This window comes from Mobula birostris, chromosome 2, assembly GCF_030028105.1.
Source record: "Mobula birostris isolate sMobBir1 chromosome 2, sMobBir1.hap1, whole genome shotgun sequence".
Lineage (NCBI taxonomy): Eukaryota > Metazoa > Chordata > Chondrichthyes > Myliobatiformes > Myliobatidae > Mobula > Mobula birostris.
Genome location: NC_092371.1, coordinates 56916394 through 56988482, shown reverse-complemented (window position 1 = coordinate 56988482; position 72089 = coordinate 56916394).

The following is a 72089-nucleotide window of genomic DNA, read 5'->3' as shown; positions in this document are numbered from 1 at the left end:
CACCCCGTGGGACTCTTTTTAAAAAAAGGAGGGGTGAATGTGGTAAACCATATATATACGATGTAACTGGGTTACCTGTCTGGACACACCCCTCTGCTGACTGCTCCTGTGGCTCCTCCCACAGACCCCTGAATAAAGGTGATTGGGCCTTGGCTCCTCTCAGTCCAGGGGCAGACACTCAGCATGCTGGAGGTCACATTTTACTGCGAATAAAAGCCTTTCAGTATTTTCTCTACTTCCAGTCTTTTGGAGTTATTGATGGTGCATCCAAGTAGTTTGAGACCTCATCCTTAATAATTGGCTCCAACATCTTCCTTACCAGTGAGGTTAGACTAACTGGCCTATACTTCCTTACCAGTGAGGTTAGACTAACTGGCCTATAGTTTCCATTCTTCTGCCTCTCTCTCCCTTCTGGAAGAGTGGAGTAACATTTTTCAGTCTTCCAGAACAATTCCAGACTCTAGTGATCCTTGAAAGATCATTTCTTATGCTTCCAAGACCTCTTCCGCCACCTCTTTCAGAACCCTGGGGTGTACACCATCTGGTCCAGGTGATTTAACTACCTTCGGGCCTTTCAGTTTCCCAAGCTCTTTCTCTCTAGTTATGTTAACTTCACACATTTCATGACCCTGACACCTGGAACTTCCACCATACTGCTACTGTCTTTCACAGTGAAGGCTCATGCAAAATATTTATTCAGTTTGTCCACCATTTTGTTGTCCCCCATTACTACCTTTCCAGCATCATCTTCCAGCAGTCTGATATCCACTCTCACCTCTCTTTTACACTTTATTTATCGGAAGAAACTTTTTGTGTCCTCATTAATATTATTGGCTAGCTTACTTTTGCGTTCCATATGTTCCTTTTTTATGACTCCTTTAGTTGCCTTCTGTTGCTTTTTAAAAGCTTCCCAGTCCTTTACCTTCTCACTAATTTTTGCTCGATTATATGCTCCCTGTTAGGCTTTCATGTTGGCTTTGACTTCTCTTGTTAGCCTCGGTTATGTCATCTTTCCTTTAGAATTCTTCTTCCTCTTTGGGATGTATATATCCTGTGCCTTCCAAATTGCCTCCAGAAATTCCAACCATTGCTGCTCTGCCGTCATCGCTGCCAGTGTTTTTTTCCAATCAGTTCTGCCGAACTCTCCTCTCATGCCTCTAATTCCCTTTACCCCACTGTAATACTGATACATCTGACTTTAGCTTCTCCTTCTCAAATTTCAGGATGATTTCAAACATATTATGATCACTCTACCCCAAAGTGTTCTTTTACCTTAAGCTCTCTAATCATTTCTGGTTCATTGCACAACACCCAATCCAGAATAGTTGATCTCCTAGCGGGCTCAACCATGAGCTGCTTTTAAAAAAAATCTTATTGGTGCTCGAGAAATACCACCACCTGGAATCCAACAGCAACCTGATTTTCCCAATCTAGCTGCATATTGAAGTCCTCCATGACTATCATAACATCACCCTTTTGGCATACATTTTCTATCTCCCATTGTAATTGTAATTTGTAGGTCACATCCCTACTACTGTTTGGGGGTCAGTGTTAGGGAGTTGTATACACATCCCAAACAGTAATAGTAGATATGATGCACTTTAAATACCAAATAATTATGAAAGAAAAATGAAAAGCAACAGATTTTACAATAATTTGTTTCTTTTCCACTGCTGTCTAGTTTGCCAACTGAATAAATCCAACAATGTAGCTAAGTACAGTCAAAGAAACAAAATTGTATCCTCGGAAAAAAGTTGATTCTCATTTTCCCTCCATTTCACGATAGAATTGTGCATTGAGACCATTTTATAGCATATTGAATATTTGAAACTAATGAGATAGATGCTTCATTATCCTTGGGAACAGTGAACCTTTTTTTGAATGTCACAGTGGTGTGTAATTAGAACATAACAGAGAGGCTGGCAATATATTAAAAAAGGATATGCGACACATTTGTAAAAGATATCCAATCATCAAAACAATTGGAAAAACCACTATAATAAATGTAAAATCACATTTACAATTGATTGTTTCAGTTATTTTAATGTTAACTTCAGAATTAATATTAAGAACACAATTCATTTCTTCATTTCTTAAACTAATGGAATTTGTGGCTATCTTCAACAAGAATGCCTTTGAGACAAATTTTCAACATTTTGCTTTAATGAGGAATTGATGAGGAATGTGCATACTAGTAGCACACATGTCTGTTTTTGACATTTAAGAAACACACTTGTCATTTTAGATTAGCTACATTTAAAGGCAAACTAAGTGGATGAGGAGCAGCATAATGACTGAATTGGAGCTTCAAACATAGCTGCTTGATAGGTCTGTGCATGTTGAAAATAGCATTCTTTAATTTATCTAAAAGTGATAGACAGTGAAAACAGAAAAAGCTGGAAGTACTTAGCAGATTTTGAAATATAATTTACCTGAAGTAATAATATTGTTATCTCTTTATAATCTTAGACCATAAGGCCATAAGACATAGGAGCAGAATTAGGCCATTCAGCCCATCGAGTCTGCTTTGCCATTTCATCATACTTGATCCTGAAACCCATTCAACCCCATTTGCCTGCCTCTCACCATATCCATTGATGCCCTGACCAATCAGGAGTCTATCAACTTCCGCTATAAACATACACACGGACCTGGCCTCCACCGCATACTGTGGCAGAGCATTCCACAGATTCACTACTCTTTCGCGAAAAAGCCCTACTTAATTCTGTTCTAAAAGGTCGCCTTTCAACTTAGAGGCTGTGCCCTCTAGTTCTGGATACCCCCACCAGAGGGACATCCTTTCCACATCAACCTAATCTAGATCTTTCAATATTCAGTGGGTTTCATTGAGATACCCACACATTCTTCTAAATTCCAGCCAGTACAGGCCCAGAAATTCCAAATGCTCCTCATATGTTAACCCCTTCATTCCCAGAACCATTCTCGTGAACCTCCTCTGGACTCTCTCCAATGCCAAATCATCCTTTCTCAGATAAGGGGCCCAAAACTGTTGCCAATACTCCAACTGTTATCTGATTAGTGTCATATAAAGTTTCAGCATTATCCCCTTGTTTTCATATTCTATTCCCCTTGAAATAAATGCTAAAATTGTAATTACCTTCTTTACCATGGACTCAACCTGTGAATTAACCTTCTCAAAATCTTGCACGAGGATTCTGAAGTCCTCTTGCACCTCTGATGTTTGAATTTTCTCCCCATTTGGATAAAAATCTGCTCTATTGTTCCTTTTAGCAAAACGCATTATCATACATTTCCATCACTGTATTCCATCTGCCACTTTTTTGCCCATTCTTCCAATTTATCTATGTCCTGCTGCAATCACATTGCTTCCTCAGCGCTACCTACCCCGCCACCTATCTTCTTATCATCTGCAAACTCTGCCATAAAGTCAACAATTCCACTATCTAAATCATTGACGAATAATGTGAAAAGTAGCGGACCCAATACTGACCCATGTGGAAAACCACTAGTCACTGGCAACCAACCAGAAAAGACTCCTTTTTTCCCCACTAACTGCCTCCTGCAAGTCAGCCATTCCTCTATCCATGCCAGTATCTTTCCTGTAACACCATAGGATTTTATCTTGTTAAGCAGCCTCATGTGAGGCACTTTATCAAATGTCTTCTTAAAATCTAAGTAAATGATATCCATTACCTCTCCTTTGTCCACCCTGCTTGTTATTTCCTTGAAGAATACTAACATTTCCGTCAGGCAAGATTTCCCTTTGCAGAAACCATGCTGACTTTGACTCATTATATCATTACTCTCCAGGTACACCAAAACCTTGTCCTTAGTAGTGGACTCCAACACCTTCCCAACCACTGAGGTTAAGCTAACTGGCCTATAATTTCCTCGCTTTTGTCTTCCTCCCTTCTTAAAGAGTGGAGTGTCATTTGCAATTTTCCAGTCCTCCGGGACCATGCCAGAATCAAATGATGCTTGAAAGATCATAAATAATGCATCTGTTATCTTTTCAGCAACCTCTTTCAGGATTCTGGGATGTAGTCCATCTGGTCCAGGTGACTTATCCACCTTTAAGACCTTTCAGTTTGCCTAGCGCTTTTTCCTTTGTAATAGCAATGGCACTCACTCCTGCTCCCTGACACTCATGGACCTCTGGCACACTGCTAGTGCCTTCCACAGTAAAGACTGAAGCAAAGTACTCATTAAGTTAATCTGTCATTTCTTTGTCCCCCATTGCTACCTCACAAGTATGATTTTCCAGTGGTCCAATTCCAACTCTCACCTCCATTTTACTCTTTATGTAACTGCAAAAACTTCCAGTATCCGGCTTTAAATTATCATCTAGTTTGTCTTTATAGTTCATCTTTTCCCTTCTTATAGCTGTCTTAGTTGCCTTTTGTTGGATTTTAAAAGCTTCAGTCATCCAACTTCCCATTCATATTTGCTACCTTGTATGCCCTTACTTTGGCTTTTAAGCAGTCCTTAACTTCCCTTGTCACACATGTTTGCCTAGCCCTGCTGTTTGAGAACTTTTTCTTCTGTGGGACATATCTAATCTGTGCCTTGTGAACTATTCCCAGAAACTTTGGCCACCTCTGTTCTGTTGTCAGCCCCTCCAATATCCCGTTCCAATCTACCTGGGCAAGCTCCTCACTCATGCCTCTTTAATTCCCTTTATTCCATTGCAATACTGTTACACGTGACTTAGGCTTCTCCTCTCAAATTGCAGTACGAAATCAATCATATTTTGATCACTGTCTCCTAAGGGCCACTTTATGTTAAGCAGACTAATAGGATCTGGGTTAATACACAACACCCAGTCTAAGATAACCTTTCCCCTAGTAGGCTTGAGCTGCTCTAAAAAGCCAACTCAATAGTTTGAATAGGTACATTTAATGTCAGAGAAATGTAAACAATATACAATATCTTCACAAACATCCATGAAAACAGAGGAGTGCCCCAAAGAATGAGAGACAGTTAAATGCTAGAACCCCAAAGCCCCCCAACTCCCCCAATGCATAAGCAGCAGCAAAGCAATGACACCCCCTCCCTCACTAGCAAAAAAGCATCAGCAGCCCCCCCCGCCACCGCCGAGTACTCAAGCATGCAGCAAAGAATCAATAAAGACACAGAGGTGCAGTAACCCAAAGACCAGTCATTCAGCCGGCATTTGACATACCACAAGCTCTCTCTCTCTCTCACTCCCTAATAAGGGAAAAAGAGGTGTCCCCATCTCATAAATATTCAACAGATTCCCTCTCTTGCATCTGACAGCAACCTGACTTTCTCAATCCCATCATAATTGTGACATTACCCTTATTATAAGCCCTTTCCAGCTCCCTTTGCAATCTCAACCCTACATCTTGGCTACTATTTGGAGGCCAAAATATGGTTATTTTACTCTTGCAGTTTCTCAACTCTACCTGCAAAGATTTGACAATCTCTGACCCTATGTTACCTCTTTCTAAAGCTGTAATTCCTTCTCCTATCAATAAAGCCACACTACCATCTATGCCTTCCTGCCTGTCATGTTGATACAAAGTATATCTTCTGATGTTAAACTCCCAACTAAGGCCTTCTTTCAGTCTTGACTCAGTGATGGTCACAATGTCATACCAACCAATCTCTAATTGCACCATGAAGTCGTCCACCTTATTTGGACTGCTGCATGCATTTAAATACAACACCTTCAGCCCTGCATTCTTCACCCTTGTGAATTTTGTCTCTGTGGCACAACGTAACTCTTTTCTCTGTCTGTTGTTATACCCATCATTGGCTTGTCCTTCCTTACATTCATATTATATCACTTACTTATAAAGCTGCTGGCTCATCCTTGGCTCTATCGTAGTGGTTCCCATCTCCCTTCCGTATTAGCTTAAACCACTCTCAAACCTGCCCATAAGGATATTGGTCCCCCTCAGATTGAAATGCAACCCATCTCTTTAGTACAGGTCACACCTGCCCCAGGAGAGGTCTTTTCTTAAGCTGCTTTCATCAGTCATAAACCTCATGCTGGAAACTCATAAGAATGTTTTCAGAAATTTGAAGGGCAATGATGGGCTAGAGATAATAGTTGTTAAATAACAGACTATGCATTTCTTTTTCATTGGAGAGTGAATGTTATCTTCTGGAATTCAGTGGTTCTGATTTTGGTGTTGTATACTGAACTAGATTTGATTAGGGAGCTTAAGGTAAAGGAAACCCTAGGAGGCAGTGTTTATAATATGATAGAATTCACTCTGCAATTTGAGAGGGAGGAGCTAAACTCTGATGTGTCAGTATTACAGCAGAATAAAGGGAATACAGAGGATGGAGCTGGTCAAAGATACTGTTGAGGGAACAGGGAGTCTGCAAAAAGACTCGGATAGATTAGGAGAAGGGGCAAAGAAGTGGCAGATGGAATACAGTGTAGCGAATTATATAGTTATACACTTTAGAAGGAATGAAGAAAAGACTATTTTTTAAACAGGGAGGAAATTCAGAATGTGGAAGTGCAAAGGGACTTAGAAGTCCTCGTGTAGGATTCCCTAAAGGTTGAGCAGGCAGTAAGAAGCCAAATGCAATGGTGACATTCATTTCAAGAGGACTAGAATATAAAAATAGACTGTTATGCAAAGTTTTATAAGGCATTAGTCAAATTATATTACAAATATTATAAGCAGTTTTGGGACAAATGTCTAAGGAAGGATGTGTTGGCATTAGAAAGGGTTTCTATCTATGTAGCCTTCAACATGATAGAATGAACACTGACTCTCACTCTAGTTTTTTTTCTTTTCCCCTCCCCCTTCCCTCTTCTTCTATTCCACACTCTGGCCTCTTCATCTCCTCATCTTCCTATCACATTCCCCTAGTGCCCCTCTTTCTTCCCTTTTCTCCCATGGTCCACTCTCGTCTCCTATTGTCATGGTCCCTTCTGGCAATCCCCCACCTTGCTATTTACCACAAGAATTGGGCCTCAATCACCTCATTTAATTTCCAATCATTCCCAGGTTCCACTAACTACACACACCTGCTTCCCATCAGAAACTGCAGGATAAAGACCCTGTGATCACACTAAGGAGATGCCAGATTGTTGGTTGACTTGTGTGTGAGTAACCTTCTTCCATGGTTCTTAGGACTATCAGTTCTAAGTCTAGCATTGTTCCTGAATTTGCTACTAAAACCAAGACTCCAGGTAAAGACTCTCTTGGATATCAATTCCATGTTTGCTATGACCTTAACATCTCCTGACTCAGCCTCTATGCCTGTGTTCAGCACTTAGGTTTGTTCCATTGCCATGTCCTTGTAACCCCTGTCTTATTTGTTCTTCTCCAGCCCTTTACCTTTCCCACCCACCTAGCTTCACCTATCACCTTCTAACTTGTCCATCTTCCCTTTCCCCCACCTTTTTATTCTGGCATCTTCCCCCTCCCTTTCTAGTCCTGATGAAGGGTCTCAGCCTGAAATGTTGACTAGTTATTCACTTCCATAGATACTGCCTGATCTGTAGAATTCCTCCAGCATTTTGTGTGTGCTGCTCTGGATTTCTAGCATCTGTAGGATCTCCTGTATTTATCATTTGCTGCTTGACTGCAAAGTCTCTTTGAGGGATGCCTACCCTGAAGAAGTTTAAATCTCTTTGGGAGTTCAGAGTCCCTCTCTCACTGCTCCCCCTCTGTGATCTCTGTTTGCCTCCAACTCTTCAGCCATGTGCTCATCCAGACTCACTACCACAGCCATGTATCCTTCTTGGGAACTGGTCTAAGCTGCTGTCTTCTTCCACATGACTATCAGCTCTTTTCTCAAAGCTCTCTGTTTGGACCCACTGAGGATCCCAGCTAATTGCATTTGATTGACTACTTTCCCACCACTTCTCCCTCTCAATTCTATGCACCACCCTTTCAGCTATGTAGAGATACCTGTGGGCCCTGTCACAGTCTCTGCCACAGTTATGGGCCTCTTTCTCTTTCACCTGCCATAGACCCCTCCAATATTTCATTCTCTGCCAGATAACTGTTTTAATTCCTATCCTTATTCCTGTTCTGATATGCTGGTCTGTGACCTCCTCTTTTGCCATGATGAAGCCAATCCTAGGGTGGAAGTGCAACACCTCATATTCTGCCTAAGTAGCCTCCAACTTAATGGAATGAACTTTAATCTATCCTTCTGGTATTTTCTTTTTATTCTTTCCTTCCCCCTTTCCTCTTCTATTGTCTACTCCGACTCTTATCTCTTATCAGCTCCCCTGGTGCCTCTCCTCCTTCCATTTCTCCAATGGTCTACTTTCCCCTCCAATCAGATGCTGTCTTCTCCAGCCCTTTAACTTTCCTACTCACCTGGTTCACCTATCACCTTCTAAATATCCTCGCTCTCCTCCCCCACCTTTTACTTTTATACCACCTTCACCCTTTTATCAGTTCTGATGAATGGTCTCAGCCCAAAACATCGAATATTTATTCATTTCCATAGATGTTGCTGATCTTCTGAGTACCTCCAGCATTTTGTGTGTGCTGTTTCAGAGGAGGGTTATGAAAATTTTCCCAGAATGAAAGGATTTGATGGCTGTGGGTGGATACTCACTGAAGTTTAGAAGCCATGGGGGACTTCACTGAAACCAACTGAACATTGTACTGCCCAGATTTAGTGGATGGGAAGAGGAGTGGGAGAATCCAGGACTGGAAAAGAAGGATAACTCTTTAGAGCAGAGATGAGAAGGAATCTCTTCAGCCAGATGGTGCTGACTTTGTGAATTCATTGCCACAGATATTTGTGGAATGCAAGTCATTGGGTATATTTAAAGTGGAGGTTGATAGATTCTTGCTAAGTAAAGATGTCAAAGGTTACATGAAGAAGACAGGAGAATTGTATTGAGAGGGAAAGTAAATCAGCCATGATCCAATGGTAGAGCAGACTCAATGGACTGAATGACCTAATTATGCTCCTGTGTTTTATGGTCTTATAATTTTATGATCTTCAAAGATGTGTGAATGGATACTGCTGTATCTGTCTGTTCATCCCACTCTCAATATATTAGCATTGGAATCCACCTGTCAGAATCAGGTTTATTATCAACGGCATGTGATGTGAAATTTGTTAACTCCGCAGCAGCAGTTCAATGCAATACCTAATCTAGCAGAGAAAAAAGATAATAATTAATAAAATACAAATAAACAAGTAAATCAATTGTGTATACTGAAAAGATTTTAAAAATGTATACAGAAATTCTGTATATTTTAAAAAGTGAGGTAGTGTCCATTTAGGAATCAGATGGCAGAGGTGGAAGAAGCTGTTCCTGAATCACTGAGTGTGTGCCTTCAGGCTTCTGTACCTCCTACCTGATGGTAACAGTGAGAAAAGGGCATGCCCTGGGTGCTGGAGGTCCTTAATAATGGATGCTACCTTTCTGAGACACTGCTCCCTGAAGATGTCATGGGTACTTTGTAGGCTAGTACCCAAGATGGAGCTGACTAGATTTACAACCTTCTGCAGCTTCTTTCGGTCCTGTGCAGTAGCCCCTCCATACCAGACAGTGATGCAGCCTGTCAGAATGCTCTCCATGGTACAACTATAGAAGTTTTTGAGTGTATTTGTTGACATGCCAAATCTCTTCAAACTCCTAATAAAGTATAGCCACTGTCTTGCATTCTTTATAACTACATTGACATGTTGGGACCAGGTTAGATCCTCAGATCTTGACAGGCAGGCACTTGAAGCTGCTCACTCTCTCCACTTCTGATCCCTCTGAGGATTGGCATGTGTTCCTTTGTCTTGCCCTTCCTGAAGTCCACAATCAGCTCTTTCATCTTACTGACATTGAGTGCCAGGTTGTTGCTGTGGCATCACTCCACTAGTTGGCATATCTCACTCCTGTATGCCCTCTTGTCACCACCTGAGATTCTACCAACAATGGTTTGTATCTTCAGCAAATTTATAGATGTTATTTGAGCTATACCTAGCCACATAGTCATATGTATGAGTAGAGCAGTGGGCTAAGCACACACCCCTGAGGTGCGCCAGTGTTCTCAGCAGCGATGAGGATATGTTGTCACCAATCTGCACAGATTGTGGTCTTCTGCTTCGGAAGTCAATGATCCAGTTGCAGAGGGAGGTACAGAGGCCAAGGTTCTGCAACCTCTTAATCAGGATTGTGGGAATGATGCTATTAAATGCTGAGCTATAGTCAAGGAATAGCATCCTGACATAGGTTTTTGTATTGTCCAGGTGGTCTAAAGCCACTGAGATTGCATCTGCCATTGACCTATTGTGGCAATAGGCAAATTGCCATGAGTCCAGGTCCTTGCTGAGGCAGGAGTTCAGTCTGGTCATGACCAACCTCTCAAAGCATTTCATCATTGTCGATACGAGTGCTACTAGGCGATAGTCATTAAGGCAGCCCACATTCTTCTTAGGTACTGGTATAATTGTTGCCTTTTTGAAGCAAGTGAGAACTTCCACCTGTAGCAGTGAGAGGTTGAAAATGTCCTTGAATACTCCTACTAGTTGGTTGGCACATGCTTTCAGAGTCTTATCAGGTACTCTACTGGGATCCTCCACCTTGCAAGGGTTCACTCTCTTTAAAGACAGCCTAACATCGGTCTCTGAGACAGAGGTCACAGGGTCATCAGGTGCAGCAGGGATCTTCACATGGGCATAAAGTTTTGAGTTCATCTGGTAGTGAAGCATTGCTGCCATTCATGCTATTGGGTTTCGCTTTGTAGGAAGTAATGTTTTGCAGACCCTGCCAGAATTGCCGTACATCTGATGTTGCCTCCAAGCACGTTTGAAATCATCCCTTCGCCCTTGAAATAGCCCTCTGCAAATTATACCTGGTTTTCTGGTACAGGCCTGGGTCACCAGACTCGAATGCCTTCAGCAGACAATGTACCTCCTGGTTCATCCGTGGCTTTTGGTTTGGGAATGTATAGTAAGTCTTTGTGGGCATACACTCATCCACACAGGTTTTAATGAAGTCAGTAACAACTGCAGCATACTCATCTAGTTCCTCATCCATTTACTGTGTTTGCTAATTTCATCAATCAATTTCCACGTGACATTCCTCCTGATATTCTCATTGTTTTGTTTCCATGTTTTGAATCACTTGCAAACTTCAAATGTTTTTCCTATATTCTAGTCTAGACCATCCATATATAAAATGAGAAAATATTACCAATACTGACCCTAAGTGCCTGATGTTCCTGTAGCTAGGAAATTATCTGCCTATCACTTGTTCTATATATGACTGCACATTTAATATCAAATGTTCCTATTTCCCATTTCAATTTTTTAGAGTAATTCATCAGATGCCTTTGGAAGTCTTGATGTAATATTTTTACCCTCAATATCCTTACATATTGATCAACAAATGTAGAGTAAATTAGTACAACATCATAGCACAATTTTTTGTTTGCAAATGAAAGCAGAACATGTAGGAGATACTTGGCAGGTTGCAGTGTCTTTTAGGAGAAGAAATGAGATTAACATTGATGTGCATCATGATCGGCATAGAAGAGTTGAGCATAAGGCCCTGTTTCTATGCTGTACAATTCCTTGGCCCTATTTTGTATGTTCCTTATTAAGGCAAATGTAAAAGAGAAATTATCTGGCATGTAAGATTTTTGTAATACTCTTTAACTTCATAGTTCTTGCAAAGATTAGCAAATTTTCAGGCAGTGGAAATTGAAGTGGATGTAAGAACCCTGTCATCTGTTTGCATTTTGTCCTTCAAGATCTATGTTGGTTATGGTCATTTTCAACAGGTTTTAAAGCGCAAAGTAAATTTATTATTAAAGTATGTATGTATCACTGATATTTATTTTCTTGCAGGCATTCACAGTAGAATGAGGAAATTCAATGGAATCAGTGGAAAAACTACACACAAATACTGTCAAGCAACCTGTATGCGAAAAAGACAAACTGTGCAAATACAAAATAAGTATAAATGAACACTAAGAACATGAGTTGTAGACTCCTAATATAGTATACATAAGCACCATTAGAGCAGAATTTTCAATTGCCCTTCACTTTAACATTTTTTGCAAAATGTATTAAAGAGCAAGTAAAAGAGCTAAATGTAATACAATTAGAGCAATAGTGGCAAATATATCACCACATTTAAGAGCTGTTGCAAATTGGTTTTTCAAATATGCTTTCATGAATAAGAATTTTTTTTAGCCATTGTTAGAATAATGCCCTTACAATGCTATGAAGTTCATTCATTGCAATGGTTATTTATAACATTTCTGTGTGCACTTGCATAACTGATTGGATTTGTGTTATCTTTATATCTGAATGAGGATCTTTGACTGCTGCTAATAGCTATGGGAAAAATATTGATGAAATATTCAGCACAGAACAGTCTTTTAATAGGTTCACTATGAAAAGAAAAATAGAAGTAGACAAATCATTCAAAGGAAAAGCTATATAGTTTCATACAGGTAACAATGATTTTGATCAGCATTTTTTGCATGATTTGAAATGTATGCTACATTTATATGAATTAAAATGACAAAATACTACAATGGTATCTAACTTGCTTAACCAGTAAAGTCCCGGTTGGTCCACTATCAGGTAGCCATGGTAATAGAGTTTCACCTGGAAAAAATCATTGAAGGTACATCTATTAAAGACCCTCACAATCTGGGACATACCCACATGTTACTACCGTTGTGGAGGAGGTAGAGGAGTCTGAAGACCCACACTCAGTTTTAAGAACAATTCCTTCCCCTCCACCATCAGATATCCATGGATACTATCTCATTATTTATCTTTTGCACAATTTATTTTGTATTTTACAGTAAATTTTATGTATTGCACTGTACTATTGCAAAACAAATTTAATTATGTAAAATTTCCAGAAACTTCAATGCCATCTATTTATATGCAAGTTATTCTGACTATTGCCTGCAATATTTAATTTTCACAGTACCTTTGCTTCCAGAGAATTCATTGTTAATGCTGTGAATGTCATTGAATTTACAAGTCTGCATAATTTAGTTAATGTTTAAGGTCAGTTAATTCAAAGATCATTTGGCAAGTAATATAATATGCTCCTCATCCTTAATATTGCTATCAAACAATAATTAATCTTGTAACTGCATTAAAGGGAGATCATCAGAATGGTACCTTGAACAAATTCTGCAAGAAGAACTGTTGTAGGGGGAAAAAAGCAGTTGTGCATAACCTTATTTCTTTTTACAGATTCTGTAATTCTAATTCTTTATCAGTAGCTAATTTGTTATAATTTTGGTCATGATATAATAAATAGAGATTGTTCTGAATCCTGTAGTTTTAAAACATTTAATTTATTTGAATAACATTGTTCCAGATATTGCTATGTTCAAGCATCTGTTTTTATTTAGTAGCAAAATTAATTGCATGCATGCTAAACATTAACAGAGAGCAGGAGACTGGCTTTTCAAGATAATCCATTTATCATGTTGCTTTATTTAGTCGAGACCTGCTAGAAAATTACTTTAGAAACTTCAGCACTTCCAGTAGAAGGACAACTTGAATTTATTAAGGGTTATGGATGAAAATAATAAAGGCCTTTACATTGATACCTACATCCCAGAAATGAGTCTTTAAAACCAATTATTACAGGGGCCAGTTGGGTAGACTCAAGACTGGAAAGGAACAAGTTCTTGAACTTGCTACACGCAAGCATTTTCTGCTTTACTTAGGAATTCAAAGGATTCAAATTACATTTATTATCAAAGTATGTATGCAAAATGCAATCCTGAGAATTGTCTTTGAAACAGACAGCCACAAAACAAAGATAAACCATGGAACACATTCAAAGAAAAACATGAAACCCTCCAACATTCAAAAAAAATATGCTGAAGTGGCAAGAAAAATGAGCAAAAACAGAATATAAAACAAAATCAAAAGCCATATTTCAGTTCAGTGTTTGCTATCACTGAAATTATAGCAACAAAATAAAAATCACTGACCAGAAACAGGAACACATCGTAAACATGAATTAGAGTCCAATCTACAAATTGCATTGATAAAGCCTTGCTCTGGTGCCCTCCTCCAACAGCACTGAGGCTGAGAGACATCACTCAATGCATGGAACCTCCCTTGAGAGCAATGAGAGAGAGAGAGAGACTGCCACATACTTTCCCCAGCAGCAGCATGCAAGAGTGTGATAGACTCTCGCTCACTTAAATTGTATGTCCTACAGTTATCAAAGGTTCATTTTATTAACAAAGTATGTATGTAGAATACAACTCTGAAATTTGTCCTCCAAATAACCATGGATTCCAGAAAGTTGAAAGAAAGACATCAATCCCCACCCCACACAAAATGAAAAAGCAAGAAAAACTCATAAATCCAAACACCCTCAACCCCTCCCTCTCATAAAAACTAACAGATCACCCAAACTCTCAGCCCACCAATCTGCAACAAGAAAGAATGGACATGAACATGGGAAAAACGTAGAACTGAAAGAGGCCAATATGAACTACAGTTAGTTTGAACTACAGTCCAATCCAATGGTCTCATAAATTTGATCACATCTCCGAGAGCATTGGGACCCAGTGGCCCCCCCTCCCCCAAGGACAGTGACTTGAATCGACAGCTCCTCCGACGGCAATGACTCAAATGGCAGCAATTTGAACTAGCGGCCCATCTGTGTCCAGTGAATTGAACCAGCAGCCTCTCCGAGGAAAGTGACACACACCAGCAGCCTTTCCGAGAACCGCTTGTTCTTCACCTTTGCCTCAATGTTTCAATCTTCCTTGACACGTTAATCGGTGAGAAATATAGTCGATCATGGCCCTTCGTCTCATCTCTGAGCTTCTCTTTGTGGTTGCTCGTGCTTGCATTTCTCTCTTCAGAATCAGAATCAGGTTTTTTATCACTGGCATATGATGTGAAATTTGTTAACTTAACAGCAGCAGTTCAATGCAATGCATAATCTAGAAGAAAGAGAAAAAATAATAATACATAAAATAAAACAATAATGAACAAGTAAATCAATTACGTATATTGAATAGATTTTTTAAAATGTGCAAAAACAGAAATACTGTATATTAAAAGAAGTGAGGTAGTGTCCAAAGCTTCAATGTCCATTTAGGAAGCTGTTCCTGAATTGCTGATTGTGTGCCTTCAGGCTTCTGTATCCCCACCTGATGGAAACAGTGAGAAAAGGGCATGCCCTGGATTCTGGAGGTCTCAATGGACGCCACCTTTCTGAGACACCGCTCCCCAAAGATGTCATGGGTACTTTGTAGGCTAGTTCCCAAGATGGAGCTGACTATATTTGCAACATTCTGCAGCTTCTTTTGGTCCTGTGCAGTAGCCCCTCCATACCAGACAGTGATGCAGCCTATCAGAATGCTCTCCATAGTACAACTATAGAAGTTTTTGGGAGAATTTGTTGACATGCCAAATCTCTTCAAACTCCTAATAAAGTATAGCTGCTGTCTTGCCTTCTTTATATCTACATTGATATGTTCGGACCAGGTTAGATCCCCAGAGATCTTGACAGGCAGGCACTTGAAGCTGCTCACTCTCTCCACTTCTGATCCCTCTATGAGGATTGGTATGTGTTCCTTCATCTTACCCTTCCTGAAATCCACAATTAGCTCTTCCATCTTACTGACATTGAGTGCCAGGTTGTTGCTGCAGCACCATTCCACTATTTGGCATATCTCACTCCTGTACACCCTCTCATCGCCACCTGAGATTCTACCAACAATGGTTGTATCATCAGCAAATTTATAGATGGTATTTGAGTTATGCCTAGCCACACAGTCATGTGTATACAGAGAATAGAGCAGTGGGCTAAGCACACACTCCCGAGGTGATCCAGTGTTGATCGTCAGCAAGGAGGATATGTTATCACCAATCCGCACTGTGATCTTCCGGTTAGGAAGTCGAGGATCCAGTTGCAGAGGGAGGTACAGAGGCCCATGTTCTGCAACTTCTCAATCTGGATTGTGGGAATGATGGTATTAAATGCTGAGCTATAGCCGATGAACAGCATCCTGACATAGGTGTTGTGTTGTCTAGGTGCTCTAAAGCCATGTGGAGAGCCATTGCTTTTACATCTGCTGTTGACCTATTGTGGCAATAGGCAAACTGCAATGGGTCCAGGTCCTTGCTGAGGCAGGAGTTCAGTCTAGTCATATCCAACCTCTCAAAACATTTCATCACTGTCGAAGTGAGCGCTACTGGGCAATAGTCATTAAGGCAGCCCACATTATTCTTCTTAGGCACTGGTATGATTGTTGCCTTTAGCTCACTTGATCAAACAACAGACTGTAAGTCTCAGGCTCTAACATTTTCAAAAACAAAATAAAAATAAAAAGAATAAGTAGAAGATGTAGAAAAGCTGATATGATAGACTACCTGGAAGGTGTCATCCGAGGAATTGTTGTATGCTGCTGCCAGTGGCAAGCATCCAACATCCTGGATTTAGGATGGAGCAGAGGTCCTTGATGAAGATGGTTGGACCAAGAACACTGCTCTAAGGAACTGCTGAAGCCATGATTAAGGGCTGACATAATTGACTAACAATGATTGCAAATATTTTCTTTTATGCCACGGGTGACACCCACCGATAGAGTGTATTCTCTCTTTTTTCTCATTGGCTTCAATTTTACATAGATTCCTAGTTAGCAAACAGTCAAGTGATGCATTGATGCATTAATTCTTTGATCGAAGAAATTTCAGGATAAGATGAAACATCCATTTAAGTCTTTTGGCTGAATATATTCATGCATCGTCCCTGTCCTGACCCAGAACTTTGTATGTTTCTTTATGAATTTTATCAACTTACCCCTCTGGCTCTGTGATATTTTCTAGCTAGTAATTAATACAATTGAAAATATTGAAAAGCTTTCATGTCAATTATGTGGCAAATCTAAGAGTCTGGAGCAATTTTCTTGCAATTCACTTCTTTATTACACTGCTTGCTAAATGCATTCACTCTATGATTTGTTTTTATGCATTGGTTAATTAGATGTGCTCTTTAGAAAAGAAGTCACTCTTATTCAGAAAAAAAAACAAATATTAAAAACAGACATTTTGGGACTGTAATTATAACTCCAGATGTTAAATTGATTACAAATATATATTTCTACATCAGTAAAATAATTCTTAATTTGTTCAACTTGCATAGCATATGTCTATACAAAGTTTTCATTCAATGTAAAATTATGAAGCATGTTATAGTAGAAAAACGAAAGTACTTTTGTAAGTAATTATTCAAATAAAATTAGGTATTTTAGAACTAAAAACTGTCACATAACAGAGATGACATATGTATGAAAAACATTTGTTCACTTTCTCCACTGAAATCAAACAGGGTATCTGAACTTTCTTGAAGAACATGGACATGGCCCTTGTTCAGATTAATCTGTATGTAATTGTTTACCAGTGCAAAATTGACTGAGAACAAATTGTGCTCATGTTAGATTGTTCATACAAGGAGCACACAAGCCACTAAGGGTGATGTTAATCCACATACAGTGAAAAATTGGTGACTCACCAGTAACGCTGATTCATAGATTTGTTAGGCCACAGTGTTGAGAACAAAGCAGGCAGCAGATCTCTACAGCAGTCACATCTTTGTATTTTCGTTGTTATAAGAATCATCATCCAGGTTTGTTGGCTATGTAGTCTGGTAAAAAGTATATTATTACCTTAAGATTAAAAACTCTACGTATTGTGCAAGGTGGTTATCTGCAACGTTTTTCATGAAAGCTTCCAGAAACAGTTTGGAGTGACCACTAGAGTTAGGAGGCATGTATGCTGGGGAATGAGAATCAGGACCAGGTTTATTATCACTGTCTTATATAACATGTAATTTGTTGTTTACAGTGAAAGACATAACATTACTATAAATTATAAAATAAAACAAACTTGTGAAACTTGGTTAGTTTGTTTAATTCTTCATAATGTTGGGTTTCTTAAGCTTGTCATATTCAGGGGCGGGGGGTGGGTGTGGGGGGTGGCGGAGAGTTGGTGGTAATGGGGCAAGCTCTCACTGCCTACTAAATGCATCTGAAAAAGCCTCTGACAACCAATGCAAGCTCCTGGAGCTACTAAGCCCAGTGGAACCATTTCTACCAATAGGAGAAAGGGCAACGGCGGGTTACTGGCATCTTAAAAACAGTCACTTCAGGCAGATCGGGTTCATCAGCTTTGGTTGGCAGCTCATCCAGAAGAAGGAAAACTGTGATCTCAAACCTCCACTGCCTTGTGGCTATACCCACTCATGGGGAAGGCTTTGAGTGTAAACCCTGAGGAAACATCTAGAGCTGGAATTCCTAAGGCAGTCTTACCTTGAGTTCAATGCTAACTAGCAACTTATGCAATGCTTCTGGTGCCAAACTCTATCAATCTTTGCCATTCCTTTGGATTCATTAGTTACCTGGACAGGGGGAGCCTGCAGCATGGGCAACAACTATCCATATGCTCCCCATATCGTTCAGCCCTGGCTTGCATTCTGGTTTGCGTATCAACTTCGACAGCTGAGACGCAACATGCACGGTCGACCCTAACCAATGGATACCATCATACTGTTGTCAAATAGTAAGCTCAGTTTGTACAGAGATCACTTCCTTCAATGGGACTGAGGTCTGTCGGTTGAAGTTGGGTTGTGAACCTCAGTTTGCGCTGCAGTCACGTTAGGCTTCATCTGTTGCTTATCTCATCCCAATCCTACTTTCAGTTCTCTGGGCAGTGATGCAACAAGAAGCTAGGTTTTCCAAACTTAGTGGTGATACACATCTGTCACCCTGCCTCAGTAACGTTCTAGTTATGGCTTTGTACTTGAACTGCTCTGACTACAGAGATGAAAGTGACAGTCACCCTGATTGTTTTAATAAGTAATCACCAGCCCTGTGTGACACATTTCCCAGAGTGCAGTCTAGCACTGCTTTCAGGACCTCATGAGTGTTTTCTAATTGACAAGAAAGTGTCAGTATTGTAAGCTTCCTGAGAGTTCAAGGGGTGTCAAATTGCAGTCCTGAGCAACACCATGGATCAAGCAAATTTCTTGATGTTCTCTTACTGATGCTCAAGCCTATGCTTGCAATACTTCAGACAGATTGATCTTTTTGTTAATTTCTACCTTGGCCCTCCACTCCATCTTGTGTTGGAGTACACAATTGTAATCATGGTGTCAACACAACTAGGGGTTGCTCTGTGGGTGGCCACAAGAAACTGCAGAGAGTTGTGGACACAGATAGGCACATCACGGAAACCAGCCTCCCCTACATGGACTTTGTCTACACTTCAGTAAAGCAGCCATCGCAATCAAAGACTCCACCCACCCTAGACATTCCCTCTTCTCTCTTCTCCCATCAACCAGAAGATACCAAAGCATGTACCAGCAGATTGACCAGGCTGATCAGGCTGATTCCTCAAATGGTGGGACTGGTTGACATAACCTGTATACAATAATGTTTAGAGGAATGAGCTTACATCCCATTGAGACGTACTGAACTGTGACAATGATTGATTGGCTGCATACAGGGAGAATGATTTCTCTGGATGAGTGTCTAAAGCCAGGGGCAACAGTCTCAAGACACGGGGAGAAAAAGATATTCACTCAGAAGGTGATAAACCTGGGGAATTCTCTACCACAGAAGACTATGAACACAAGTTGCTGAATATATTTAAGAAGGATTTCAATTAATTCCCTGGTGAAAAAAGTTGCATTTGGTATGGGGAGAGAGCTAAAATATGGTATTGAATGGAGGACAGGGATTAAGGCCTGAAGGCCCATTCTTGCTCCAATGTTTTGATGTTTCTGCATAAACATATTTTGCAAACAGAACTATAGAGAAAAATAATCTGCTGAAATAACTCAGCATGTCAAGCAGCGTTAATGAAAGGAAAAGAATTTTTGATGTTTTGGGTTAAAGCTTGAATGGGTTTCACCCAAATAATTGATCATTCTTTTCCTCTCACAGTTGCCGCTTGACCCACTGAGTCCTCCAGCAGAATGATTGTGGCTACAGGTTCCAACATCTACAGTCTCTTGCGTCTCTATAGAAAACAACAACTGTAGATGCAAGGTGGGACCGTCATTATCATTCAATGGAGATTATTATGTTTTTCGCAATGAAAGTTTCTCCTATTTGTGAATTTAATCTTCCAAGCAGTTCTCTTCACCCATTGAGAATAATGCAGCGCGTTAGAAAATCACCACTAGAGGGTAGCATCTCCTCTCAAGGGGTGTCCTTCTTTGCTATGCTTGGTGCAGCAGGGTGAGGAAACCTTTGGTTCCAACAGATATTCATCTAGTTGAGCAGTTGGTTACTGCATTGTATGATAACTTAGGTAGCTTTGATGGTGCTTCAATATGCAACATTATTCAGACAAACCTAAAAAGGCCATATTCAGTTCAATCAATAATGTGTTTTGATTACTAGCTTCCGTAAGTGACATCTTGTACAAGTATAGGACCACTACTCTGAAGTGATAACCAATTCTTCTAGTTTTACGTTTTATGCTGTTCCTTCTGCGTAATCTGTTTTAATCAGATAGTCAAATACGTTCTGAGAAGTCTGTCCATCATTATCACAGTAGTTATTTATGCTGCTGTTGAATCCAGCTTTTGATTCAATTTTGCCTTTTATCAACATTTCTCAGTCTAACTTTCACAGGTGGAATTCTTCTTCCTGCCAACCTGGCTCAGGCTGGGCTCCCGATTCCATTACTGTTGAAAATTTGGCAAATTCAGCACCCTCAAATTTGCTTCTATTTTCTGCCAGTATCAATTCTAGACGACTGTGGTGAGAATCATTAGAATGTTTCAATTCTTGCTTGAGCTGTATATTCAGAGCAAATAATTCTATTTACTTGCAATATTCATCTACTGTATTACAATAAGTTTTACCATAAATAGACTTGCAAAATTCTCAGACAAAATTCCTTTTTGACCACAATTTGTTCACCCAGCAACATGAGCTGGGAGGTCCTGCTGGTGGATTCTGGTCGCGTTCTTGACATTTTTGACATTCAGTGTCTGGCAACTCTTGGTTATTACTGGACCATCAGTGCATACTTTTGGCATTTTGTTTTACACTTGTCTTTCATACAATTGCTTCAGAAGATCTGCTCCTACTTATGAAGGAATAACCACACTGACCCCCAAAGAACCTCGGCCTTATGGGACTTTGATACATTTATTGTAAAATGGTGACAATGCATTTTCCTATTCATTCATGTCAGATGTGTTTATACAACCTTGGATTGGTGGTGTCATACTTCGTCATGATCACATGGTATGCAATGACTGGCAAACTGCCTGCTTATTCCAGCAAAGACGCAATCCTGCCTATCATCACTGCTTCACATGACGATACAACAACTGGCAATCTAGCCCTTGCATCCACATTCTGATTATACTGTCCTCTCTTGTACTGAAGAATGTAATTTATATGCTGAAGGAGCTAATATACAATTAGCAGCCTACCTTAGGTCATCAGAGGTATTCCCTGGATTCAGCAAGCTTATGCTCAATGATAATTGAACAGTTTTGGATATACAGATAATTAAGTAAAATTTTCACTCTAAAAATAATAATTATATCTTTTTTGTCTTTTTGTAAGTAACGTCAAACTTGGCCTAGGACAGAGGCCTTAGGATAACTAATCATTTGCTCATCTCTATTCTCCACACAGTGTGACGGATATACATGACAGCCGTGAGGAAATGTATCACAGGGTATCAGTAAAGGCTTCGCAGAATTATAATAATAATAATGAAGAAACTATGAACTCAATAGCAACTTCTTTGACTTTCAAAATGCAGACCCTTGTTTTCTTAACAACTTCCATGTTATATTGTAAATCACAACTCAAGTACTTATCCCAATTTAAAGATGGCAAAAATTATATATTGTGGTTGCAGAGTCCTAACTAGACTATCAACTCTGTATAACTGGTTGTACTAGGTTAATCCAACACTGATTGGATCTTAACTAAAATGGAGTTATAGCATTCAATCCATCCACTATTGACGAACAGTTGCAGCAGTGTGTACTATGTACGAGATGCACTGTAACAACACATCAAAGTTGCTAAGGCAGCACCTTCCAGACCCACGACCACTACCATCTACAAGGACGACTTGGAAACTCCCCTCCAAGCCACTCACCATCCTGACTTGGAAACATAGCACCGTTCCTTCATTGTTGCTGCCTCAAATTCATGGAATTCCCTCCCTAACAGCACTGTGGGTGTATCTACATCTCAGGAACTGTAGTGGTTCAAGAAGGCAGCTTATCAGCACCTTCTCAAGGGCAACTAGGGATGGGCAATAAATGCTGGCATAGCTGGCAACGCCCACATCCTGTAAATGAATAATAAAAACAATGAGCAGAGTCCTTAAGCATTTATCTAATAGTCAAGATGGACAACCTCTGAGATAACAAAAATACACTCCTCCCCCCCCCCCCCCCAATACAAGCCTGGTTTCTGGCGTTTTCATGATGTGCCTGAAATGACTTTCCGAACACCAAGATAGTGTGCAGGTAGCCTCAAAACACTGATAAACTTTGGGTTAAACCATGTACTGTTCTCTTGAAAATATCCAGAGCAGACACCATCCTGGATGGAAGTCTCTTATATTGGAATTGGCCAAGATGAGTACATTTTGTGTATTTCTTTGAACATTTGTCCTACTTGATAACCCTGCGTCAGGGTTGAGTTAGTGGTGAGGAAGGCAAATGCAATGTTAGCATTCATTCTAAGAGGACTAGAATATAAAAGCAAGGATGTAATGTTGAAACTTTATAAAGCACTGGTGAGGACTTGCTTTGAGTATTGTGAGCAGGTTTGGGCCCCTTATCTTAGAAAAGGCATGCTAAAACTGGAGAAGGCTTAAAGGAAGTTTATGAAAATGATTCCAGGATTGAATGGCTTGTCATAGGAAGAGCGTTTGATGGCTCTGTGCCTGTATTCACAAGAACTCAGAAGAATAAGGGATAACCTCATTGAAACCTATCGAATGGTGAAAAGCCTTAATGGAGTGGATGTGGAGAGGATGTTTCCTATGGTGGAAGAGTCTAACACCAGAGGACACAGCCTCAGAATAACGGGGTGTCCTTTTATAATGAAGATAAGGAGGAACTTCTTTAGCCAGAGGGGGAATCTGTGGGATTCTTTGTGGAGGCCAAGTCTTTATGCATATTTAAGGCAGAAGTTGATAGATTTATGATTGGTCAGGGCATGAAGGAATATGGGAAGAAGGCAGGAGACTGGGGCTGAAAGGGAATTGGATCAGCCATGATGAATTCGCGGAGCAGACTTGATGGGCCAAATGGCCTAATTCTGCTTCTATATCATATGGTCTTAAAACAAAAGTTGTGAAGATCTTTCCTCCACCTGCTGAGCTAAGCAATCAGCACACTGAATCAGAGACTTCTGTATATGCTCAACTTTACTTTTTCTGTTGTGTTTAGTTAATAATCTCCACAGATTTTAATGTTTCCATTGGCTTCACTCCAAGAACTATTGAAGTAGCCCCAGCAGAAAACTCAACTGATATCTGCTTCCTACAAAACTTTTTCAGCTCATGCTTAGAAGAACTGAGTGTAGCATTCTCCTTCAGGTAACTAGGCATCCACATCTTAAATTCTTACAATTTTATCACAATACATTTTTGGACTCTTCTCAGGTACCATGAGTAGAAGCAGTACTCGATATACACATGGCTTTGAATTCTTAACCAATTTTTGGTATCTTTGAGAACTAGTCCTGACTTATTAAATTGCCAGCAAAAAGGAGATCTTTCTCATAGCTGCTTTTTACATCACCTTCAGAAATTATATCCCTTTGATCCTTTCTCTGCTGTGGATACAAAGGAATGTAGATGATATATTGACCTTCATTATACTGCCTGACCATTGCCACGTACATTCCTCGTCACACTTCATAAGCACTGCAGCAAGAGTGTCAGGATCCATCAGTATTTTTTTAACCTTCAGCATGTACTTACATGTGAAAAGGTTGAGTAAACTATTGATTTAGCATAAATCGTCTGTATAATTCATTTATCTCACACCTTCTTCATTTAATTTTCATATACCATAACCTCTACCTTTCTTTCCAGTGGTGTTCCCACTTTTGGTTGCTTGAGTTGGTCATAGTCATGACATGCATTCCAGCAAAGCATCGACAAGTGTCTCTTGACCATACAATTACAGCCAATGGACTATTTGTGCTTGCACTCAGCATCAATTAACTTAGTATTGTGTCCTATAACACTGGTACACATGCCCTGATAAAAAAACTTCTTTCATTTCCTTGAAAATGTCATGGAGCTAGTCACCATTATTGTAACAATTTAAGCCTGTGCAGAGCAATGTTTGTAAGTCATGTGCTTGTGTGCTTGCTTAAATACCACCTCCATTGTCTGGGTAATACCAACCATTAGATCAGGGGTCGGTAACCTTTTTGCTTCTGTGGGCCGGTTCGCGTACTAATGAGCAGACGGTGGGCCAGATAAATACCATAAAAATCTTGAAATATGGGAATTATCAATTTAAATACATCTAGTTATGTTTTGCCTCAAATTAATGAATAACACATGTTAGAAAATCATTTGTGCTTAACCAAGGATGCCAATTAGTAACAAAAGAACTCAGTTTGGTTTTTCTGTCACACCATTGCTGGTGCCCCATCAGTTGTGATGCCAATCAGCTTCAACACATTAAGTTTCATTTCTGACATCATTTTCAGCAATGCTTCAAAAATGTCTGCTCCAGTAACTATGTCCTTCATAGGAATTAATTGAATAAACTCTTTAAAAATTAGAAAAGTTGAGGTCACTCCTCACGCAAACACTGTAAGTTGAGCAGCGTCTCTCAAGTCTGTATTCTCATCCAGCGCAATTGAAAAAAAATGCAATTTGTTGCAGGCATTCCTTAAACAACTTTTAACATCTGCCGACATTTCTTCAACTCGCCGTGTGATCATTCTTGCTGACAGGCTGATAGATGCAAATAAAGATTTCTTTTCAGGACAAACAATATCCACCACTGCCAGTAAACATTCTTTGACAAACTCTCCATTTGTAAAAGACTTCATCTTTTCTGCAATACATTTGAGACTTCGTAGCTGGCATGGGTATTTCCTTCATTTTCACTGCATTTTCGGCACTCAGCGTCTACCTTCCCGCGTTTTGCATTCATTGCCGTTGGAAGTTTTTTCTTTGATTTTATTTCGAAACGCGAGTTATTCAACAAATATCGTAGCACATGTAAATATCTGGATGTTTAGCGTGGATTTCTTGTTAAAACACTGACGTTCTTTCTGTTTACAAATTTGGACAATCCCATCTGAAAATCTGCACGTGCACGGAGAGTATCTAATACATATTAATAAGGTAGTCTGCCTTCCCGTCATTCGTATATACCAGTGTTTGGTTTGGGACAAAATGGAACCTGGGACCAGTGTAACAAGGCACCATGCATGTCCATCAGTATGGTCGCATGAAACACTCAAAATAAGGAAAAATCGCTCACAGGCCGGATAAGCATAGTATCCCAATATTTGTTCACAGGCCAGTCAAAATACCTTGGCGGGCCGGATTTGGTTGCCTACCCCTGCATTAGATCATAAAATATAGGAGCAGAATTAGGCCATTTGGCCTACTGAGACTGCTCACCATTAAATCATGATTGATTTTCATTCAACCCCATTCTCCCTTCTTCTCCCTTTAACCCTTAACCCCTTTACAAGTCAAGAACATATTAATCTCTGCCTTACGTACACTGAATGCCTTGGCCTGCACAACACTCTGCGGCATTGAGCTCTGCAAATGTACTATACTCTGGCTGAAAAAATATTCTCCTATTAAAGGAATATGTCAGGCCTGCACAGGCAGGCACCTCCCAGTCACCGCACGGTTAACTGGAGTCACCTGCCACTCACTTTCAGCTCATCACCCACAACCTGTGGATCCTCTCCAAAATACGGGGAACTTCCTCTCCAAGATATGAGGTTCAAAATTGCTCACTATTTTGTAAGTGAGATCCTCACTGAGTGACACTCTTTGATTCACAAACAATATGACCCGGTAATATTTCCTCCAAACGTGTACCATATTTGCAGTGTTCTGCAAGACTTTCACCAGAATATTGATTCCCATTACTAAAATTGTACCTGTTGTGACTTTGAATCAGCCACTCAGACAGTGGAACTGTAGATGTAGCAAGTCAATTTTAATAACAGGAATCAACTAGCCTGGATTAAACACCATAAACTATTTCTCTGCTCATATTTGAAACAGATCTATATCCCTCTGTATTCTTTAATCAGTCTTTTACACTGTCCACAATTCCACCAATGTTGGCGTCATGTACAAATTTGCTGATCCATCTGTCTATATTTTCATCTAAATCATTGATACATATCACAAACTGATATCCCGGCACTGATCCTTGTGGAACACTACTGATCATAGATCTCCAGCCCGAAGGACAGCCTTCCATTCATACTCTCTCTCTTCTATGGGCAAGCCAGTTCTGACTGGAAAACTCGCAATTCATCCTGGATCTCATGCATCTTTCTTTTCTGGATCAACTTATCATGAAGGACTTTATCATATGCCTTACTAAATTCTATGTAGATAACATTCATTGTCACTTTGTTCCCTTGCCACCTCCTCAAAAAATTCAATTAAGTTTGTAAGGAACACATACATAATGCTGGAGGAACTCAACAGGTCAGGCAGCATCTATGGAATAGAGTACAGTCGATGTTTTGGGCCATCGGTATGCTACAATGAACCCTGCACAAAAGCCTGCCTATTATCCCTGAGCAGGGTATGTTTTTCCAAATGTTATCTTATCCATAATAATCCTCTCCAACAGCTTGTCTGCACTAACAGGAGCCTCACTGGTCTATAACAACCCGGAATATCCCTATTTTCTTTCTTGAACAAAGATGCAACATTTTCTACTCTCCAGTTCTCTGGGAATTTGCCTGTTGCTAATGAGGACACAAAGATCTTTGTCAAAGCCGAAAGTATGTCCTCACATGCTTCTTTTAATACTCTGAGATATACAGTATACCATCAGATCCTGAGGACTTAACCACCTTAATTCTTTTCAGAAGACACATTATCCATCTTAATGCTTTTCAGAAGTCTCTTTATATCAAATATACCAGCACATTAGCATAGCTCATTCTACCTTCACTATCTTCCAAATAGTTCTCCTTGCTATATACCAAGACCAAATACTCATTTAGTACCTCAGCCACTTACTCAGACTCTAAGCACAAATTCCCATCTTGAGTAGACCTACTCTTTCCTTAGTTATCCTCTTTTACTTATTGTAAGTATAAAATGTCTTAGTATTCTCCTTGATTCTGCTCACCAAGCTCATTTCATGTCTTCTTTTGGCATTCTTAATCATCTACTTGAGCACATCCCTTCTAGCGTTATATTCTGCAAGGGTCCAGTCTGATTACAGTTTCCTAAACCTTATGTATGCTTCCTTTTTCTTTCTGATTTGGATGATTAAGGATAGTAAGTTTGTAGATGATGATAAAATAGGTGGTAGATATAGCGAAAAAGGTTATCAAAAATTAGGAGATCTTGATCAGGTACATACTGTAAGTGGGCTGAGGAATGGCAAATGGCATTCAATCCAGATAAGTGCAAGGTGTTGCATATTGGGAAGTCAGACCAGGCTAGGACTTCAACACTGAGAGGTAGGGTCTTGGGGAGTGTTGTAGAACAGAGTGACCTTGGCATTCTATTCCATAGTTTCCTGAAAGTGGCATTATCAGTAGGTGGAGTAATGAAGGCAATCTGGCCTTCATCAGTCATGAGACTAAGTATAGGAGACACTATGTTAAGTTGTGGTTGTACAAAATATTGGTGAGCCCATACCTGAAGTATCGTGTAGTGCCTTGGTGTGCTGTTATCGGAAAAACATAATTAAGCTAGAAAGAGTGCAAAGAAAGTTTTCAAGCATACTGCCTGGAATTGAGTGCCCGAGTTATCAGATGAGCTTGGGCAGACTAGAAATTTATTTATTGGAACATAGGAGACTGAGGGGTGACCTTATATAGGTATATAAAGTTTTATTTCCCTCTGGCTTATGGATTGACACTGCAATGAAAGCATTCAGTCTTCATGTTCTTTCTGTTTGATTGGATCTTTATAGAAATCAGAAGTATCAAAGTTGACCATCTTGCCTTGTGTAGCAAAGGGTGCTGTTATGGGTGCATTGGGCCCTTTTTATTACATTGAAAGACTCATTTTATACAGGCTCCCATTTATCAGAATTCTGCACAAGACTAGAAAACCTCCCAATATATTATGAGAGGACTCCAGAAAAAAAAACATATCCTGCTAACTTCTCATCACCACAGACCAGAATGGCATCTTTTAATTGACCCAAATACATATAGAAATAAAACTCTCCTATTTGTCATGAGATGTCCTACATTTGCAAATTAACTCAGTAGCCACATTTCTGTTGTTACTTTTGTCTATTTCTATACCTTCTTGCTACCATATATTAGACAGTGCAATTCTACATACTATAAGATAGTAAAGTGCAACACGACAGTAGACACAGATCTTAGTGTAACTTACTAATGTTGGGGGATTGCCTTTACTAATTGCACAGCAGCAAAAGAGACAGCAGTGGAGGAAACAGAGAAGGAAGAGGAAGGCAACATTAAGATCCTTGCTTGATATATTGTCAGTGCAGATCATAGCTCTATAATTTGCAAGGGAACCTGTCCTTTCCGGCTCATGACAGAACTAGAGAGTAACATGCTGCCCTAGCTCTTCTGAAGGGTTTGTATGAAGTTTGATGCCAGAGGCATTTACTGGCATTTACCAATATTCACTCTGGGGAATTCGTTCAATGATCCACAAGCTTATTCTTTTGAATGAAGATTGCATTTCTCCAAATGAGACAGACAAAAAAAGGTATGATGTGATTTATCTCATTTGTTTGCTTAGAAGCAGTTATTTTATTTTCATTTGAAGTTAATTCATTTCATAATTTTTAAATGTTACTGACTATGAGGGATGAACAATTCCATTGAAAAGCCTTGACAGTTTTGATAGTAGGCAGAGAAATAAGAAGAAACAAGCGTCAAAGGCTAACACAGAAACTTCATGTCAAGCGCATCCAAGTCACCAATTATGCAAACCCTTGTTGCCAGAAAGATCTGTGTTCTGGATTTAGGGAAGGTTAATTTTGGGGAATATAGAATGTACATAGTGCATACCGGTAGTATGTTCCTCTCAGGAAAATGGCCTGACATATCAGTAGAGTAAATGATATAATTTGAATGCTAAGAAGCTGAGCATTCCTGCCTCACACTATGCCACCAACTCCTTTTAAAATCTTATGTAAGCAATGCTGACAAAAGTGATAAAGTCTCAGCTGCACTGCTCTTCAGATACAGTTTAATTTATTGACATGCACACCAGGGTGCAAAGAAATTCCTTACTTTACTGTGATAGATGTTCACCTTCCAGGTCCAAAAGACTAATTGCTAACTTCAGAGTTTTTAGCACAGCAGCAGAAATCGTCAAAATGTTTGTTGTTCATTAATATAAATTTCTAACCAATGTACTTCTCTCACTTTCTTGACTTCATTAAAAGAAACAGCAGTGTTCATGCTGTTTTAAGTTGCACTATGACTTAATTAAGGGAAACACTTTGGCCTAATTAAACCCTTCACTTTCCTGACCTGTTCAAGGTAGTTGAGAAACATCACACACAGATGATGTCAGTGAATAGAAAAACCTTACAAAGGTTAGAAGACAATAAGGGCAGGTTGGGGTGACCAGAATCAGAATCAGGTTAATTATCACTGATATGTGTTGTGAAATTTGTTGTTTAGCACAGCAGGACAGTGCAATACATAAAATGGTATAAATTACAATAAGAAATACACTGTATATTAAAACATAATTTTAAAAAACATAAGTGCAAAAAAGATCAAAGATAGTGAGACAGTATTCATGGATTGTTAGTTTATTGTCCATTCAGAAATCTGATGGGCAAGGGGAAAAGCTTTTCCTAAAACGTTGAGTAAAGGAAGTTGAAGAAAACATTGACAGAAGGAAGACACTTTCTGCGACAGATGACTTATTCATCTGCAACCCATTGGAATGTCTTTCTAGTCTGTAAGAATTGTGCTTGCGCTTTGAAAATACTTCTTAAGTTTTAAATTTGTGTCAAGAGTACTTCTGAGATTTAAACAAGTTTCACTTAAGAATAGACTGCATTTCGTCTGCTTCATCAGCTTGAAGTATCTCCTCATTGGTTGGGAGAGGGACCCATGACTTGAAATACAAATTATTGACAGCTAAACCCTTTCAGAAAGAGACTAAATTAGAGAAATAAACTACTCTGTGAAGTATTGGATGATACAGTATAAGCAATTCGGAAGATAACACGATATATACATCCCAAAAAAAGAAGAAACATTCTAAATGCAAGATGACACAACCATTGCTAGGAAGAGAAGCCAAAGCCAACATAAAAGCCAAAGAGAGGGCATATAATAGGGCAAAAATTAGTGGGAAGTTAGAAGATTGGCAAGCTTTTAAAAACCAACAGAAAGCAACTAAAAGAGCCATTAAGGACATAAAGATGGAATACAAAAGTAAGCTAGCCAGTAATATGAAAGAGGATACCAAAAGTTTCTTAAGATGCATATAGTGCAAAAGAGAAGCAGGAGAGAGGATATTGGACCACTGTAAAACGATGCTGGAGAGGTAACAATGGGGGACAAGGCAATTACCAACAAATTGAATAAGCATTTTGTATCAGTCTTCATTGAGGAAGACACTAGGAGTATGGTGGAAGTTCCAGGTGTCAGGGGTCATGAAGTGTGTGAAGTTACCATTACTATGGAGAATGTTCTTGGGAAACTGAAGGGTCTGGAGGTAGGTAAGTCACCTGGACCAGATGGTGTACATCCTGGTGTTCTGAAAGAGGTGGCTGAAAAGATTGTGGAGGCATTAGTAATGATTTTTCAGGAATCACTAGATTCCAGAATGGTCCTGGAAGACTGGAAAACTGCAAATGTCACTCCACACTTAAAAAAGGGAGAGAAGCTAGGGCACTTAGTCTGACCTCTGATCGGGTAGATGTTGGTGTTGAATGTTAAGGATGTGGTTTCAGGGTACTTGGAGGCACATGAGAAAATATAGGCCATAGTCAGCATGGTTTTCTCAGGGGAAAAATTTGTCTGTCAAATCTGTTGGAATTCTTTGATGAAGTAACAAGCAGGATAGACAAAGGGGAATCAGTTGGTGTTGTGTACTTTCAGAAGGCCTTTGACAAGGTGCCACACATGACACTGCTTATCAAGATACAATCCCATAGTATTACAGGAAAGATTTTAGCACAGATAAACCATTGGCTGCTTGGCAGGAGGCAAAGAGTGGGAATAAAGGGAGCCTTTCTGGTTGGTTCCCGGTGACTAGTGGTGTTCCATAGGTGTCTGTGTTGGGACAGATTCTTTTTAGGTTATATGTCAATGATTTGGATGATGGAACTTATAGCTTTGTTGCAGAGTTTACAGATGATATGAAGTTAGTTGGAGGGGCAGATAGTTTTGTGGAAGTAGAGAGGGTACCGAAGGAGTTAGAGAGATTGGAAGAATAGGCAAAGAAGTGGCAGATGGAACGTTGTGTTGAGAAGTGTATGGTCATGCACTTTGGTAGAAGAAATGATAGGGTTGACTAGTTTCTAAATGGAGAGGAAAAACAAAAATCTGAGGTTCAAAGGCACTTTGGAGTCCTTGAGTAGGATTCTCTATTGCAGGAAGAGTCAATGGTGAGGAAGGCAAATACAATATAAGCCTTCACTTTAAGAGGACTAGAATATGAAAGCAAGGACATAATCTTGAGACTTTATAAAGCACTGGTGAGGCCTCACGTGGAGTATTGTGAGCAGTTTTTGGCCCCTTAACTCCTCCAGAGATGTCATAGATCTCCTTGTGGCCTCCCTCACTAGTCCCCTTCTTGCACAGTCACTCAGCTCTAGGCAGATTTACAGCTGTGCCATATTCTTTCCATTTTTTGATGTTTGACTTAACTGTACTCCAAGGGTTATTCAGTGACTTGGAAATTTTCTTGTATCCATCTCTTGACTTGTGCCTTTCAATAAACTTTTCATGGAGTTGCTTGGAGTGTTCTTTTGTCTTCATGGTGTAGATTTTGCCAGGATACTTACTCAATTTAGGCAGAGAGTAGCGAATCTGTGGAAATATTTACCACATGCAGCTGTGGAGGCTAAGTCTTTATATACATTTATGGCAGAGGTTGATATATTCTTGATTGGTCAGCACATGAAGGGATATAGGGGGAAGGCATATGAGATTGGGGCTGAAAGGAAAAATGGATCAGCCATGTTGAAATGGTGGAGAAGACTTGATGGACAAATTCTGCTCCTATATCCTATGGTATTGTAATCTCTGTAAAGAGAGGGTATTTGTAGATACTTCTACTAGATAGGGCTTGAAGCCTTGATTTAAATTTAGCACTCTTGAATGAATACACTTAATATCAACCTGTGCATGAATCTTACATTGTAAACAGTAGACATGGTAATATTAACTACAGCAACAAATACAGCGATGAGCACAGCAACTAGTGAAAAGGTAACAGTACAAGCTGAGGTAGTGCAGAAAACAATGCTAGAGGGTATCAAGCACCTTTTTGCTATGCCAAACAACAATTAACTCAAGAGTGGATAAATATTTTTCTCATGGCAAGGGAGGGTTAGCACGGCAGAAGAGCTATTCAAAAAAGCAGACAGCATAGTCACTCCTTCATACACAAGTGTGAGGTAGTGCGTCAGTTCAAGGACAGTGTGCATTCTGTCAGTCTTCTTAATTAGTGGGTTTGATTTTCTTCCAGTAACCAAATCTGCCTGTCTTTATGCAGTTTGTCATATATTGAAGCTCCAGTAGCATAATATTGCACAAACACTATTTGCAAAGCACTCTGGTACAATACAGTTTCTATTTTGTTACAGAAAAAAATACCATTTTGTTACTACAAGTAAAGTACATTTTCACAAGTGATGCCAACAGAATAACTAAGAGAAGTGGAATTAAAAATCAAAGAACATGGCAGCAGCATTAGGAAGTGGATATGAAAGAGATAATTGGTTTATTAATGCTAATACCAGTAGGGAAGAAACTGTTCTTCAAGGTTGTCAAGCTCCTGTACCTTTTTTTTCTAGAAGGTAAAAGAGAGAAAATGAAATGCCCAGACTGGGAGGCATCTGTGATGATTCTATTATATATCTTTAATTTAAAATAATCAGCAAGCAGCTTCATCTTTTCAATGATCTCTTATCTTGGCTTTCTTAGCAGATATTGAGCAAAAAATATAATTCTATTATTTGTAATCCATTCAAAACCGTAGAGTTGAATTAGAATCAAATTTGCATTAATGTTTACACTGTCAATAGTCGTTACAGACCCACTTCACCCTGTGCAACACAGTTATTTTTCATTATTTTCATTTCTGAAGTACTATGCTGTATTGTCCTGCTGTTAGAAGGCAACGTAACAGAACAATAGCACTGCTGGGTGAACAAGCTGCTGCTCTTAAACAACAGGTTATGCGAGACTGTTTTAATTGCAGCAGTCTATTTCTTTTCCCGAAGCAACACACTGCTCCAGCTTCACAAGCACTTGGCATGGGTGTAGTTTGTGGAAGCGTTGTATTATCTTTTCCCCTGAAGTGATTTGCTGGCTGGGATTTCAAATTCTGATAGTCAAATGTGTATACCAATTTAGATAGAACTTACTGTAAATTATAACTTCCTGGTATATACGCTTCCAAAGAACAATGACAATTCAAAATTAATAAAGAGGCAGCATCAAGGCCAGTTCGTGTGTTTTAAGGTATCAATAAATATCTTTGTTATAAAGGAAGCAATAAGCAAAATGTATCATGCCAAGATGCTGAAAATAGTCTCAAAATTTGCAGTTGATTATTTAATTTCATTAAGTATGATGATAATGGCAGCTGCATTACATTCTGTACAGAATATGTTGGGCTCTAAATTAGAAGATATTAATGAATATAGACAATGGAAGAATGGATTTGAATTGCAGAAAACATTGAAAAAATTAACAGATGCATACCTAAAATATAAATTAAGAGAGTAAGGGAATTAATTACAAATGCTATGATTTAGTGATTCACAAAAGTAAAATGCAAATTGACAAACAGAAAGTTGGTGTTTCTTAGTGTGATGAATGGCTTCTTTTTGTGATTCTGTGAGAAACAATAACAAAATGACTTTTTTAACATTGAAGCAAGGGACATGTATATTGCCAGCAAGCTTAATATAAATTGCCAATCACACGGTTTCCTTGACTTTTAATTTTATAATGACTTCTTTGCTCCTGAGGTAAGTTGTAATAAAGTGCAATAGTATATTTTAAAGATTGAAATTGTACTGGTAAATTTTGTAACTTGTAATAAGTGATTTGTTTTGTAAACTAGTAACAAATTCAGTTGTTGAAAACATTAAGAAGCTATTCAAAACTGATCTATTACAAATCTATTTGCAATTCAAATTTGAACTAAATATCATAAATTATTGACTTCATTTTTTCACTCCTATTTGGTTGCCAATGCAGGGAAACAACACATCATATTGTAAGTGTTAAATTGTTAAATTGGTTTATTATTGTCACATTCACCAAGGTACATCCTTCCATACAGATAAATATGATAGTATATGCTTTCATGCTTTTGCATTTGTTGCTTGCTGGGGTTTGGAGGGAAGAGAGAACAGAATGTTTGAAGTGGGTGATATTTTTGATAAGGTTGATTAGGAGTTTGAAGAAATTTGGTTTATCAACTAGAACACTTGAACACTTCTACAAATGTTTTGTTCAGAGCATTCTGATCGGCTGCATCACTGTTTAGTATGGGAGGCCACTGTACAAGATTGAAGTAAGTTGCAGAAACTTGGACTAGCTTCCATAGTATTCAAGACATCTTCAAGGAGCAGTGTCTTAGGAAGGTACTGTTCATCACTAAGGATCCCCACCACCCAGGACATGCCCTATTCACACAATTACTATCAGGAAGGAGGTACAGATGCCTGAAAGCACACACTTAGTGATTCAGAAACAGCTTTTTCCCCTTTGCCATCTAATTTCTAAATGGACATTGAACCCATGAACACGACCTCACTTCTTTTTATTTCTATTGTTTTTGCACTGCTTATTTTAACTTAACTATTTAATATAAATTTAATGTAACAGCTTTTTTATGTTCTCTATTTATCATGTATTTTGTTGTATTGCTGTTGTAAAGTTAACACATTTCATGACTTATGCCAGTGATATAAGCACTATAAGGATAAGATGAAGAATGCTTTAAGGAAGTGCAAGATTAGACCCGAGGACCTGGAGGAGGTTGCTGCTGACTGATCCACTTGGCGACAGCTGTGTAGGGACGGGGTTCATATTCTGGAGATGGAAAGAACAACCAGAAGACAGCAGAAGAGAGCCAGGAGAAAAGCAGCCATGGTTGCCACTACTACCACATATACATGTCCTACCTGCAACAGAGCTTGTGGGTCTAGGATAGGACTGTAGAGTCATCAAAGATCTCACCATTAAAGGAGGGGACATCATCATCGGATTTCGATGGACAACCAAAGAAACCTGATTCTGATTCTGAGGGTGGTGCTTTACCAAAGCATCGAGAAATGTAAACAGAATTTATGGCTTTCATGATATGCTGAGCTATGTTCTCAACTCACAAACAAGAGAAAATCTGCAGATGCTGGAAATGTTCTAAGCCTACACTGGTGACCGTCCCGCACTTTTTCTACACTACATTGACGACTGCATTGGTGCTGCTTCCTGCACCCATGATGAATTCGTCGACTTCATCCACTTTGCCTCCAACTTCTACCCTACCCTCAAATTTGCCTGGTCCATTTCCAACACCTCCCTCCTTTTTCTTGATTTCACTGCCTCCATCTCCGTAGACAGCTTATCCACCGATGTCTATTATAAAACTATGAACTCTCACAGCTAGCTGAATGATACCTCGTCCCACCCCATTACTTGTGAAAACGCCATCCCCTTCTCTCAATTCCTCCTTCTCCATTGATCTGCTGTCAAGATGAGGCTTTTCATTCGAGAACAAAGGAGATGTCATTCTTTTTCAAAGACAGAGATTTCCTTTTTTCCACCATCAACGCTGTTCTCAACCACATACCTTCCATTTTGCCCACGTTGGCAAATCATGTTGGTGCTGGATCCCCAAAGGGGAACTTTGTAGAATGGCTATGAGATGTCTTTTTAGAGCAGCTCATGGCTGAGCCCACTAGGGATCAGCTATTCAACCATGGCTGACAAGAGAAGTCAAAGTCAACATAAAAGCAAAAGAGAAAGCATATAATAGATTAGTGGTAAATTACAGGATTAGGAAGCTTTTATAAACTAAAAGAAAGGATCTAAAGAAGTCATAAAGAAGAAAACGATGAAATACAAAAATAAGCTAGCCAATAACAATAGAAGATACAAAACGTTTCTTCGGATATATAAAGTGTAAAAGAGAGGTGGGAGTAAATATTGCACCGCTGTAAAATGATGCTGGAGAGGTAGTAATGAGGGACAAGGAAATGACAGATGAACCGGATAAGTACTGTGCATCAATCTTCACTATGGAAAACACTAGAAGGATGCCAGAAGCTCGGGAGTGTGAGGGACCAGAAGTGTGTGAAGTTGCCATTACTAGGGAGTAGGAGCTTGGGAAACTGAAAGGTCTGAAGGTAGATAAGTCACCTGGACCAGAAGGTGTACTCTCTAGGTTTCTAAAAGAGGTGGCTGAAGAGATTGTGAAGGCATTAGTAAGGATCTTTCAAGAATCAATGAATTTTGGCATGGTTCCTGAGGACTGGAAAAATGTCACTCCACTCTTCAAGAAGGAAGAGAGGCAGAAGAAAGGGAATTGTAGGCCAATTAGTCTGACCTCAGTGGTGGGGAAGATGTTGGAATTGATTGTTAAGGATGTAGTCGGAGACTAAAATAGACCACAAGTCAGCATGATTTCCTTAAGGGAATATCTTGCCTGCCAAATCAACTGGGATTCTTAGAGGAAATAAGGAGCAGGATAGATAAAGAAGAATTGGTGGATGTTGTGTACTTGGATTTTCAGAAGGCTTTTGACAAGTTGTCACACATGAGGCTGTCTAACAAGTTAAGAGCCCATGGTATTACAGAAAAGATACTAACATGTTTACAGCAATGGCTGATTGGCAGAGGGGAAAAATGGGAATAAAAGGAGCCTTTCTGGTTGGCTATCAGAGACCAGTAGTGTTCTACAAGGGTCTGTGTTGATACTATTTATTTTTATGCTACAATTTCAATTATTTGGATGATAGATTTGATGGCTTTGTGCCAAGTTTGTGGATAATACAAAGATAGGTGGGGGGGCAGGTAGCTTTGAGGAAGCAAAGAGGTTACAGAAGGATTTAGACAGATTAGGAGAATGGGCAATGAAGTGGCAGATGGAATACAGTGTCAGGAAGTATATGGTCATGTACTTTGGAGAAGAAATAAAAGCATAGACTATTTTCTAAATGGAGAGAAAATTCTAAAATCTGAGGTGCCAAGGGACTTGGGACTCCTTGTGCAGGATTCCCTAAAGGTTAATTTGCAGGTTGAATCTGTAGTGAGGAAGGCAAATGTGAATTTTGCATTCATTTCAAGAAGACTAAAATATAAAAGGAAGTATGTAATGTTCAGGCTTTATAAGACACTGGTGAAGCCTCACCTGCGGTATTGTGAGGAATTTTGGGCCCCTTATCAACGAAAGGATTTGCTGATGTTGGAGACGGTTCAAAGGAGGTTCGCAAAAATGATTCTGGGATTGAAATGCTCATCATATGAGGAGCATTGTGTCAGAGTCTAAGGACAAAGGACACAGCCTCAGAATAGCGGGAAGTCCATTTAGAATGGAGATAAGGAGAAATTTCTTCAGCTAGGGAGTGGTGAATTTGTGGAATTCATTGCCACAGGTGGCTGTGAAGCCCAAGTCAATGGGTATATTTAAGCCAGATCTTGATAAATTCTTGATTAGTCAGGACATGAAGTGACACAGGGAGAAGGCAGGGTCTTAGTGTCTTATAGTCCAAATGTTGGCCAGTCCTACAAATACATATGCACAGAAGATCTGTTCTTGTGGACATAAGTAGGTAAACTCCCATAAAAAAACAAACACAAAGAAATAATCCGTTGAATAAGAGACAATCCAAAATGGTGCAGCCCTGCACATATTAAGCCATGATCGTGTAACAAAATAAGGTGAGAAATGGACTTAAAATCTGATAATCCCTTGTCAAAGAAAAACAAGTATCTTTCCTGCCCATCTGATGTACATTTATTAAAGTATAGCTCTTAATTAGCAGGAATTATAAAAACTTCCATTAAATTGTGTATCAGCAATTGCCTCCAGTCTCAAGTTTTTCTTTGTTCGGTGCTGCCTGTGTTCCCTTTTCCATCTTTACATTCATATGCCACTGTCTTCTCTTACGCCTCTTCCCCTTTCTACTCTTTGTCTGATCTCTTCACTTCCCCTCTCCATCATGAACCCTCTTCCACCTGTGATATTTATTTGCATTCCAATAATTTAGAATCCCACTTAGAACATTGAACAGTGTAGCAGAGGACATTTCAAATAGATCTTGACTATTTATATATAATTTTTACTGTCTATGCATAAGTAGAAATTCAACATTTCTGTATAATGTAATGGAAGATTGAGTAGTCTGCAGAACTATGGAATTTGGTCTAAATCTGTCATGCACAGGATACCATCTGCTCATTTATTGTTCTAAAACAGGATGAAGGCCAGTCTTTAAGATGAAGTCTGATTTTGAAAATACTATCTTGACTTTAGCTGCAATAGCATGAATTTATTTATTTAGTCATGGAATCATATAGCTCTTCTATCCAATGAGTCACTGATGACCATCTGGTACTCAATTATTCTAACTCATCCTCAATCCTATTTTATTCTCTCACTTTCCTATTAATTCACCACATAATCTAGAATTAACCTACATATGAGGGGCTGCTTTCAGTGTCTAAATAAGTTACCAACCCACATGCTTTTGGGCTCTGTGAGCATTGTTATAGCAAATTCACAAGAATGTAGAAAGAATTTACATTTATTACATTTTAGTATATTATATTTTATGCAACTAATATTAATTACATTTCATATAAAGTGTGTATCTGATGTCATCCAAGTTATGCAGTTGCATTTGATACTTTGTCTGCTATCGTCATTGATGATCATCAGATTCCAGCAAACTACACCCCAGTGGCAGCTATTTATTCCCAACTGGCAACTGTGCTTTTGCAGAATAGGTGTCTGTTCATGGGAGACAATAAACAGAGCTCTGATTGGTCCATCCATGGGGATGACTGTAGTACGTTGATGGTCTCTGCCCTGCATCTCAGCGGATGAAGGAATTTGTTCCACCAGGCATTGTCCACTGATATGGCACATCTAATTGGAAAGGATGCAGTCCTGGCTCCACATTAAGTTTGCATGAGATAGAAGATGTGCCTTCATACTGTCCCCATTTAAGTTTTTTCAGGATGAAACTGATGTACCACCTCTCCCAAGTTGCTGAAAATTCCCTTTTCAATCCCCTTGGCTTAACTGTAGTCTCTTTTACCCTTGCAAAACTCTCCTTCAAGTTTGTGCATAGTGCCTGTAAGTACAACATTATATTATCTTTCTGTACTTCCTCTTCTGGGTAGTGACATTCCCAGAAGGTGGGATTTGGGTGTGGAGGGACGGTTACGTGGCTACACAATAGCTTCTGAGATTCTGAAATGATGAAGGCTAGAAGAATACTGAGATATTTAGTGCATTATATTCTTAGAAAGGGGAGTCAAGCAGATATACAGATTTGCATAGATAGTACATTCCATGATGTCAGGGAAGGAGATGTGTTGAATGTCTTGGAGACATATCAGTTCTCCTCCTCAAGCCTAGTGAGTAGTTGAAACTGGAAGGACTCTCTCCAGATCATTATGGCAATTCTGACTGTGAATCACAATATCTTGTAAAGCAATGGGCAAAGTTAATTTCCAAATGGCATATTGAGGACATAACCATACTGTAATTGCTGCAAGAGTGTGTGAGTTGTTAATCAGAGCTACAGCAATGAATAGTGACAAAGGCATTTGGAGAATAACTGCTGCTATGTGTGTGTGAGTGTGTGGTTCTACCTGTCTGTATTGATGTAAGTGTGGTCCATCACTCCTCAGTGACATATCAAGTGAAGTAAATTACTTTCTTTCTGCAATGTTCCCAGATGCTGGTAATTCACTCCTGTAACTTAGTTAAACAGTCATTGCTGCTCTATTCTCTTAATCTCTTCTCTAGAATCTGCTGACACATAAACACATACTTCATCCACTAGGATACAAAAATCTGTGTTTGTAAAGCATTTGGTGAGGATACTCCACTAGTGACTTCCTTACTACTATTTCAGTACAGCACCACAGAATTTTTTAAGGGTGGCAAAAGATTAAATATAAGGACTTCTATCCTCACGAAAAGAAGATGAGAAACCAAAGTGGAATAGACTTAACATAATTGTTAAAAGAACTAGAAGAACAATGAATGGGAAAAACAGAACCTCTATTCCATTTAAACCGTCAAGGACAGCTTCTAGCCTGCTGTTATAAGATTCTTGAAAACTTCCCTTGTATGATAAGAAAGGCTCTTGACCTTACAATCTACTTCATGATGAGAATGCACCTTATTGCTGTCCTTGCATTTACTTCACTTTATTCTGCATTCTATTATTGCTTTTCCCTTACACTACTACCTTAACATACAGATGTGATAAAATGACCTATACGGATGATAAACAAAACAAAGTTTTCTCTGTACCTCAGGACATGTGACTTTAATAAACCAGTTTATCAATTCATTTAGATGTGTACTTGTAGAGCTGTGACCTGCAGAGAAATTAATTTGGTAATTAACCTGGATTAGTAGTGTGTCACTTTTTTTGTCTGGGCATGAATAGCTAAGTAGCTTACTTTTGTGTGACAAAGTTAATATGAGTCTTTCTTTCATACTCGCCACTACACTGGTTTGGTAAAGAGGTACTTGAGGTAAATTTGCATAAAAATGGATGGCAAATGCTGACTCACCAGTCTGCATGACTCTTGATTTAGCAAGGAAAAGGAGGCATTTAATTAAGCAAATAAAATGTACAGAGCGATCGAGATGCAGTATCATGTTGGACCAACAGATGCACATTATTTGTGCAACATGGATTTCATTCTTGTTGCTTCAGGATGATCCAATTTTAGGAGAATGGAGGTGGAGAGGATCAGTAGCTTTAAATTCCTTGGTGCTAACGTTTTGGTGATTTGTCTTGGGACCAGCACATAGCGTCATCACAAAGAAGGCATTACGGTAGCTCTACTTTCTTAGAAGTTTATGTAGCTTCAGTATGTCATCTAAAGCTTTGATTAACTTCTATATATGCACAATAGGGAGTGTCCTAACTGGTTGTGTTGTGGCTTGGTATGGAAGCACCACTACCCAGAAAATGAAATGAAATGTCTTTATTGTCATTGCATAGTACAATTTGTCATGCACCAATACAGCGAAAATGAGTTTGCAACTCTCATACTCAATGCTATAAAACAACTAATAAAAAATAAACAATAAATAAAATCAAGTAACCAGCCAGTACAAGCAATGTCCAGAAGTACAAAAGCGCAACTCAGATGCATGGCAGCCATAAAACTAGTATTAACGTAGCAATATAACAAATTTATGGATAATACTTAATCGATTGGTTCAGAGCAATAATAGCTCTGGGGAGAAAGCTATCTTTCAGTCTGGAAGTGCGGGCATAGAGAATCTTATAAGTCATATGATTGCATGGGGGTGTAAATACTACAGAAAGTGGCGGATGCAGCCCAGTCCATCATAGGTAAAGCCCTTCCCACAAATGAGTACAGTTAGATGGAGTACTGCTACAAGTAAGCAGCAGCCATCATCAGAAGACTTCCAGCTTCCAGGCCATGCCCGTTTCTCACTACTTCCATCAGGCAGGAGCCTCAGAAGCCTTAGGGCCCACACCACCAGGTTCAGGAACAGTGATTATCCAATAACCATCTTGATCCTGAAACGGCGTGGATAACTTCATTCAACACTACTCTTTTCTGATTCTATGATCTACTGACTCAATTTCAACAACTATAACTCATAATCTCAGTATTATTTCTACTTACGCAGCTTGTCTTCTTTTGCACATTGGTTGCTCATCAACCTTTGTCTGTTTATATCGAGTTTTCTTGTAAAATTCTATTGTATTTCTTTTTTCTTGTAAGTGCCTCAGGAAAATGAATCAAAACGTATTACATGGTAAGATATACATAGTTTGATAATAAATTTACTTTGAACTTTGAACTTTGAAGCCATTTTATTCAGAGAGCAGAGGTGATGGTATTTTTCAGCCTAAAGTTTGTTAATCATCCGAAATTCACAAATTAGAATTTAACTGAAAGAAATACATAGTGATACCTACTAGAAAATTAAACCAGTGCAAGACATACACAGTAAATGGCAAGGCCCTGGGTATGCTATTGAACAGAGAGACATAAGTACATAGTTCTCTGCAGTTGCAGCATAGGTAGACAGGATGCCAGAGAAGCTATATGGTATGCTTGCCTTCATTGCTGTGGCATTGAACACAAGAGTTTGTATGAGACATTCCTTAGGCTGCACTTGGAACCTTGAGAGTAGTTCTCATTGCTACAGGAAGGATGTGATAAAACAGCAGTTTTCATTGTTACAGGAAGGATTGATTAAGCAAGAGAGGTTGCATAAAAATAACAAGAATGTTGACTGGAATGGAGAGTTTGTGTTGTAACAAGAGATTGGATAAGCTCGATCTGTCTTCCCTGGAACAAAGGACTTAGGATGAATTTATAGAAAACAAAAATTATAAGGGGCATCGTCATTGATAGATGTGTAAATAGTTATAGTCTTTTCCCTGTGGTTACTAGATTACACAATTTAAAGGAGAAAGGGGAAAGATTTAAAGGGAAGCAGGGGGTCTAGATTTTCACATATGCTGCTGGGTATGCGAAACAAGTTGCCAGAAGGGATTGCACATGAAGGTACATCAGAACATATAAGTGGATAGGAATGCTTTAGAATAGTGGTTCTCAGAATGTTTGGGTTACTGCTCCCTTGCTTTCCAGACCATATCCCCACCAAAGTTTCTGCTAAGGTGTGCACATATGTACGAACACATGCATTTTGCTAATAGTGCACAAAGGAATTGAAACTGCACACTAAACATTGTCACCATCTACCTTGTTCACATGTTATGTACATTTCATGATTGTGAACAATCACATTTCCTTTTCGAGTTTCTGATGCGGACAGTGTTGACACATGGAGTTTGCGATGATTTTTCTGCAGATTTTTGGAACTGGCATATTTAAACTGTTTTTATTGAAAGAAATTATTCAGTGCTACATGTTGTTTCAATGGGGGGGGAATGCACAGCTCAACTGTCATTACAAATAAGAGGGATCATTGACCCCACCCACCATCTCCCTTTCTGGCCATTATGTGAAAACTATAAAGAATTTTGATTTACAATACACAGTGAAAGAAAATATGAACTACAAATTCAAAGCATTGTCAAATAATTACAAAAAATGTTGAAAACTATCTAAAACTACAAATAAAATTATTTCTTAAATTAATGACAATAAAACAATTTAATCGACAATGTTAGAATGTACATTAGTATCCAAATATTTACTACTTCAGTATTTTTTCACCTTTCAATGAGATGGATGGGTTTGGTGCAGTGATACCAGCTTCTCAACATCAGGCTGACGTCACTCAGAAGGAGTCTCAGGACTCCACGTTCAGTAATTTGCAGTCTGTTTCAATGCTTTGATGTCGGGTAACTACACTGAAACTGCACTAACTGTGATGTTGGAAAGGCAATAAAGAACATCTTCACCTTTTTCCCGGTGCAGTACATCATTCAAAGAGTTCTTTCTGCAACCAAGTCTTGATATGGTGTTTTGAACCTTGGCTTCAGTTCGAAGTCGTTTTGTAGCAAGATCAGTTCTTCCTCCACAATTCCTGTCAGTTCCTCAAGACAAGTGTTCAAAAATTGATTTCTAACTCAATCTGGAATTGTGATTGAGAGAAGATCCTGAAATCTCTGCCATTTCTTTATGCAGCTCATGCAGGTGGACACAGTGTACTTGAAGATCATCATAAGGTATTCCTTCTTTCTCTACCAACTCAGAGAGGCTCTGAAATTGGAAAATGTCATGAAGGCCAATGTTACTCTTAAATAGAGTTAACTTGGACAGAAGTGTCAAGACAACTGATATGGCATTGATAAGATTCATAACATTTCCTTGAAATTAAAGATAGATTTCATTGAATTTTGCAAATAATTCTGACAAATAAGCAATGTTATGTCTAATAGTCTTGAGTTGATTACTGAATGAAGCATTTGAGTCTGCAAATCGTATGAGTTTCAAAAATCACAAAAAAGCAACTGAAGCAGTTTCCTTTTGAGAACTCTCTGACTTCTGTGTTCAACAGCAAACATTCAAGCCCTTCATCTTTTTCAATACAAAGCTCTTGAAATAGTTGAGAATTGAGAGCATGGGACATGAGTTTATTTACTGCTGTGATAACAGATTTTATGATTTGTGCAGCTAATCACTTAGGCGTTTTTGTGACATGATGTTGTCTGGAATTACCCAGTGAATGGTAAATATATTTTATGAAGCAAACATAACTAAGAAGCAAAGATTTCTTGCCTGACAAAGTTGACTCATCCAACTGCACGACAAATTCTGTTGTCTTAAGTATGTTGTACAATTAGTCTTCCACATCCTCAGACATTTCCTTTAAAACCTTTGAACGGAGTTGTCGCTAAGCAAAATCATTTTAATTATTTTCTCTGGTGACTTATGCAGAGTTGCACTCAGATCTTCCTTTACTGCTGTTAATATCAAATCACAAATAAGAGAAAATCTTCAGATGTTGGAAATCCAAGCAACACACACGAAATGCTGGAAGAACTCTGTAGGCTAGACAGCATCTATGGAAAAAAGTACAGTCAACATTTCCAACAGAGACCCTTTGGCAGGACAATCTCAGCCTGAAACATCGACTGTATGTTTCTTCCATAGGTGCTGCCTGGCCTGCTGATTTCCTCCAATATTTTGTGTGTGTTACTGGCAGAATCTGTTTTTCTCCAATTGTATGGGGTTTTCCAGATTTAACAATGAAATGTGGTGTGAAACACACAGCCATCACTCTTTCATTGTGAAGACCATTTGAAAGGGTAGGTTCTGAACTTTACCTCATTGACCGCCAATACCTTTGAGTGGAAAATCCTATTAGAAGTAATGGATTTGGCCCAGCACATGAGGGGTAAAACTCTCCAAACCATTGTGCATATCTACATGAAACATTTCAGGATATCAGCATCCATTATCAGAGATCGTCACCACCCAGCCCATGCTCTTTTCTCGTTGCTTGCATCAGGTAGAAGGTGCAAGTGCCTCAGGACTTACACCACTAGGTTCAAGAACAGTTACTACCCCGCAACCATTATGCTCTTGAACAAAAGGGGATAACTACACACATTGTAGGGCTCTTTTATCTTTTTATTTCATGCTCGTTAATTATTGCTATTTATTTATACTTGCATTTGCACAGTTTGCTGTCCATTGATCCTGTTTACAGTTACTGTTCTATAGATTTGCTAAGTATGCCTGCAGAAAACGAATCCCAGAGTTGTATGTGGTACCATGTATGTACTTTGACTTTTCCTTTAACTTTACCCTAATTCACAAAAACTACATCACTGCCTGATTAGAGTATGAGAATTGTACTAGCTAATTCAAGAGGCAAGGTGGCGGCAGCGCCCAACAGCGAAGTTTTGCAGGCAGCTCACAAAACTACTAGATAATCTAATCGATACACTTTTTCTTCTGAACTTTGATTGCTGCAGTCTGAAGCCTGTAATTTCTCCTTTAACGATCTTCTTTGGAACTGAGTAAATGATTTAGCACTTTTGCTAGGGGATTTGGCGAACTAGACTCCCAAGGGTGCAGGTACGGCTGGGGTGGCCATTGCTAGATATGGACACTGTGTTGAGGCCTGATGGCGGAAGACAAACCTGTGGTCGACCCCATTACTTCACACTGATTAAAGTGTCAAGCGAGATTAAAATCACCAAGGACCAGAACGGAAAATGCAGCACTGTCTGCCTGCGTTTGACCAGTCTCCCTCTCTTCTCCCTACCACCATCGGGCGGGAGGTGCAGGAGTCTTGGTCCCATACTGGAAAGATCAGGTGCAGCCAGTGGGTTCCTGGACGGGCTCCACTGTCCTCAGCGCTGATGGAGCACAGCAGCTGTGGACTCACTGTCAGGAATCCTGCAGCCATGTTCCAGGTGTTGTTTACTTTGTTATAGTATTTGTGTGATGTGATCAAGGCATCAAGGCCGAGCATAAAGGATGAATTGGTGTTCAGCTCTCGACTCTGCAAGATTGACTCGCTTCAGCACTGAACTGACTCTGCAGCTGTGGCCTACAGCAATCCAGCTTCTGTACTGGCTTCACTCACCTCAGCGCAGAACTGGCTCCGTGGTGGTTTTGAGGACTCTGCAATTAATGTTCTGTGCGATATTTTTAACTTTTTTATTGTTTGTGTTGTGTCTGTGCACAACTACATATCGACTGTATAAAAACATGGACATGGAAGTTGGCTTTAACTGGCATATTCACATTGCAGCGAGAGCGAGGGAGAAAACAAGCCATGTGTGTAGACAACAGATCAATACATAGTGCGGAGGGATCATTGCTGTAAAAGAAATAGGTCCATATATTACACTTCCTCCTCCTTTAGATTAATGCAACATAAACTGTATATGTGCAAGACATTCAATTTCCTTTTCATAAACCTGTATTTCAAATAAGCATGCTTTCACAGTAACAGTTCATAACTAACTTCACAGTTCTGAAGGTTCAGTCTTTGGGGTGGCACTCTGTTTCTTTGAGGATAGTGCCCTTGGACCTGTGGAGAGGTATCAGGTTTGGTAGGTATCTTGCCTAAGACAGCGTTCTCAGTTCTCAATGTCTCATTGCTGTCAGTGACATCATCATCACTGAGAGGCAAGTCCGGGGACTGTAAAGTGTCTGTCATATTGGATGCTGTCAAATCAGATGTGTTCTTCAGTTGAACATCCAGTATCTGTTCTACATGATGTCTTCATGTCTGATCTCCAACATCCACTGTGTACATCAATGGTCCAGTTCTTGTAGCTATCCTATTAAGTGTCCACTTCTCTTCTCAGTAATCATGAGTTAGGACTTCCTATTCCAATCTTGAAACTCCATGCTGCTTCACTTGGTAACAGGTTGAACTGTTTATTCTGCACTTCCCTCCATAGATCTGGTTTCAGAAGGTCTATTCGAGATCTCAGATTCCTGTTCGTGTACAGCATTACAGGTGTTTGACTTTTTTTATGCATAAACAGAGTTCTAATGAATAAAAATGAAGCTGTCCACCTTGTGCTGTAGAGAAATGTCCTCCTTGTCTATCGCTTTAATGGACTTATTGAAGGTTTGGATAAATCTTTCAGCTAACCCATTCATTGCTGGGTGGTGAGGAGCAGACTTGAAATGTCTGATGCCATGTTTCTTCCTGAACAGTTGGAATTCTTCTGACATGTATTGTGGTCTGTTCTCACTCACAATTTATTCTGGTAAGCCGTTTCTGGTGAAGATAGTCCTCAGGGTGGAGACAGTCTTTGCTAATTCAGTTAACTTCAGTGGGATAATCTTCGGCCACTTCGAATGGGCATCTACAACAATCAGGAACATGGAATCCCAGCAAAGTCACTCTTTGTCATGGTGATGACAGCCACTCCCATGGGTGTAACGCTGCCTGTGGGGGTGCATTTTGAACTTTTTGGCATTCTGAACAGCCTTTAGCCAAGTCTTTGATCTATTTTCTATCCCCTTCTCAAATAGATTAGCATTAGGCAACTGTGAAAGCCTTTGGTTCAACTGCTACCATTTAGGCTGCAGTTGCCTGTTGATGCCACACTGAGAACTTTGATTGAGTGCCTGTCTAGTTGGAATTTTCTCAACCATTGACATCTGAAAAGTGCTGGCCCTCCACTTCTCAATACATAAAGCTCTAACTGCTGTGTTTGGCCTCCATATGTCATACTTACCTTCAGTTTGCCTTTGGGAGACACTTTTTTGCTTGTGTAGGTCTTCAGCAACACTGAGGTCTTCTCTAATAGTATCTTAGAAAACAGTCTGTTGTGGTCAGCCTCTGGAATTATGGACCAAGCTGTATCTAGCTCCATTTTCAGTTTTACATCAGACACATCTATTATGATCCAGATGATTTTTCAGTCCTACCAAAGAGTCTTAGCCTGAAACGTCGACTGTAATTTTTTCTATAGCTGCTGCCTGGCCTGCTGAGTTCCTTTAGCATTTTGTGTGTGTTGCTTAGATTTCCAGCATCTGTAGATTTTCTCTTGTTTGTCATATAATTTTGTGATCTGTTTCAATAATACTATGCATTGCTTCCCATGGCAGCTCACCTTTATCAGATTCTATGTTATCTGATTCTGTTTCATATTCAGTAACCTTATGCATTTGTTTAGATTTGTATTTGAGACTTCTCACTCAACTGTGCTTTTTGTCTGCCCTGCACACTCTCCCTATGTGACCTTGTCTGTGACACTTTCTGCAGACTTTTTCTTGAACCAAGTCATTTGCATCATGGGAAGATTTGCCACATCGATAACATTTTTGCTTTTTGCACCATTCAGGTATATTTTGTGCAATTCACATTCTAACCTCCTTTTCTGTAATTCTACTGCATCTTTTGCTGCAGTCCCTAACAATACTCAATGGTCAATGCCTATTCTAAGGTTAGATCTCTTTCTCCCACTAGCTTTGTTTGAGTACTTAATGCATCAGAAAGTCCATATGTAAAGTCATAGTACTGGGAAAGTTTGCGCAGTTGTGCAATGTATTCAGAAAGTCTTTCATCTTTTAACTGGTTCATTTTGTAAAATCTAAATCTCTCAGCTGGTGGTTTAGGGCTCAAGTGACTTTGTAAAATTGTACAATTTCTTCAAATGTCTTGCTTGTTGGCTTTGCAGGGGTTACGAGGCTGTGTAAGAGACTGTATGTTCTTGGGCTCATTAAGCTAAGAAGTGTAGGGGCTTTACTTTGCTCCTCCTTACATTTTGTGTTACAACAAAGTTCAACCCTCTCAATATATGACTCACAGCCTTCATTAGTGCTATCAAATTTGTCAGCTTTCCTGAATGAAGCCAGTGGCGCATTATTTTCACTTTAAATTCTGTGCATCTTTCACTGTTACTCACACGTTATTTTGGCTTTCTCTCTCGTGCAGTTCCACCCTTGCTGTATTGTCCCGTAATGGTCGGTGCAGTTCGTGACATTTTCTGACTTTCAGGTTCATTGCTAATTTGTTGTGTCTGTGCACAACTACATATCAATTAAATAAAAGCATGGATGCGGGAGATGGCTTTAACTGGTGCATTCACATTGAAGCGAGAGAGAGAGAGCAATGAGCATGTGTAGAGAACATAGAAACATAGAAAACCTACAGCACAATACAGGCCCTTCAGCCCACAAAGTTGTGCCAAACATGTCCCTGCCTTAGAAATCACAAGGGTTACCCATAGCCCTCTATTTTACTAAGCTCCATGCACCTATCCAGAAGTCCCTTAAAAGACTCTTTTGTATCTGTGTCCACCACTGTTGCCGGCAGGCCATTCCATGCACTCACCACTCTGCGTAAAATACTTACCCCTGACATCTCCTCTGTACCTACTCCCAAGCACCTTAAACCTGTGCCCTCTTGTGGCAACCATTTCAGCCCTGGGAAAAAGCCCCTGACTATCCACACGATCAATGCCTCTCATCATCTTATACACCTCTGTCAGCTCACCTCTCATGCTCTGTCAGCTCACCTCTCATACTCTGTCGCTCCAAGGAGAAAAGGCTGAGTTCACTCAACCTGTTTTCATAAGCCATGCTCCCCAATCCAGGCAACATCCTTGTAAATCTCCTCTTCACCCTTTCTGTGGTTTCCACATCTTTCCTGTAGTGAGATGACCAGAACTGAGCAGAGTACTCCAAGTGGGGTCTGAGCAGGGTCCTATATAGTAGCAACATTACCTCTCGGCTCCTAAATTCAATTCCACGATTGATGAAGGCATACACTGTATGCCTTCATCAACCACAGAGTCGATCTGCGCAGCAGCTTTGAGTGCCCTATGGACTCAGACCCCAAGATCCCTCTTATCCTCCACATTGCCAAGGGTCTTACCATTAATACTATATTCTGCTGCCATATTTGACCTACCAAAATATATCACCTCACACTTATATGGGTTGAATTCCATCTGCCACTTCTCAGCCCAGTTTTGCATCCTATCAATGTCCCGCTGTAATCTCTGACAGCCCTCCACACTATTCACATCACCTCCAACCTTTGTGTCATCAGCAAATTTACTAACTCATCTGTCCACTTCCTCATCCAGGTCATTTATAAAAATCACTAAGAGTAGGAGTCCCAGAACAGATCCCTGAGGTACACCACTGGTTACCAACCTCCATGCAAAATATGACCCGTCTACAACCACTCTTTACCTTATGTGGGCAAGCCAGTTCTGGTTCCACAAAGCAATGTCCCCTTGGATCCCATGCCTCCCTACTTTCTCAATAAGCCTTGCATGGGGTACCTTATCAAATGCCTTGCTGAAATCTATATATAAAACATCTACTACGCTTCCTTCATCAATGCGTTTAGTCACATCCTCAAAAAACTCAATCAGGCTTGTAAGACATGACCTGCCCTTGACAAATCCATGCTGATTATTCCTAATCATATTATACCTCTCCAAATGTTCATAAATCCTGCCTCTCAGGATCTTCTCCATCAACTTACCAACCACTGAAGTAAGACGCACTGGTCTATAATTTCCTGGGCTATCCCTATTCCCTTTCTTGAATAAGAGAACAACATCCGCAACCCTCCAATCCTCTGGAACCTCTCTTGTCCCGACTGATGATACAAAGATCATCACCAGAGGCTCAGCAATCTCTTCCCTCACCTACCACAGTAGCCTGGGGTACATCTCATCCGGTCCCGGCAACTTATCCAACTTGATGCTTTCCAAAAGCTTCAGCACATCCTCTTTCTTAATATCTACATGCTCCAGCTTGTCAGTCCACTGCAAGTCATCACTGCAATTGCCAAGATCCTTTTCCATCGTGAATACTGAAATAAAGTATTCGTCAAGTACCTCTGTTATTTCCTCTGGTTCCATACACACTTTTCCACTGTCACACTTGATAGGTCCTATTCTTTTACGTCTTATCCTCTTGGACTTCACATACTTGTAGAATGCCTTGGGGTTTTACTTAATCCTCCCCTTCAAGGCCTTCTCATGGCCCCTTCTGGCTCTCCTAATTTCCTTCTTAAGCTCCTTCCTGTTAGCCTTATAATCTTCTAGATCTCTAACATTACCTAGCTCTCTGAACCTTTCGTAAGCTTTTCTTCTCTTCTTGACTAGATTTACTACAGCCTTTGTACACCACGGTTCCTGTATCCTTCCATCCTTTCCCTGTCTCATTGGAATGTACTTATGCAGAACTCCACACAAATATTGCCTGAACATTTGCCACATTTCTTCCGTACCTTTCCCTGAGAACATCTGTTCCCAATTTAAGCTTCCAAGTTCCTGCCTGATAGTCTCATAATTCCCCTTACTCCAATTAAATGCTTTTCTAACTTGTCTGTTCCTATCTCTCTCCAATGCTATTGTAAAGGAGATAGAATTATGATCACTATCTCCAAAATGCTCTCCCACTGAGAGATCTGACACCTGACCAGGTTCATATCCCAATACCAAATCAAGTACAGTCTCTCTCCTTGTAGGCTTACCTACATATTGTGTCAAGAAACCTTCCTGAACACACCTAACAAACTCCACCCCATCTAAACATCTTGCTCTAGGGAGATCATCATCATCATCATCATCTGGTGCCATGCCTAGTTTGAGCTTTGATTGCCATGACCCACATACTCCTGTTTCGGGTCAAGTGGATCAATTCATTGGTGTTCATTTCCAGTTCTCTGGATGCTGTCTCCATTATCATTTGTCTTTGTCTTCCTCTTGCTTTCTTCCCTTCAATCTTCCTCATAATTATCATGTATTCTAACTCCTCTTTCCTAATCACATGTCCAATGAAGTTACATTGCCTTTTCATGATCTCATATATTATTTTTCTTTTTGTGTTTGCTCTGTTCATGACATCATTAGATAGTCATTTCGTCCATGATATTCTTTGCATCCTCCTCAAAAACCACATCTCTGCTGCTTCAATTCATTTCCTCATGTTACTAGATATTGTCCAACATTCTGAGCCATATAACATAACTGGATAAACATAATATTTCAGTACTTTGAGGTGGGTTATGTAGTTTAGTATTGGTCAGTATACTCTTCATTCTCATAAAGGTGTCTTTTGCCATCCCTATTCTTCTTTTGATGTCTATATTGCACCTGCCATCTGATGTCACCCAGCTTCCTAAGTAGCAAAGGTTCTGTACTTGTTTTATGTCTTCCCTGTTTATTCTCAGCCTGCAGATAGGATTCTCCTTCATTTTGGATATCACCATACATTCTGTCTTTTTGCAATTGATAGATAGACTCATTTTTGCACTTTCTTCAACAACTATATCAATTAAGTTTTGGAGTTCTTCCTCCGTACTTGCAATTAACTAGGGAGATGCCAACTGATATTTGGGAAATTAAGATCTCCCATCATGACAACTCTGTTATTATTACACCTTTCCAGGATCTGTTTCCCTATCTGCTCCTCGATATCCCTGTTACTATTGGGCGGCCTATAAAAAACACCCGGTAGAATTATTGACCCCTTCCTGTTCCTAACCTCCACCCACAGAGACTCCATAGACAATCCCTCCATGACATCCACCATTTCTGCAGCCGTGACACTATGTCTGATCAACAGTGCCACACCCCCAACTCTTTTGCCTCTCTCCCTGTCCTTTCTGAAACATCTAAAACCCAGTACTTGAATAGATAGATAGATAGATAGATAGATAGACATACTTTATTGATCCCAAGGAAAAATTGGGTAACTATTCCTGTCCCTGAGCCATCCAAGTGTCTGTAATGGCCACCACATCATAGCTCCAAGTACTGATCCATGCTCTAAGCTCATCCGCTTTGTTCACAACACTCCTTGTGTTAAAATAGACACATCTCAAACCGTTGGCCTGAGCGTGTCCCTTCTCTATCACCTTCCTATCCTCCCTCTCACACTGTCTCCAAGCTTTCTCTATTTGTGAGCCAACCACCTCTTCTCCAGTCTCTTCAGTTTGGTTCCCACCCCCCAACAATTCTAGTTTAAACTCTCCCCAGTAGCCTTAGCAAACCTCCCCGGCAGGATATTGGTCCCCCTGGGATTAAAGTGCAACCCGTCCTTTTTGTACAGGTCACACCTGCCCCAAAAGATGTCCCAATGATCCAGAAATCTGCATCCCTGCCCCCGCTCCAATCTCTCAGCCACGCATTTATCCTCCACCTCATTCTATTCCTATACTCACTATCACGTGGCACAGGCAGTAATCCCGAGATTACTACCTTTGCGGTCCTGCTTCTCAACTTCCTTCCTAACTCCCTGTAGTCTGTTTTCAGGAGCTCTTCCCTTTTCTACCTATATCATTGGTACCAATATGTACCACGGCCTCTAGTTGTTGTCCCTCCCAATGCAGGGTATCGTGGACGCGATCTGAAATATCCCGGACCCTGGCACCTGGGAGGTAAACTACCATCTGAGTTTCTTTCCTGCGTCCACAGAATCGCCTGTCTGACCCCCTAACTATAGTGTCCCCTATCACTACTGCCGTTCTCTTCCTTTCCCTACCACCTGTGTATAACTCCTTTCTATCACCTCCTCACTCTCCCTGACCAGATGAAGGTCATCGAGCTGCACTCCAGTTCCCTAACGCGGTCCTAACAGGGTATGCACAGACAACAGATCAACATGTAGTGCCGGGGCGGGGGGGGGGGGGGGCCAGGTCATTGCTCTAAAAGAAATATCTCCATACATTACAGTTCGCAGGATTTATTCTTTTTTTCACACAGTGGGTGTTTGATGGTCTTTGTTGTGTGGTGTTTTTAATGGGTTCCATAGCATTTCTTTGTTTTGTGGCTGTTAGCAAGGAGACACATCTCAAGGTTTTATACAGTATACATACCTTGATAATAATATGCTTTGAACTTTGTATTACAGTAGTGATCAGCAATAAGGTACAGGCTACGCCTGGAAATAACGCCATTTCTTTAGTCCAGATTTCTCATGACATGTCAAGCAGAGAAATGTCATAATGCTTTTCAACAATTATAATGCACTTCAATCAAAGTCTAAGAGAATGGTGGGTTAGCAAGAAATGAGGAGATTACATGATTATTGTATCAATTATGAGACACTCAGGACCAAATGCTTATAATAAGTAATTCATTTCTTAAATTAAGCCTGTCTGCCCTCAGCTGACACCCTTGCTACTGAGTACCCTGGCCCCCACAACATCCTTTCAAACTCCCACTACCCCTGCAAGGGGTGGGGAGACATATCCCAGGGACTAGCCTAGGCAGGCATCTTGGTTGGCATCGATGAGTTGTGCTGAAGGGCCTGATTCCCTGCTGTACAGCTCTCTGAATTTAAACACACCATTATAGTTTTACTAGCTTGTCATGCAATTATAATACTTAGGGAAATAAAATTCACTATGATAATCTAAATTAGTATGAGCAATGTTAATTTAGGTAATTTTAAGGGTATGTGTGAGAAAGAAATATCTTTCACATCTTTCTATGGAGATCAGGGATTTCAGACATTAATCCCCCTTCTCTTTCTCTAGAGCTGCTGTCTAACATAATGAGTGTTTCCAGCATCTCTCTCTGGTTTTATTTCTGGCTTCCAGTTCCTGCTGAATCTAACTTACTGATTAAATATATATTCTGTGTATTCAGTTATTTTTTTCTCTGACTATTATGTTGTGACTACTGCCCACCATTCTCTTTATCTCACTGACCCCAAAAGTGTTAAGTAAATAGGGTTAGCACAATTGCATATCGTTTAGCATCGAGATATTAGACTAACACCAGTGACCCAGGTTCAATTCCACTGCTGTCTGTAAGGAATTTGTGCATTCTCCCTGTAAATATGTGGAATTTCTCCAGGTGCTCCAGTTTTCTTACACATCCCAGAGATTAGTAGGTTAATTGGGCACATGCTCTTTGGGCCTGTTACCATGCAGTGCCACTAAACAAAAACAACAGATGGTCTCTATTTTTAAATGTAGAGTAGCTACATAATGCACATTACACCAAATCTGTCTCTGATGTGTGCTTTGGGCCTCCACGTCATTTCTACCAGAGGTGAATGATAGTAGTAAAGAGAATGCATCCTGTTTGTGAAGCACTCTTCCAGTCAAAACATTTAAGAGTCTGCATGGTGGAGCAGCTGGTAAAGCTGCTACTCACAGTCCCAGCGACATGATTTTAATCCCGACATTTGATGCCCTCTGTGTTGAATTTGACAGTTCGCCCTGAAATCTTGTAGATTTCCTCCAGTTGCTCTAGCTTCCTCCCACATTTGAGCGTTGTGCAGGTTTTTAGGTTAATTGTCACTGATGTGTAAGCAGTTGGTTGAATCTGAGAGGAGTTAAGGGAATGTGAGAACAAAATGGGATTATTGTCAACAGATCCTTGATGGTTGATGTTGACTCAGTAGGCCTAAGGCCTGTTTCCATGCTGTATGACTCTATGACTATAAGCTATGAGCCTACACTGGGCTTGAGTAAATTAACTTTTAATTTATGCTGAATATTCATTTATTGTGTCTCCTTCAGAACTTTGAAAACAATTCAACCTATAAAACTCTGGCTAGGGCACATCTGTAGTTTTGCATTCAATTTTGGTTGCTTCATTATACACAAGATGTTTAGGCTTTGGAGATGTTGCAGATGTTACGGGAATGTTTCCTGGATTTGAAAGCAAGTGATATAAGGAGAGGTTGGACAGAGTTGGATTGTTTTCTCTTGAGCAGCAGAGGCTGACGGGAGATCAGGTAGAAACTTATAAGACTGTGACAGTCTTAGACAGAGTAAGGCTTAGGCAAAGTAGACAGTCATTAGCTTTATCTGAGTCAAAGCGCTGCATACTGAAGGGCATCCAATTAAGGACAGAGGGGTTTACGTTCAAAGTAGAAGGGTAGGGCAAGCTTTTTTAACCAGGGAGTGGGTGCCTGGAATGTACTGCCACGACTGGTAGTGGAAGCAAATATAACTGACACATTCAAGTGCCTCTTAGAAACTGCATGAATGTGCAGAGAATGAAGGGATATGGATATGTGTAGGAAGAAGGAATTAGTTTGGTTAGGCATTTAATTACTGATTTAATTAGTTCAACACAATATTGTGGGCCATAGGGCCTGTTTCTGTGCTGCGCTGTTCTATTTTCAATAGGTTCAAGAGATACATTTATAATGTATACAATATAGGTCAGAGAAATGTATACAATATGTAACCTGAAATCCTTTTTCTTCGCAAACATCCACGAAAGAGGCATGCCCCAAAGAATAAATGACAGTTAAAACATTAGAACCCCAAAGCCCCCCCAGTTCCCCCCTCCCAGGAATAAACAGCGACAAGGCAACGGCCACCCACCCACCCCTGGTAGCTAGCCCACTGCTCCAGATGTTCCGTGTTCTCCAGTGACGCTTCAGTCAGGGCCACCGGCCTAGAATCAGTCCGTCTCCAGGGCCACGAATATCCGGAACCCTGAAGGTGCGCTAGCCTTCCAGGATGTGTCCTTGAGATATCAAAAAGCAGCCGGCTGTGAGGCCCTGAGGGCAGGTCCCATTCCCGCAAAGAATCAAAATCAGAGTGTAACTCCAGGTCAGGGTCTTCAAAAGAACCTTGGAAAGGAAACGAAAAAGAGATATCAAAGATAGAAATGGAGCTGTTTCCGAAGATACAAGCAAAAGAGTCACCGTTTAGCGTCATTCTATAGCATTATAACTACAAAGCTAATACATGAACCAAGATACAGAAAAAAAATGTTGTTAAGGACTTAAGTTCGAGCATTATGTTGCAGCTGAGACTTTTGATTCTTAGTGGTCAAAGGCATAAATTAAAGAAACAGGAAAATAAAATCCTGAAGTATTACATTTTAAACCAATTATTTGACATTACTTTTGAAATATCTAAGGATCTATGTTTCTGCATATATATATATATATATATATATATATATATATACGGTCAGCTTGTATTTTAAAAATTTAGAAGGTTTACCTTTGGATTGCATGATTTCAGCAGATGTGTTGCTCTTCCAGGATATACTCTGCTTGCCCATTTATGTTAATTCAGTCATGGTCCTCTATATACCCATTGTGTCCGGAGTATGTGGCTCCTTAAGGTTGTTATAGCCAGGAGTGGTAAAGGGGACAAGCTCCCACCACCCTTTTAAATGCTCCCAATAACATGTGGCTCAAATAGACTCTCACAACCAAGTCTAGCTCTTGGCCTTCACATGTGACTTAGCTACTAAGCCTGGAGAAATCATTTCTACTGACAGGATACGGGGGAAATGCAAGTGACTAGCGCCTTAAAACCAGTCACTTCAGGAAAATGGGGCTCATCAACTGTGGTTGGCAGCTCATCTAGGAAAAGGAAAACTCTGCTGCCTTGTGGAAGTCACCCATGAGGAAGACTTTGGGAGTAAACACTGAGGGAAAAACCTGGAGTTGGGGTCCTTAGGGCAGTCCTATGTGGAGATCAATGCTGACTGGCAATTCCTGCAAAACTACTGGTACCCAACAGCATCTGCCGTGCTGGAGACTGGGAGCTTGCTACATGGGGAACAGCTTGCTCTCCATATCGTCCTGCCCAGGTTTGTGTATTTAGACAGTTAGGATGCAACATCCATGGTGGACCCATACTGATAGAGGCCTCACTCACTCACTGAATTATGCATGAGGCTATAGTTGGTGATATAATCAAAAGCAAATTCCTCTTAATGTTTGGAATCAAAGACGAAACAGTTCAAATATGACTTGAGGGAGATTATGATTTTTTTTTCCCGGCCATCCTGAGGTTGCTTTCCATCTTGTAATTTTTCTTTGCTAGTTGGTCATTCAAATGCTTAGTGACTTGATCTGTTATCTCACCCACACAATGCTTGCCCATACAATAACTTCAGTATCTGGGACCATATTACTCCTTCATTCTCATTGATTTCTTCATACAATCACATGAAGGTCATGCAGATTTGCATCATAGTATTTGCACACCACCTACAGTTTTCATGCATTAGGGTTGGCAAAAAGGTTTTGTAGATTATCAGTTTTGATGGCTGGTTGATGTCCTTCCACGCATTTGCATCAAAGGCCATCCTTTGCAATTTATCAAACATGTGAATGCATGAATTTTCAGAAGGCATTTGAACAGTCTATCAGAAAGATCTAAATGCTAATTCTTAAACTCATGGAAATTAAAGCAAATAATGCATTTGGCTAAGAAATTAACTATTGTCAGAAAATGGGCAGCTAGTTAAATTGATAGGATGTATCTAGTGGTGCCCAGCTGGGACCTGTACTGGGACAGCAACTCTTTGGTGCATTTCCAAATGAGTCAAGACGATGAGGTAGTGAGTCATGTTGTCCAGTTTGTCAAAGATAAAACAATTGCATCATAAACAGTATGGATGAAAATATTAACTTGGATAAATGCAAATTGATCAAATGAATAGACAAAACGTGGCAAATGAACTTCAGTGTAGATAAATACAAAGGCATTCAGTTTGGAACTAGGACTTTAGATCAGAGTATTTTGAAACTGATGAAAATGTCAGGAGGTAGTTGTGGATGTGCAGACGCATCCATCAGTTATTTAAATGCAATTGGGCTCAGCTGCAAAAGAGTCCAAATAATGAGCATACAGTTCAATAATATTTCACAAATGAGTGCTTTTGCACATGGGTTGTTACCGCAGATGAACTCCCAGAGTCTATCACCATAGTTAACAGCAGTTGCTGTAAATTTTAAATGTAAACAGGTGATGAGCAAAATTTTTAATTTTTAAGTGGTTGCAGGAATATTAAAATCTTATTATAAAATGACTATCAAAGTGAACAGGCCAAGTTTTGCAATAAGCTTTGAAGAATGGCACTCACTGTGCTTTACAACTTTTGAGAACTTCGGAACTTCAGAATTTGATTTTGAATGATCCTCTGCTAATTGGTCCCCTAGAGGGATTAACGTCATGGTAGAGCAGGCAAAATTACAAATACAGTGGTTCTTTAGCCAATCAGACTGAAGAATCCTCACTGAAACACACGGAAGGGCGTGGGGATGGCAGTGGTTTTTGAACCCAAAAAGCTAGTGAGGTTTTAAAATAAGTGAATGTAAAAATAATGTAGAAGATTGGAAAGGTGTCTAACCTGGAAGGCTTGGCTTTCACGAGCAGTGAATCAGAATTCAGGGTAGTGGGTTAGACAGTGAAAATGTCAACAAGGATGCTGTCCTCAAAATTGGGCATCACAGTAGCATAGTGGTTGGCGTGACGCTATTAAAGCTCAGGTCGTTCTGAGTTCGGAGTTCAATTCCAGTGTCATTCTGTAAGGAGTCTCTGTATGTCCTTCCTGTGGTATGCATGTGTTTTCTCCGACTCCTCCAGTTTCCTCCCACAATCCAAAAACGTATCCGGCAGGTTAATTGGTCATCGTAAATTGTCTCATGATTAGGTTAGTGTTAGTCGGGTTTGTTGCGTGTTGCTGGGGCGGTGTGGCTTGATGGGCTGGGAGAACCTACTCCAATTTGTATCGCTAAATAAAACTAAATTAAATGAATAAAATTAACAAGCATTTTAAATCTGAATCTGACAGGCAGAATTTCCCAAACATCTGGAAACTCAGCAACTAAAGGGAAGAGAGTCCAGGAGATGTGCTTTTCAGCTACTCAACGAACATTACCTCATTATATGCTTTTTGCATTATTTATTTATTTTATAACTTACCATAAATTTTTTATGTTTTGCACTGTACAATGGTACAAAGCAACAGACTTGACACCATTGATGAAGGTAGAGCAGTGGATGCAGTGTATATAGATTTCAGTAAGGCATTTGATAAGGATTCCCATGCAAGGTTCATTCAGAAAGTAAGGAAGCATGGGATCCAAGGAGACCTTGCTTTGTGGATCCAGAAATGGGTTGCCTACAGAAGGCAAAGAGTGGTTCATATTCTACATGGAGGTCGGTGACCAGTGGTGCTCCACAGGGATCTGTTCCGGGACCCCTCCTCTTAGTGATTTTTATAAATGACCTGGGTAGGTTAGTATGTTTGCTGATGACACAAAAGTTGGGGGTGTTGTGGATAGTCTGGAAGGTTGTTAGAGGTTACAGTGGCACATCGATAGGATGCAGAACTAGGCTGAGAAGTGGCCCATGGAGATCAACCCAGATAAATGTGAAGTGGTTCATTCTGTTAGGTCAAATTTGAAGACAGAATATAATATTAATGGTAAGACTCTTGGCAGTGTGGAGGATCAGCAAGTTCTTGGGGTCTGTGTCCATAGGGCATTCAAAACTGCAGCACAGTTTGACAGTGTTGTTAAGAAGGCGTATGGTGTAATGGCCTTCATCAACCATGAGATTGAGTTCAAGAGCTGTGAGTTAATGTTAAAGCTATATAAGACCTTAGTTAGAACCCACTTGGAGTACTGTGTTCAGTTCTGTTCACCTCACTACGGGAAGGATGTGGATACTATAGAGCGAGTGCAGAGGAGATTTGTAAGGTTGTTGCCTGAATTGGAGAGTATGCTTTATGAGAACAAGTTGAGTGAACTTGACCTTTTCTCCTTAGAGTGACGGAGGATGAGAGGTGACCTGAAAGAGGTGCATAAGATGATGAGAGGCATTGACTGTGTAGATAACCGGAGGCTTTTTTCCACGGCTGAAATAGCTAACATGAGGGGGCTTAGTTTTAAGGTGCCTGGAAGTAGGTACAAGGGAGATGTCAGTGGTATGCTTTTCAAACAGAGAGTAGTGGATGTGTCGAATGCATTCCCAGCGATGGTGGTAGGGGGAGATACAATGGAGTCTTTTAAGAGACTCTTAGATAGGTACATGGAGCTTAGAAAATAGAGGGCTATGTGGTAGGGAAACTCTAGTCAGTTTCTAGAGTAGGTTACATGGTCGGCACAACAGTGTGGGCTGAAGGGCCTGTAAAGTGCTGTAGATTTCTATGTTCTATGCTCGATATGTCAGTGATGATAAACCTAATTTTGATTCTGATTCTAATCTTATTTCCCTGTCCATGTCCATGATAAATATACATGAGATCTATTGATTTCCTTGGCCTTCAGGGACAAATTCCATCTCTCTAGCTTAAAAACTCTTTCAGGTTACTTCTTTAATTAATCTGCCAAGAATACCACATGTACTCTTTTTTATGCAAACAACAGGAATTCTGCAGATGCTGGAAATTCAAGCAACACACATCAAAGTTGCTGGTGAACGCAGCAGGCCAGGCAGCATCTGTAGGAAGAGGTGCAGTCGACGTTTCAGGCTGAGAACTAGGGTCTCGGCCTGAAACGTCGACTGCACCTCTTCCTACAGATGCTGCCTGGCCTGCTGCGTTCACCAGCAACTTTGATGTGTACTCTTTTTTAGCCTTCTTAGTGTTCTTCTTAAATTTTTTCAAGGGATGTGATTGGTCCCAGTTGCCTATCTCCACCGAGATGCAACACGGAGCGTCATAGGAAATCATTCCTGCCTGTGGCCATCAAACTTTACAACTCCTCCCTTGGAGGGTCAGACACATTGCGCCAATAGGCTGGTCCTGGACTTATTTCCTGGCATAATTTACATATTACCATTAAACTATTTATGGTTTTATTACTATTTATTATTTATGGTGCAACTGTAACGAAAACCAGTTTCCCCCGGGATCAATAAAGTATGACTATGACTATACCTGACATATATCTCTTTTTTCTTGACAAAATCCTCAATACCCCCTGTCAACTATCGTTCCCTAATCTGGGTAGCCATGTTCTTCAATCTAACAGGAATGTGTTGGCCCAGCACACTACCCACCTCACTATTAAAAGCCTCTCATTCACCAGACCTCCATTTATAGCCTCCGCTGATCAATCTTTGCAAGTTCTTATCTAATGCATTTCTTAACCTACATTCTTTTTGGGCATGTGCCTGCGTGTGTGTGCATGATGATGTCTTTTTCATGGCTTTTTACAAGGTGTAGAGCGAGAGAGAGACTGTGTGGTGTGCCACTCCCCACACAGACATTTTCAAAGTATTTTTTCCTTTTTTTATTTTATGAGTTCGAGTTGCGATCTCGATACTCAACCCGGCATGGATGGAAAGCGTACTCGGGAGCCGACCTGTCTGGTTTTTGAACCCGGGTATCTCTGCTCCCGGGTCCGGCGCCGATGTCATTGTGCCACCAGCCAGCCCAACCTACTTTCTTTCTTGTGGCTAAAAGGTCCAATGTTTACAATAATAACAAAGTGATTTAGGCTGGAAAATAAAATGAAATCTAGACTTCATTACCACTGCTTTTAGTGTCAATCAGTGTGGAATATTAATATAATTTTTAACTAGTGATTTAATTTGACTTAATTAAGAACAGCCTTCAAAGATCACATCATCTGCTCAATATAAGCTAGCTTTCATTAGTTTTATAAATTAGTTTGAAATAAGAACTGGTTCATTGTTATGAGGATATATGATCATTAGCAGCTTAAGACTGAAATTATATTTTTTTACAAGTACTTAATACGTTCATGTAGCAAAGTCCAATCTTGTTTATACAGAATTATTCATTTATTTTGAATAGATTAGCAATTAATAATTATAACAATGGTCAGTCATAAACTAATAGCGCAGATAGTTATTTCAGGTTGAGATTTGCTCAAAGGCCATTTTTTTTTCTGTAGTTTCAGCAGCCAGATTTGTTGCTGATGACTCTCAGTTTGTACTGCTGGTAAATACACTTATAGTGGTCACTTTAATAGGTACGTCTTGAACTTAATAAAATGGCTACTGAGTTTATGTTCATGGTCTTCTGCTGCTGTAGCCCATCCACTTTAAGGTTTGACATGTTGTGCATTCAGAGGTGCTCTTCTGCACACTGCTGTTGTAACGTGTTTATTTGAGTTATTGTCACCTTCCTGTCAGCCTGAACTCACAGACTTTGGATTTCAGCATTTTCACTCACAGAAATGCTGCTCACTAGATGTTTGTTGTTTTTTTGTATCTCTTTCCGCAAACTCTGAGTACTATTGTGCATGAAAATCCAGGCGATCAGCAGTTTCTGAGATACTCAAACCATCGCATCTAGCAACACTATCATTCCACAGTCAAAGTCACTTAGATCACACTTCTTCCCCCGCTGATGTTTGGTCTGAACAAGAATTCAACCACTTAACTATGTCTGTGTTGAATGTATATTTTACAGTTTAAATTAATATTATTGTCATTTATTATGGAGACTATTAAAATCATGCTTAATGATTATCACCTCAAAACCTATTAAAATATTGCAAGTAGCTTTGTCCAAACCTTAACACCCACAATATTCAAAAAACTGAAATAACTTGTTAACCATGATCCTACAACACAAAATTGGCACTGAAATATCTCAGCCTGTTTTCTTGACTGCTCACAGATCCTGAGGGTCCACATTGAAGGAAAATGCAATTAAATACGTCTTGCAATGAAATCATATGTTTCCCCATCAACAGCAATCAGAAACAAATAGTCATAGTCATAGTCATACTTTATTGATCCTGGGGGAAACTGGTTTTCGTTACAGTTGCACCATAAATAATAAATAGTAATAAAACCATAAATAGTTTAATGGTAATATGTAAATTATGCCAGTAAATTATGAAATAAGTCCAGGACCAGCCTATTGGCTCAGGGTGTCTGATCCTCCAGGGGAGGAGTTGTAAAATTTGATGACCTCAGGCAGGAATGACTTCCTATGATGCTCTGTGTTGCATCTCGGTGGAATGAGTCTCTGGCTGAATGTACTCCAGTGCCCACCCAGTACATTATGTAGTGGATGGGAGACATTGTCCAAGATGGCATGCAACTTGGACAGCATCCTCTTTTCAGCCACCACCGTCAGAGAGTCCAGTTCCATCTCAACAACATCACTGGCCCTACGAAATAATTGATTTACCTGCAAGGATGGTACTTGTCTCAAGGTAATACTGTATACTGAAGGAAAATTTGACTGATTTGTCTCTGAATTTCAACAACAGGATGCTGCATTAAAACTACTCATAGCTAACAAGAATATAGTCACCATAACACTGTAAGATAGGAGGCGGTACAAGAAAAGGAAATAAACATAATTAGCAAATTAAAGTCATAAATTGGGGGAAGGATGATTTCAATATCAAAAGACAAGATTTGGCAAAAGTAGGCTACAAACAACTACTTGCAAGCAAGCATGTGTACATTGGACAAGTGGGTATCATTCAAAAGAGAAATAGTGAGAATTCAGGGCCAAAATATTCCCATAAGGGTGATATGTACAAAGAACAAAATCAATAAACCCTGCATGTCACGCCTTTGTGAGGATTGGCAGGTAAAGAGAACTGAATGCAGGGAAGCCCTTCATGGGTGTAGGAACTGTAGGCAGGCATATAAAAATACAATTGCAGGGGCGTGAGGGATGGGTGCTTCAGGTGGGGTGTAATGAAATGTCACTGGTGGCCAAAGTTAAGGAAAGATCCCAAAGTGTTTTAAATTGTACAATAGGGTAACTAGCAAAAGAATAGAAAAGGAAAAGGAAAGAATCCGGGAAAGTGCCTGGAGCCAGCAGGTCAAGGTGAGGTCTGTAATGAATGCTTCTATATACTCTATATTCATGAAGGAGAAGGGCATTGGAATTGGAAAATACAGTGAGGATGGATAGTGACATTTCAGCACTTTTTCAGTAAGATGTGTAAGGTATTATAGTGGGTAAAAAGATCAATACATCCACAGGGCCTGATGAGATGTATCCCAAGCTGCTGTAGGGTCAAGGATAGAGACATCTAGAGCCATGACAGAAACATTTAAACTTTCATTGGTCAGGTTTGCGAAGACTGGAGGACAACAAATGTTTATTAAACAATGGCAGCAGGAAATAGTCAGGTAATTACAGGTTTGGAAGTCTAATGTCAGGGGTAAAGATATTATTGGAAGAAATTCTGGCAGACTGTATTAATCTCTTCTTGGAAGGGCAGGGAATAATCAAAAATAGCTGGCATGCCCTTGTTAGGGGGAGATGCTGTGTGACTAATTCAAATGAATTTTTCAAACTGTCAGGTAAATGATTGATGAAGGCAATATGGATGATATTGTATTCATGGACTTCAGTAAGGCTGTTAAAAAGGTTTCATGTGTAAAACTGGTCCAGAAGTTTATGAATTCCATGCAGCCACCACTCTAAGTGTGAAAAACCTACCTCTGATATCCCCCTTGTACCTACTTCTAAGCACCCTCGTGTTAGCCATTTCAGCCCTGGGAAAAAGCCTCTGGCTATCCACGATCAATGCCTTTCAAAATCTTATACACCTCTATCAGGTCACTTCTCATCCTCCGTCGCTCCAAGAAGAAAACGTCAAGTTCACTCAACCTATTCTCATAAAGCATGCACTCCAATTCAGGCAACTCCCTGTAAATCTCCTCTGCACTCTCTCTTTAGTATCCACATCCTTCCTGTAGTGACCAGAACTGAACGGAGTACTCCAAGTGGGGTCTAACTAAGGTCTTATATAACTTTAACAAAGATAGTCCATAATGATATCAATCAGTTAGTAAGGTAGGCAGAGAAATATATAGAAAATGGATCTTAATCCCAGTAAGTGTCAGATTGGGGCGGGGGAGGGGGGTGCACTTTCAGACGCGAATAGGATAGGTCATATACAATGAATAGTTGGACTCAGTATTTAGGAGCAAAGGAGTTTTAGTGTACAAACTCAAGGACTCCTGAAATGGCAATACGGCTAAGCAAGGTAGTGAAGAAGGCACATGGGATATGTGCCTTCAGTGTAAAACATGGATATTATGGCACATCTTTATGAAGCTGGTGTACCGTGCATTTGTGGTCACTTGACAATGGGAAGGAAGTGGTTGCACTGGAGAGAGTGATAGATAGATAGATAGCTACTTTTTAGATCCCAAAGGAAATTACAGTGTCACAGTAGCATTACACGTGCGCAGATATACAAATAAACAAATATTAGAAGAGAAATAAGAAAGAATAAAAAAAAGTTACCTCAAACTGTCTAACAGGAGGGAGTCATCACTTCCCCGTCCATAGGTGGCCTCATTATTGAACTTAATGGCCCAGGGTAAGAATGAATTCATATAGTGCTCTTTGGAGCAGTGCAGTTCAGTGCAGTGGAGATGTGCAATGATGTTGCTGAGGAAGAGGATTTCATCATGAAAAGAGATTGTATAGACTGATTTTCATTTCCTTGGGGTGGAGGAAACTTGATTAAGGTATACAAAATTCTGAGGGACATACAGTCAGTAGGATAGATAGTAGGAAGATTTTCCACATAGCAGAGGTACTCAAAAGTAGAGAACATAGATTTAAAGTAATGCAAGACCAATGTATCTATCGTTTGTCTGTCTGTATGGTATTTTTGTTGTGTATTATTATGGGTAATTTGTCACATGGATTGGGGCATGTTAGAAGCAAATGAACATACTCCTGTATACAACAGGAATTCTGCAGATGCTGGAAATTCAAGCAACACACATAAAAGTTGCTGGTGAACGCAGCAGGCCAGGCAACATCTCTAAGAAGAGGTGCAGTCGACGTTTCAGGCCGAGACCCTTCGTCAGGACTAACTGAAGTAAGAGTGAGTAAGGGATTTGAAAGTTGGAGGGGGAGGGGGAAGATCCAAAATGATAGGAGAAGACAGGAGGGGGAGGGATGGAGCCAAGAGCTGGACAGGTGATAGGCAAAAGGGATACGAGAGGATCATGGGACAGGAGGTCCGGGAAGAAAGACAAGGGGGGGTGGGGACCCAGAGGATGGGCAAGGGGTATATTCAGAGGGACAGAGGGAGAAAAAGGAGAGTGAGAGAAAGAATGTGTGTATAAAAATAAGTAACAGATGGGGTACGAGGGAGAGGTGGGGCATTAGCGGAAGTTAGAGAAGTCGATGTTCATGCCATCAGGTTGGAGGCTACCCAGACGGAATATAAGGTGTTGTTCCTCCAACCTGAGTGTGGCTTCATCTTTACAGTAGAGGAGGCCGTGGATAGACATGTCAGAATGGGAATGGGATGTGGAATTAAAATGTGTGGCTACTGGGAGATCCTGCTTTCTCTGGTGGACAGAGCGTAGATTTTCAGCAAAGTGGTCTCCCAGTCTGCGTCGGGTCTCGCCAATATATAAAAGGCCACATCGGGAGCACCGGTCGCAGTATATCACCCCAGTCGACTCACAGGTGAAGTGTTGCCTCACCTGGAAGGACTGTCTGGGGCCCTGAATGGTGGTAAGGGAGGAAGTGTAAGGGCATATGTAGCACTTGTTCCGCTTACATGGATTAGTGCCAGGAGGGAGATCAGTGGGGAGGGATGGGGGGGACGAATGGACAAGGGAGTTGCGTAGGGAGCGATCCCTGCGGAATGCAGAGAGAGGGGGGGAGGGAAGGATGTGCTTAGTGGTTGGATCCCGTTGGAGGTGGCAGAAGTTACGGAGAATAATATGTTGGACCCGGAGGCTTTTCGATGATTTTAAGTTCCCTGGCCCCCACCACTTTATTTTCACCATGGATGTCCAGCCCCTATATACTTCCATCCCCCATCAGGAAGGTCTCAAAGCTCTATGCTTCTTTTTGGATTCCAGACCTAATCAGTTCCCCTCTACCACCACTCTGCTCCGTCTAGCGGAATTAGTCCTTACTCTTAATAATTTCTCCTTTGGCTCCTCCCACTTCCTCCAAACTAAAGGTGTAGCCATGGGCACCCGTATGGTTCCCAGTTATGTCTGCCTTTTTGTTGGCTTTGAGGAACAATCCATGTTCCGTGCCTATTCTGGTATCTGTCCCCCACTTTTCCTTCGCTATATCGATGACTGCATTGGCGCTGCTTCCTGCACGCATGCAGAGCTTGTTGACTTTATTAACTTTACCTCCAACTTTCACCCTGCCCTCAAGTTTACCTGGTCCATTTCCGACACATCCCTCCCCTTTCTAGATCTTTCTGTCTCTGTCTCTGGAGTCAGCTTACCTGCTGATGTCTACTATAAGCCTACTGACTCTCACAGCTATCTGGACTATTCCTCTTCTCACCCTGTCTCTTGCAAAAACTCCATCCCCTTCTCACAATTCCTCCGTCTCCGCCGCATCTGCTCTCAGGATGAGGTTTTTCATTCTAGGACGAGGGAGATGTCTTCCTTTTTTAAAGAAAGGGGCTTCCCTTCCTCCACTATCAACTCTGCTCTTAAACACATCTCCCCCATTTCATGTACATCTGCTGTCACTCCATCCTCCCGCCACCCGACTAGGAATAGGGTTCCCCTGGTCCTAACCTACCACCCCACCAGCCTCCGGGTCCAACATATTATTCTCCGTAACTTCCGCCACCTCCAACAGGATCCCACCACTAAGCACATCTTTCCCTCCCCCCCTCTCTCTGCATTCCGCAGGGATCGCTCCCTACGCAACTCCCTTGTCCATTCGTCCTCCCCATCCCTCCCCACTGATCTCCCTCCTGGCACTTATCCGTGTAAGCGGAACAAGTGCTACATATGCCCTTACACTTCCTCCCTTACCACCATTCAGGGCCCCAGACAGTCCTTCCAGGTGAGGCAACACTTCACCTGTGAGTCGACTGGGGTGATATACTGCGACCGGTGCTCCCGATGTGGCCTTTTATATATTGGCGAGACCCGACACAGACTGGGAGACCGCTTTGCTGAACATCTACGCTCTGTCCACCAGAGAAAGCAGGACCTCCCAGTGGCCACACATTTTAATTCCACATCCCATTCCCATTCTGACATGTCTATCCACGGCCTCCTCTACTGTAAAGATGAAGCCATACTCAGGTTGGAGGAATAGCACCTTATATTCCATCTGGGTAGCCTCCAACCTGATGGCATGAACATCGACTTCTCTAACTTCCGCTAATGTCCCACCTCCCCCTCGTACCCCATCTGTTACTTATTTTTATACACACATTCTTTCTCTCACTCTCCTTTTTCTCCCTCTATCCCTCTGAATATACCCCTTGCCCATCCTCTGGGTCCCCCACCCCCTTGTCTTTCTTCCCGGACCTCCTGTCCCATGATCCTCTCGTATCCCTTTTGCCAATCACCTGTCCAGCTCTTGGCTCCATCCCTCCCCCTCCTGTCTTCTCCTATCATTTTTGATCTCCCCCTCCCCCTCCAACTTTCAAATCCCTTACTCACTCTTCCTTCAGTTAGTCCTGACGAAGGGTCTCGGCCTGAAATGTCAACTGCACCTCTTCCTACAGATGCTGCCTGGCCTGCTGCGTTCACCAGCAACTTTTATGTGTGATACTCATGTATACTTTCTTTGTCCTAATTAGTCAGTGGATTAGTCTTGTTGAGAGTTAGAGGCAATCAGGGAATGATTTATTTTGCAGATCGCTTATTTCATTAATTATGTTTAATTACACTAATCTGGAATGCACTGCCTGAAGGGATGGGGGAGGCAGGTACTCTCAACAACATCTAAAAAGTACTTATTGGATCATTTGAACCATCAAAGTATGGAAACCTATGGAATAGTAAAGGAGTATAGATGGGTGTGCTATTATGGAAAGTCTTTCCTACTCTTATAGTCCACCTCTTTTTGATATCCCTTAGTATCAATTATGATTTAGCTAGTTTTAAATTTTTACCATGAAAATTAAGCCAAAGAAGTTAGTTAAAATCTCTTCTATTTCTCTATTTCCCATGATTAATTCTCTGGTCTCATCCTCTGAGATACTTTCTTTTTATTTATCTGTATAAACTTGTACTATCTGCTTTTACATTAATTGCTAGTTTACTCTCATAGTCATGAAGCCATTATAAAAAATAATAATATTGAGGATGATTCACCAGCATCATTGTAAAGATGTTATTACCATTGCTCAGTTCATTGATTTGATTGGCTTGGAGGGAGGAAGAGATTGTAAATTCCCCCATAAACAATACTTTTTAATTTTTGATTTTCTTATTTATTAACACATGTCCAATTGTGATAACAACATAAGAAGTATTCTTACAGAAATTATTATTCAAATAAAACACTTGTAAAGGTTTTCAATTATATATTTATAAAATCATAGAAACACAAATAAGAAACATGGAAACAATATTTCGTGGCATCATGTAAGTGTGCAGGTCTTAAACTTATGACTTAACAATTCAGAGCTTAACTTTGCAGTGGACAGTACTGACGTTACTAGTTTTCTAAAGCAATTGTTTAGCAGCCACTTTTCATGTCAAAATTGCATGAAGGATAATACACAAAACACCAAACAATTAACTTATTTAGGAAGCATTCAAGATACTTAATATGTCCAGCACATTAAATAATTTTGTCTGATAGATCTCATTTATCAGTCCATGTACTAAAAGATCCTGCAGTTCTTGATCTGAAACTGTCTGGAGGTTGCACATTTGTCTGTCTCTTCAGACTAAGCACATATTCCTTCTAGGGAATATCACTAGGTTTATTCCCTCTAGTCCCTAATTGCACCTGCCAAACCTGTAGATCTCAAAGGTGCAGGATTAACATGTCCTTTGACGATCTTATGTGCAATCTCATAAATTTTCAACTCACAGAAATGTCTGATACAGTAATGTATCAAAATTCATTCTGTTTGGTATGCTTGATTCTTAAATATACACTTTCACTCACTACATCCTTTGTAATCTTCTTGAACTACATGGATTAAGCAACCTGTCAGCAATTATTCCCACAAAATGTTCAGTTATACTTTGTCAATTTGATGCCCAGTTACTGTATATTTCTTACTAATCCTTACTTATTCACAAATTTTCTTCCCCCACACTCTCCTTCACGTATTGCATCTTTGTTCCAGGGATTCAACATCTTTGCCATATTTCTTCAATCACAGTTGATATCAGTGATTTAACCTGGTTTGGGGGGATGATTAAGTCTTGAAATACGAGTGTGATTTACATGTTGTGCTTACCTTGAATCCCTATATGTCTGTTTTGCCCCCTTGCCCACTTTCCCAGTACTTACACTTCTAGTTCCATTACAGAACATAACAAATAGGAGCAGAAGTAGGCCATTTAGCCTGCCGAGCCTGCTCCGCCATTCAATAGGATCATGGCTGATCTGGTCATGGATTCACCTCCACCTGCCTGCCTTTTCCCCATAACCCTTAATCCCCCTACTATGCAAAAATCTATCTAACCTTGTCTTAAATATGTTTACTGAGGTAGCCTCCACTGCTTCATTGGGCAGAGAATTCCACGTATTCACCACTCTCTGGGAAAAGTGGTTCCTCCTCATCTCCGTCCTAAATCTACTGCCCCGAATCTTGAGGCTATACTCCCTAGTTCTAGTCTCACCTACCAGTGGAAACAACTTTCCTGCCTCTATTCTATCTACCCCTTCCATAATTTTATATGTTTCTACAAGATCTCTCAACCTTCTGAACTCCAGCAAGTACAGTCCCAGGCGACTCAATCTCTCCTCATAGTCTAACCCCGTCATCTCTGGAATCAACCTATTGAACCTCTTCCGCACCGCCTCCAAAGCCAGTATAATTCTTCAAGTAAGGAGACCAGAACTGCGCACCGTACTTCAGGACTTTCTTTTGGAAGACCAGTGATCCTACCAAAGATGTGGAGTTCAAAGTTGCTCAACCGGTGAGAAATGGAGCTTATCAGCTGCCATTAAA